The following is a 72089-nucleotide window of genomic DNA, read 5'->3' on the forward strand; positions in this document are numbered from 1 at the left end:
GTGCCAAAATAACGTCACGTGCACCGAGGCGACTAATCTCCCCAAAATCCCATCCCACCAGCAAGAATGTAAATCGCCGGTGGGATGGCATACGCATTGCTGTGATTTCCGGAAGTCGCCCAAAGTTGCCTTGAGAGGAAACTTCAGGCGACTTCCAGAAATCGCAGCGACGCACATGCCCCCCCCCCGGTGATTTACATTCTTGCCAGTGGGCTAGCATTGCGGGGAGATTAGTCGCTTGCGACAACGAAGATTTGTCACAGAGCAACTAATCTCCCCCTCTGTCACCTCCCTTAGATCACGCTATAATCTCATTATGACTTGATTTACCAAAGCTTCAACCAATGCTCATTCAGCTGGAGGTTCCCAATATATTTAACCACCAGCGTGAATTTTCAAACATACTTGAAATCTTGCTGGGCAAACTACATGGATGACAATATTGCTCGCTTGGCAAACTACATAGATGACAATATTACTTACTGGGATGATCCTGAATTGTTATGGGCAGCAGCAAAACCTGCTCTGAAGGGACACATCATCTAATATTTACTCAGGAAGAGAAAGTGGTTTAAAGAAATTATAACTTTCTACAAAAAGAACTTGCCACACAACTTTTAAAAATACAAATACAATGGAAGATAAAAAATAAATACACAGAAACCAAAGCATTGTTAGATACTTTATTAACAGATAAAGCATATAATTCTTTGAGGCATGGGGTAATAAATCAGGAAAACTCTTGGCCAAAATCGAACAAAGACCAACACATACCTTCTTAATACAAAAAATAAAAACTTTACATGGATGGACTAGGGATGCCAATCAAATACAGAACATCTTAACTGCCCATTTTAAAGGAGAAGGTAAAAAATAAGTAAGCTTTACCAGAAAGGTAATGTAAATACAGCAATAAGCACTTACAGAAAAGCTGCACTGAGTCCTCTATCAAAAGAAACAGGATTTCTTGTCTCCTTTTTTGTAAACATATTCTTCCATATCAGATGTACTCTCCTTTAGGGCTCCTTCATGTTTGGGGCATGAGTCTGCTCAGATCTCTCCTCTCTCCCTTCTCCTTCTTCCCCCTCCCATAAGAAGTCATGAATGCAAGAATGCACTCCTCTACCTTAGGAATGTCTAAGCTTCCAACAGCTAAAGCTGCAGCAGGAAGTTACGAAGACCAAACTAAAATGGCAGCTGCTATCTTAAACAAATGGAGGGAGCTTCTAGGGCTCTTTACTCAGGTATGGTAAAGCTTTCTGCTGAATAAATATAGCGTCTAGGTGGCACTAATATGGCTATTCTATTGGCAGTAAAAATACTTTCCTTCTATAAAATCTATATGGGGCACTTAACAGGTGACCCCCAAAGATGGCCTAAGATTCCTACAGGAAGCAGGTCTTTAAAAACTGACGGTCCAAAATTATCCTACTTAATAAAGAAGGGAAGAGACCTAACAAACCCCACTTCAATAGACCAATATCACTGCTAAATCAAGATGTAAAAATTTTGACCAAGATCATGGAAGATAGATTACTACAGATCCTCCCCAAAATACTCACTAAGCATCAAGTGGGTTTTGTTAAACATAGACAACTAGTCCAGGATTTCCTTAAGAGTCTCACTGTATTATATAACAGCAACCTAGAAAAGAGAAAACATGGCATGCTACTGAATTTAGACACTGATAGGATATCACAGGCACATATATGCCACTTAAATTATCAACATTTTTGTATACAATTCCATAATATATACAAAAATCTATATGCTTCCCCCTACATCATTGGTCCACAACCAGTGACGTTGCTCACCAACCCCTTGGAGGTTGCTCCCAGTGGCCTCAAAAGAGGTGCTCATTTTTTAATTTCTGACTTGGAAGCAAGTTTTTAAGACATAGATGCTGCCTCCCGATTCACTTTCCTCCATATTTAACATGGCTTGGGAATAAGAACTTCCCTATAGGAGTATTTAACCCAGTTCTACATTTAAGGCGCAATCGTAAATCATAAGCAAGCATACTATATGGGATATCATAAAAAAAGGAATCACATGCCATTATCTTAGACAGTAATAAAAGAACAATTTTCTTTCACATCCTCACACATTTTCCTCAGCCTGCAAATTTTACACTTCACTAGACAGACAATACACAGAATAAAAGTTTACAGATAAGAATAAGTCGATAGACTATCTCCAGAAAGACAGGACTATGAAGCAATCAATTGCACAGATATATAATGCAATAGGTTCAACCATAAACATAAAAACAGCAGGAACATCTCTACTTAAGTGGATTACAGCCATATCACAATTCCCACTCACAGATATTTTAAAACTCCATACAAATATAATGAAACTATTACCAGCTAGGTAGATATCAAGAAATGGCTCTTCAAAAACTGCATAACTCATATTTAACCCCTGAAAAATGATTCAAGATGGGAGGTCTCCCCTCGGACGGCTGTTGTTGCTGCCAGACCCCTAAGACAGATCTCTTACACAGATTTTGCCTATGTCCTAAAATCCAAACCTTTTGGCTGGAAGTAACCTCTTACTGGATGTAGATGATTGGTAAACCCCTTCAATTAAAAATAGACTGGGCCTTATTTAGTAACGTATCCTGCTACCCACAACTAAACAAGACAGAAAAACATTTAACAGGAAGATTGGCAGTAGCGTCCCGAAAAGCCATATTGCATCAATGGCTATCCACAGACACTCCATCCATTAGACTTACCAAACAGAAATGTAACCCACTCTTTTTCTAAACAAATCAATATATCCAACTTATATTTCATGAAACTGGAAATGCAGCAAGGTCTCCCCCAGTAGTCATTGCATCAATAAACTACTGGCATCTCATCCACAGTAAACTGAATCTATTTTGTGTGGCTATGTAGACTGTCTCAAAAGTTATATCATATATTGTTATATTATGTAGAACCTCTTTATTTGTATGTTATTATAATGACACTCATTATCCTTCTATCTAAAGCATATGTACAATTTTCATCAATAGGACATTTTTGTAGAAAAATTAAAAAAAAAAAAAAAACAGAAAAAAAGCCAGATATCAATCAGGCAGGTTTGAAAAGCCCATCAAACAAGGGCCACATCAGCATGTTGATGCAGTCCTCTCCTGATGGGCCTGCATGGGACCCCAAGGGCCAACGATCAGCCCGATTTGGCTCACCATGTAACCAAATTAGGCAAATATATATACTCATTTTGCAACCTCTTCAAATGAGCATGTGATGTACATATGCTTTAGATAGAAGGATAATGAGTATCATTATAATAACATACAAATAAAGAGGTTCTACATAATATAACAATATATGATATAACTTTTGAGACAGTCTACATAGCCACACAAAATAGATTCAGTTTACTGTGGATGAGATGCCAGTAGTTTATTGATGCAATGACTACTGGGGGAGACCTTGCTGCATTTCCAGTTTCATGAAATTTAAGTTGGATATATTGATTTGTTTAGAAAAAGAGTGGGTTACATTTCTGTTTGGTAAGTCTAATGGATGGACAGTTTTCGTTCTGATTGATACGATTAGCATGTATAGTATGATTCTGCCATCTATTGCAGGTGTCTTTTGCTAGGTCTTGTTTAGTCTCACAGGTTCAAGGTCTCATGTCCAGTTTCAACTAGGACACTCACTGTATGTTTTCAGTGTGTTGGTTTGGGGCTTCTCTTAATGCTCCCATTTCAACCCACAGTCCAAAAACTTACAAATGGATAAAATGGCTCTAAATGAACTTGGCTTCAGTTTGTATTTGTATTTCGAGTACCAAATACCAAAGAACACCAACTATTAGGCTGCATTACCACTCAAGTGTGCACTTGTTACAGACTAAAAAGTAATTGGTAACCACATTATAGAGCATAAATTTCCTGTTGCAATTAGTTGTTAGCATTGCTGCCTTACACTGAGGCCCATCTAGGGCTTGATCTATTATTCCTACAGTTGGCATAGCCTGGGCTTCTGTAGGTTTTCTCCTACACTCCAAAATATACTGGCAAGTTAACTGGCTTGACAAAATTTACAAAAGTGTGTGCGAGACCTCAACTGGGAAGGGACTGATGTGAGTATGGTGTCTGCAAATAGGGGCAAGTGCCTCCTCCCAGAACTAAGCATACATCACAAAATCATTTAGGGAGGGCAGAGCTGCAGTTCCTGCATCTTCTTCCCCCTTACATAGCTTGCTACACCACTCATTTTCTCATTACGTTTAAGTCCTGGTATAGCCAGGATAGACGGGAAGAAACTTTACCCTCCTAGGGGCAGTAAATTGATAAAATGACTTTCCTTCTCCTTTAAGGGGTGCCTGGCTCACTCACTCTGGGGCCATGCTATTCCTTAGCTGTCAGTGAGCTGCAGAATTGAGTAGGGAGGGCAGAGCTGTAGTGCCTACATCTTATTTCCCCTAAGGGTGAAGACACACTGAGCTACTAGTAGCAGCTACTTGTCATGGCTACTAGAAAAAGACAATGCTGATCATTTACGGATATTATCAGTAAATGATCAGCATTGTCTATTTCTGTAGCCATGACAAGTAGCTGCTACTAGTAGCTGTGTGTGTGTCTTAAGACACTGTGCTTTAAGGCCCCCATACACGGGACGATTTTTTACTGTCAAACGACCAATTCCCGAACAATCCGATACTATCGTTAAGTTATCGTATAGTTGATGGTGTGCGAACGATCGTCGGCCCACTAATCGACACGACATTATCGCCCCCAAAATCGATCGGCCAGGTTTAAAAATTTTAGTAGTTTAACGATAAAATCTGCCAGTTGGTGTGAGTGTCAGACATTTGTCTTCGAACGATTGTTCTCTGCGCATGTCAAGATTGTCAGCAGCGGAAGTCAACAAACATAAATAAATAAATACCGCTTCCGCCACGACATTGGATCGTACGTAGATGTACGATCGTACGTATTTTACGATAATGATACGATTAAATCTTTTGCAAATTATCATTGCCCGTGGATGGCATATCGTATGGAAACCCGATCGCCATACAATCGTTTGTCGATATAATCGTTCGTCGCACAATGAGTGAAATCGCCTCGTGTATGGGAAGCTTAAGACTTTGGGCCGGGGAATGAAGGATTTTTCTGAGAGAGGAAGTCAGATACCCAAAGAACATGTTTACAAAAAAGGAGACAAGAAATCCTGTGTTTCTTTTGATAGAGGATAGTGCATTATCTGTTGCAATTATATTTCCACTTATCGGTTAATAGGCAGATTGTCCAATTTCTGTAGTATCTATACTTACACATCTGTAGTTATGCCCATTATCGATTTTATTGAGGGATTATACTTGCTCGTCTTGAGCAGATTGTCAGTTCCTTTCCCACGGTAATTATACTGGCACATATTGGGTTAATATGCTTATCTATTTTAATTAGTGACTATACTGGTTCATCTGGGGTAAATATGCTTGTTATCAATTTGTTTTAGTAAGTATACTAGCATGTCTGAAGTATGTTTTGGTAAAGTGGTATTTAGGGTGTGTTCACAAAGTGCAGGTAGCCAAAATCAGGGTTGCTCATAATTTTTACTCTCTTCTTAAGCTGTCCCTCTAGTTATACAATCCTGTAAGTTGTGAGTGATTTTATGGGCTACATATATAAATTGATTTCCTGCAAACTTGCCACAGGTTGTTTTTGCTCGATGACTTTGCCCCACCTGAAAAATTTCCTGCAGCTTCCTACGGATTGTCAACGTTTTAGAAAACACAGCATGCTAATAACTAGTAGAAAAATACAAAATACAATAAATGCCAGATAGTTAAACACTCTAACATCAATTAGTCCCTTTTACCGTGCTCTATTGATGCTAACATGATTTTGCAAAGCAAAATTAACTTCCTGCTCGTAATAATCACCAACTATATTAGAAATCACGATTCGTTCTTCCAACCTACTTTTTCTACAACACAGCGCAGCCTCCAAACTGTATCCAAGCAACTAGTCGCCAGACAGTCACCGCCCTTCTTCACGTCACACAACGCCACCCCCCTCTGAGCGCGTTGCATTGTGGGACACAAACAAACTGATGAGCTCTACTCCCCTCGTCCCCCACCATTGAGAAGTGGAATATTCCAAGCGCTTGGGCCTGTGCGCTAGGTTTCGTGGGCACACGCAGTCGAAAACGCTGGGGACGGCGTGCACCAAATGCCCAAACAACAGGGGGAAGGAAATCGATGAGCAAGAAAGGAGGTCGCAACAAGGAGGTGCAAGGTAATACAAGTAGTGTTAGATGCGGTTGTTGGTGGCTATTTTCAGAGGCCTACTGTATTTCCCGCTCCCGTGTCTCGGACTGCGAGAGACGCAGTCAGTCGCGCTTTACCTAAAGCGGCGAACCCTATGAAGGCCGTAAAAGTCCGAGACGTAAGGTGAGATGCTAGTAGCCTTTGGGTAATAATAACTGGGCCAGCTTTCCCGCCTGGTCTCTTGAGGTTCCTTTTTGTACAGGTGGGAGGGGTTGAAATGTCTGCCCCCACCCACTTTGTGTCCCGCCGTCTAGGTAGGAATTATCTTCGTGGTGGGGGAAGTGATAGGTTGACGTGGGTGATTGTGATTATTGCTACTGTTGGATATGGCATTGCTACTTTTTAAAGGCCGCTTGTATTAATATGTGTCTAATTCTAAATCTTGTGTTATATTTGGTCTTTTACAACCAGGGCAACAATCATGCCAATTGTGCATGGGAATATTAATATTGTAGGTGTGACATTTTTGTGACAAAAAGTAATTACGTTTCTTTGGGGGGGGGGGGGGGCATATATTGGTTTTACTGTATGTGATAGTAGTAAAGTAAACTTGCAAATCTTATTAATTTTGTTCTATGCAGGGCAATATTTTGTGGGCCCTAGCCACACAATGATTTCTTTATTTTATTAATCCATTATACTTAACATATGCAAACTTTATTATCACACACAAAGTACACTGCTTGGATCTCCCCCACCTGCCAGCTCCAGTGAATTTTACCAGGATAGACTGTTAGCTTTACTATGCTGGGATTGGGGTTTCAATTCAATTATATGCCAAAATACCAGTTACATTGGTATTCAGTCTGTCACAGGATTGGGCTACCTTCAAAACCAGTGTGGCTGGCATTCCTGCAAGGGATGGAACTACACCTTAGTTCCATTATTAAAGACTTTAAAGCAGGGTTCCCCTACCTTTTTAACCTGTGAGCAACATTTAAATATAAGAAAAAGTTGGGGAGCAACACAAGCATGAAAAAAGTTCTTGGGGGTGACCAAAAAAATCTGTTATTTTGTAGCACCTACGTGGATTGGCAAACTAAAGGATGTTCTGTTTGGTAGTACCTATGGTCTTTATGCCTCCAAGTCAGAAATTCAACAAGACCTGCTTTGAGGCCACTGAGAGCAACATCAAAGGGGGTGGTGAGCAACATGCTGCTCGTGAGCCACTGGTTTGGGATCACTGCTCTTTCATTCAGAGAAAGACACATACAAGTGTGTGCAAATTGTTATGCACAAAATAAATGTAAGCCACTATATATTATGTGTATAAACTTTGTTAAAATTGAAATGTTTTTAGGAATATACAGCTTAATAATGTTAGGGGAAATAAGGAATGTAGAACCTGAAAAAGGGCCATTGATACCCAATAAAGGTGGAATTTACATAAGGGTACTTAAGATTTCAGTTAAGTTTTATTAGTACCTGATTACCTGTTATCTAAACATAAACATTATTGCACTGCAGCTAAAGGTCCCCATACACAGGCCGATTATCGGCCCGTGTAGGGGCAGAAACTAGGGGCCTGCCTGACCACGTTATGATCCGCTTGCTTGGCGATGTCTTGGCTTGGCGGTTCTTCTCCCGATATCCCCACCTACGGGTGGGCGATACTGGGAAAATGTAGGCTAATTCGATCGCGTGGCCCTGGGGCCAAACGATCGAATTCTAACGGCGGCAATAGCACAGTCAGTTCAGGGATCGCTTCAACAAGCCGATGCGGTCCCCGATCCGACTGAATCTTTTAACCTGCCTGATCGATATCTGGCCAATTTCAGATATGGCCGTCGTTTTTGCCCCTACATGGGCCGATAAGCTGCCGTATCGGTCCAAGGGACCGATATCGGCAGCTACGATCGGCCTGTGTATGACCACCTTAAGCTGAGGCATGTTAAACAGTCTGAATTTATATATTTAGAGGAGGCATTCACAAACCTAAAATTGGAGTTAAACTAAAATTAAATAAAACATGCAGTAGAACCCCCATTTTACATTTTTCAAGGGACCATGGAAAAAAGATGTAAAATCAGGGTAATGTGTTAAAGACACAAAGGGGCACACTTACTAATCCACGAACGTCCGAATGCGTTTTTTTTGTAATGATCGGTATTTTGCGACTTTTTCGAGCGCTCAATACGAAAGTCGCACAATTCGCGAAAGTCGTACTGGCTATGAAAAAGTCGCGACAATTCACGAAATTTGTAATGGCTATGGAAAAGTGGCGACAATTCGCACAAGTCGTACCGGCTACGAAAAAGTCGCAAAATGTTCGTTTTCCAATCCGAATTTTTCCCATTCGGATTCGTGGATTAGTAAATCAGCCCTAAAATGTAGCTGTTTAAAGGAAATAAATACAGGAACTTTATTTCCCCCCCCCCTCCACCCCAAGAGCATTCAGCACTGACACCCCATTGCTCCATGACACTGACACAGAGACACCTGTTAACATTGACTTAAAAATTTACATCCATAACTCCTAAAACAAAAATCTGTACAAGAGAATCTGCACATTGTACCTTTAATGAAGGACTGGTGTTTCTGCTGCGCAGTCACAAATTCCCCTGTGCTTGTGCAACTCTCGCAATATTTTGTAAGCTCCCAGATAGGTGCGCATGCACAGTGTGTATTATGAGGCGAAAGTGGTGACGCTGACCTTCCCAAGATGGCACCTGCGTTTGCAAGACATGGGGAAAGCTGAAAGTGTCCTTTTCAGCTTAAAATTAAGCAATGTGCTAGGGAGAGGCATGTTTAAAACAGTGCTAAATGCTGGAAATACAATGTAAATCCCGGGAAGCGAGACCATGGGAATGCATACAAATTAGTGGGACCACAACAAAATGGCAGAAAAGGCGGGAAAACGTTAAATCCGGGGATGTAAATTTGGGGTTCTACTGTAGATAATGAATGTAAATTGCAATTATGCTCAGAAATGCACCTTAATTATGTTTTAATAACTTCATTTTTTAGGTTAGATGTAAATTCGGGGTTCTACTGTATGTCAACACCTTATTCAAAAATAGTTTTACTCTAAAACAAAGTGTTTCTGCCAGTATAAAATGAAACTATTCATCTGACCACTTCAAGTCTATAAATAAAATTGATAGTATAAAGCATGTGATATTTAAAATACTGTTTCATATAAATAAAGACTTTTTATCCAAAATGGGTTAGGGTGTGATTTTTTTTTTTTTTTTTAATATTTTTATTTTTTAGATATTAAGTTGCTTGTTACATATAAAAGTTGTATCAGTAGTTACATAATGTAAAGAACATTTTAACGATAGCATGCATTCTCCGTTTTTACTCGTAAGTGTACTGCCTGCCGCCCCTTATGCATATTTTTCCAGTTCCATCAAAGTTATCACTTTTATTAAACATTAGAAACTACTAAAACGGGTTAGGGTGTGTTTTTAACCAGTTTTGCTTCTTCGTTTTAGTAAAATATTTTATTTTTAAATGGCTTTGACTGATAGATATAGGCTGTTTAGGGGTTTAGTTCATGTAGACTGAAGTGTGTTTGTGTAACATTTAAATATGTACACCCTGTAAAGCTAAGAAAACAAACATAGGTTTAGGGTCTAGCTCTTTGGGATGTCTTTCAGAAGGTATAATTTTCGTCAAAATTTCAGCAAAATGTTTTTGCCAGGTTTTGCTGCAAAGAAACACCCATAGACTTCAAAGGCTGCAAAAAATAAAACATTGTGTGGGGAAAATAAGTCTCCCATTGAAATGTGTTTTGTGAATTTTTGCCGCTTAGTGGATTTTTCAGGGAGGGGCCTGAAAAAAGTTGGTACGAAATAAAAAGTAGCAATAACATTAAAATTGTAGTCTCGTAGTTGTAGTTTTTTGGCTAATATACATTAGCATATTAAAAACAGAGGAGTCGCAGTCGTGGAGTTGGAGTCGGAAGTATCAGAAACGGAGGAGTCGGAGAATTTATCTACCGACTCCACAGCCCTGGTAAGGAGGGAGGGGAAAAGTGAGAAGTGCAGTGACATCTACAAAGTACTGAATGGAAAGCTAAAGTTATTGTCTGCCCCGCCTCTATGCCTAAGGTCCTCTTTAACGTGGGGGATTGTGACTTTATTATTGCTATTGTGCTCCTGCACCTTAAGCTGGCCATACATGCACCAATATAACAATGCAAAACATAATTTCGTATAATTTTTTAGACCATGTGTAGGCTCCAAATTATTATCCCGATAATTTTTGTGCCATGGTAATCAGTTGTTTAGTCAAAAAATTTCAGCCAGATAATGATAAAATATGCACATGTATTGTGTATCTGACGATATCCTTGGGGGATCTATAATGCACAATTGGCATCTGCCAACTTTTTCATGCTCAGAACATCCTCCGATTTGTTATTTTTAGGGTTTATCCAACAATTTCAGTCTGAATATTAGTTTTAGATCGTTGTATGTAAATCGCCGGTGGGATGGCATACGCGGCGCCGCGGAAGTTTCCTCTCAAGTTTCCTCTCGCGCCGTGTATGCCATCCCACCAGCAATTTACACACTCACCGGTGGGATGGTATAGTCGCCCGCGACAAATTTCCCTGTCTGCCACAGCCCTAGAGGTGTACACATTCAGATTTTAGTTTTCTTCCGTCAAACGTTCGTTTGGGCAGGCCCGTCGGGAGTGCCGCAGCTACTGTCGGCCCATGTATGGGAACCTTTACCCTATACAGTTGGGATCATGTGCAGTAGGTTTTTTTTTTCTTTACTGGGAAACACTGAAGACAGTTAATTGAAATGCGATATACAGCATTTCATGTTTTGGTTCGCTTCTGGGTACAGTCCTTTTGTTTCATTGGTGAACTTTTTAGGTTAATTGAAGTGATTGTAAGGCAGAGGTTCCCAACCTTTCTTAGGGCTCTGGCACACAGGGAGATTAGTCACCCGTGACAAATCTCCCTATTCGCGGGTGACTAATCTCCCCGGCATATGCGGCGGCGCGATTTCAGTGAAATCGCAGAAGTTGCCTTGAGAGGAAACTTCCGCAATTTCACTGAAATCGCGCCGCTGCTTATGCCCTCCCACCGGCGATTTACATTTTCGCCGGTGGGATGGCATTTCGGGGAGATTAGTCGCGGGCGACTAATCTCCCTGTGTGCCAGAGCCCTTACTTGTGAACCACAGTCAAATGTTAAAAGACTTGGAGAGCAACACAAACATCATAAAAGTTCATAGAGGTGCCAAATAAGGTCTAAGTTTGGCTGTTAGGTAGCCTCTATGCACACTTACGCAAGGCTTTATTCAACCAAAATTGCCACCAAGTCAAAAATAACTACCTGGTTTGGAGCCAACATCCAAGGGGTTGGTGAGCAACATCTTGCTCATGAGCCACTGATTGGGGATCACTGTTATAAGGCCTCCTTTGATCCAGTTGTTGTTTGTGATTTCCCTGTGTCTGCATCTTCAAAGGTAAGACCTAGAGCACATGTGCAGTATTCTAGGTTTGTGGTTTTTGGCTGGTGGAAAAGTACACCTGATCTTGACCAATTTGGCCTGTCATTCAGTTCAGTTCATTTCCTGGCCAAAATCTAGCTGTCACCGCTAGTGGCATATGTATTGCATTCAAATAAATGACAGGCTGATCAACCACAATCAGGCACCTCTATGACTCTTTATTAATAGCCTTTCAGCTTAGCAGCTCTTTAAAAAAGTCATTGAAACTGTTACTCTGAAAAAGAGCTGCTGAACTGAAAGCCTTTTATTAGCAATCTAAAACTGCAGAAACCACTTAAAATAGAAAAGGAATGTAAATCACAAAAGTCCTCAGAGAAGCACTCTAAGTAAGGTTACACCAATTCATTTTTTGGCTAAAATTGTCATTTAAATAACATCAAATTCGCAAAAGCCTTACTTTATTTATAAATCTGCAAATTATATACACGTTGGCATTAAATTGTTGGCTTTGAGTTAATGCTAGTTTAAAGTTGATGCTAAGTTAAGTAAATAGCTTGTGTTAATAGTATCATATTCTGAAAAATAGACAGGTGGAGTTAAACTGGCAAAACTGCATTACTCCCCCATTTTGGAGTAAATATAGCATTTTGGTCTATGGCTGCAAAAAAAGAAAAAGATGCCAAAACAATAAAGGTATAGGAGCTGTTATTCAGAATGCTCTGGACCTGGGGTCTTCTGGCTAAGGGATCTGTCCGTAGTTTGGATCTACATGCTTTAAGGTTTACTAAAAAATCATTTAAACATTAAATAAACCCAATAGGATTGTTTAGCCTCCAATAAGGCTTAATTATATCTTAGTTTGGATTAAGTACAAGGTACTGTTTTATTACAGAGAAAAAGGAAATAATTTCTAAAAATTAGAATAATTTGTTAAAAATGAAGTCTATGGGAGATGGGCTTTCCATAATTTGGAACTTTCTGGATAATGGGTTTCCGGATAACGGATCACATACCTGTACAACAATTAACAACAAATTGTCTAAGCTCCACTTCTGTGAATTTTCAGTTGGGTGTTCAAAATAGCCTGGATGCTAGTAAGAAAAAGAAAGTTACATGGCTCTACCTCCTATTAGCTCAACCTAAATTCTCATTGATAAATGGTCCATTACAGTATAAATGCCTTATGTTGTAAACACCAACTGTTGCATTTTTCAGGAACAGGACAGATTTAGGAGGGCAGTGTGTGGGCAGATCTAAGTAATTTTTTGTAAATGAAGGGAATCTGTTGCATAAATGAAAAGTTAATAAAAGCTTCATCTGGCTGAAATAAGAAACTTTTTAAAATCTCTGCCGACCTATGTGTGCCATACTCTGACTACCTGTGTGTACTATACTCTGCATGTGTGTGCCATACTCTGCATGTGTGTTCCATACTCTGCCTGCCCTATGCTGCCTATGGGAGGGGAACTTGGTGGGGATTTGTTCTGGGAGTTTAGCATTAAAAAATATTTGCTAAAATTAGAGGGTCCCTAAGGTTTTGGAGGTTGCTATTCTAGTCACAGGGGAGGAAGTAAGGGTATGACTTAACTTTTTTACACATGAGTGATGGTTGATATAGCTGCAGTGAGCACCAACCACTTATTTTATTGTTGTGCTACCACCATTAATGTGGGTATGGTCTTAAAGGCTCTTGTGACAACATGGGTGTGGTTTTAAAAAGGTGGAGTGGCCAAAACTGGATTCGGCCCTTGGCTGAGGGAGTTACCTCTTCCTCTTGTGATCCAGCGTCCACAGTACACAAACTGTACTACATATGCTGCAGTGGCGTTCCGATTTGGTTGAAGACACAGCTTTGCCCTGATGAGCAAAATTTGATCAGGTGTAAGGGCACAGACACACGTGGTAACAACAAATATGCTCAGCAAGATTAGTCGCAGTAAATTAAGGTGCCCATACACATGAAGATATGCTCGCTTGGCGAGGTCGCCAAGCGAGCGGATCTTCTCTCGATATCCCTACCTACGGGTGGGCGATATCGGGGGGAACATGTAGGCTAATTTGGTTGTTTGGCCCTGGGGCCAAATGGTCAAATTATAATGGCAGCAATGGGCCAGTCGGTTCGGGGACCACATTAACGAGCCGATGCAGTCCTCGATCCGACTAAATCTTTTAACAAGCCGGATCGATATCTGGGCAATTTCAGGCCAGATATTGGTCGGGCATGCCCCTCGTTCCTGCCCCTACACGGGCCGATAAGCTGCCGAATCGGTCCAAGGGACCAATATCGGCAGCCACAATCGGCCCGTGTATGGCCACCTTTACACTTACTCAATGACTCACCCCATGTGACTTTGCCCTAAAGGTTATTCTGTACTGTACACGTTCTAGATGTGTACAGTACAATTGTAATTGAGGACAACAATGTAAAATATTGTGCTTTTGCTATTCTTTCTCTTTTACCGAAGGTAAAATGTTCACAGTGTTAACGCTTACTTTTCACCGATAGCTTCACACTGAGCATACCTTTAGTGCCCCAACAAAACTCAGATTAATATTTATGGAGAGATAGCAAAAGACCTCTGAAGAATTTAGTCACCATGGATACCAAACTAGGGCACACAGGGTGGGCCAAGTATTCCTCATATGCTGTCAAATACTGTGTTCACCATGGCACTGTTTAAACAATGAGTCAGCCTTCCTAGATTCCTAGAACCAATTAATTTTAATCATAGTTGATACTTAGGTGAGATCTGTTGTCATGTTGAGTATAACTGTAAGATGTAAAACTAAAATGTAGTACATTATAAACAGTAAAGAATTTCTAAATTTAAAAAATCTCATTGCAATATAACGTTTTTAGTTACTACTTTGACTTTCTCAGCATATCACAAAAAAAATTAATAAAAGAATGGCTTTTTTTGTCACTGAATTGCTGTTAATGTTTTGCAAAACTGCACAGGTATGTCACATTTATGTGACTAAGGAGGAGAAAACCCATGCAAGCAAAAGTTTGTTAGCACTGTGATAGGTTGATAGATTTTTTTTAGATTTTTTTTTTTTTTTTTAACTTAAGCTGCCCATAAACTGAAAGATATGCTTGTTTGGTGATTTTGCCAAATGAGCAAATATTTCCCCAATATACTATCTCCACGATATCGGATTAATCTGATTGTTTGGTCTGAGGGCCAATGGATCATTGAGGGAATGCAGGTCATCGGTGAGGGCCGCATCAACAAACCAATGCACTCCTCGCCCCAATGGAATTTTTCTAATATGGGCAATTTCACCCAGATATCGGTCAGCCAGGCTCGTATGAGGGCCTCATATAGGGCCAATAATCTGCCAACTCTATCTGTTGGCAGCTTCTATCGGCCCATGTATGGCCACTTTTAGACTCTTTTTACTAGCTGATTCTTTAATTTCCGATTTAAACTCTGATTTTTTTTTTTGTTTTTCAGACTGAGTGCTGCTGTATTCTGTTTTGAAAAGTGATTCAGCTGCAAGTCAGAATGGGTGTGAAGACATTTACTCACAATTCTCCTGGACACAGCCAAGAAATGCTGGGAAAGCTGAACATGTTGCGTAATGATGGACATTTTTGTGACATCACTATTCGTGTGCAGGATAAAATCTTTCGTGCACACAAAGTGGTCTTGGCAGCATGTAGTGAGTTTTTCCGAACCAAGCTTGTTGGTCAGGCAGAGGACAGTAGCCAGTGTGTTCTTGACTTGCATCATGTCACTGTAACAGGCTTTACCCCACTCTTGGAATATGCGTACACTGCAACATTATCTATCAATACCGAAAATATTATTGATGTATTAGCTGCTGCAAGTTACATGCAGATGTTCAGTGTTGCAAGCACATGTTCAGAGTTCATGAAGTCCAGTATTTTATGGAACACACAACAAGAAAAGATTCTTGACACAGGACAGGAAAACCCTGTTAACTGCAATAATTTTAGGGATGGTAGCCTTTCACCTGTCTCTTCAGAATGCAGTGTTGTGGAGAGAACAATTCCCATCTGTCGAGAATCCAGACGCAAGCGAAAAAGTTACATTGTTATGTCACCTGAAAGTCCACTGAAATGCAATACACAAACAAGCTCTCCACAAGTTTTAAACCCTACACCTTCCTATGCAGAGGCAAGGAATCAATCAGTAGACTCTTCGCATGCTTTTCCTTGGACTTTCCCCTTTGGCATTGATCGAAGGATACAGTCTGAAAAAGTAAAGCAAATTGAGTCCAGAACATTGGAACTACCTGGACCATCTGAAGTTGCTAGGAGGGTAACAGATTATGTTGCCTGCGAAAGCACTAAAGTAAGTTCTCCCTTGGTAATGGAGGATGATGTTAGAGTCAAAGTTGAAAGGTTAAGTGATGAAGAGGTGCATGAAGAGGTGTCTCAGCCTGTGAGTGCATCTCAAAGCTCGATGAGTGACCAGCAGACTGTCCCTGGAAGTGAGCAAGTTCAGGAGGACTTGTTAATCAGCCCACAGTCGTCTTCCATAGGTAAGAAATGTAAAAATGTTGTTTCTTTATGCACTGTTTACATGCTGTAGAAACAACTTTGTACAGGCTGCAACAGGGCCCTACATTTACTGCCTGCCCTATGCCAGACAGTAAGGATTGGACTACCTTGCCAAAAATACACTTAGGGGCTGATTTACTAAGACACAAATTTGAATCCGAATTGGAAAAATTCCGATTGGAAAACGAACATTTTGCGCCTTTTTCGCATTTTTTGCGATTTTTTTCGGCGCCTTTACGACTTTTCGGAAATTGTCGCAACTTTTTCGTTACCAATACGATTTTCGCAAAAAAACTCGAGTTTTCCGTAGCCATTACGATTCGCTCGTATCTTGTCGCGACTTTTTCGGATTGAGCGCTTGTAAGCGGCGGCCGAAACTTTCAGACTTAGCATGATTTTGGAAGCCTCCCATAGGACTCAATGGCACCCTGCAGCTCCAACCTGGCCCAAGAAAAGTCACCATACTGAAGCTTGAATGAATCCGAACTCTACGAAAAAATCGCAACATTTTGCGCAACTTTCGGAATGGCTACGAAAAAGGCGCAACTTTTCACGCAAGTTTTAACGCTACGAAAAAATCGCCAGATTTTACGCAACATTCGGATGGCAACGAAAAAGTCGCGATAATTTTCCGAAAAAATCGCCAAATACCGATCATTACGAAAAAAACGCAATCGGACGCATTCGGCCAGGTTTGTGAGTAAGTAAATGGGCCCCTTAGTATATAACATTGTTTTTCTAATCCAGTGCTCAGTTCAAACCCTGTTTTGGGGCTGTTTGCGAAGGGCGTGGAGCAAAGCGCAAATAATGTCATTATCTGCCAGGTTTTTTGTGCTTTACAAGCTATCGTGCACATCTGTGAATTTTCACAGGTCCAAAATGAAGCCAAGACTTGCATTTTCTCAATAAATGTATTACTGTCTACAATCAGAAACACTGTATTCATAAGTGACTGGTGGTAGAAGCAAGTGTCAAGTGCCTTTTTAATGCCGCACTTGCATCTTGGCTAATAGTAAATAACCTTTTGTAAAACGTAGCAACATTTTTGTAAAACAGTTTGTACAGAACAAGTATTTTACTGAATGATTCTCCAGAGATATCTGGAGGTGACACAATGTTTTGCATTGTGTCACCTCTAGAAGGAAGATGTGCTTAATGAGTTCCCCACAACTGACTTTAAATTAAATGTAAACATCTAAACTGCAATTAAAATATACTTCTGTGACTTACAGTAGCATATATATAATGGCCCAAATTGTTGGCACCCCAGAAATTTTTCCAGAAAATCAAGTATTTCTCACAGAAAAGTATTGCAGTAACACATGTTTTGCTATACACATGTTTATTGGAACAGAACAAAAAAAAGGGAGGGAAAAAAGCATATTGGACATAATGCCACACAAAACTCCAAAAAATGGGCTGGACAAAATTATTGGCACCCTTAACTTAATATTTGGTTGCACACCCTTTGGAAAAAATAACTGAAATCAGTTGCTTCCTATAACCATCAATAAGCTTCTTATGCCTCTCACCAGGAATTTTGGACCACTCTTCCTTTGCAAACTGCTCCAGGTCTCTCTTATTGGAAGGGGGCCTTTTCCCAACAGCAATTTTAAGATCTCTCCACAGATTAGATCTGGACTCATTGCTGGCCACTTCAGAACTCTCCAGTGCATTGTTGCCATCCATTTCTGGGTGCTTTTTTACGTATGTTTTGGGTCATTGTCCTGCTGGAAAACCCAAGATCTCGGACGCAAACCCAGCTTTCTGACACTGGACTCTACAGTGCGACCCAAAATCCTTTGGTAATCCTCAGATTGCATGATGCCTTGCACACATTCAAGGCACCCAGTGCCAGAGGCAGCAAAACAACCCCAAAACATCATTGAACCTCCACCATATTTTATTCTAGGTACTGTGTTTTTGCAATTTTTTCGTACTTTGCGACAAAATTTGCGCAACAAAATCCTATTGTTGCGCCTAGTACGAAATTTTCGGATTCATTTAAGCTTCGTTATTGTGACTTTCCTTGGGCCAGGTTGGAGCTGCAGAGTGCCATTGATTCCTATGGGAGGTTTCCAAAATCATGCACAGAAGGATCAAAGTCGGAAAGGTTTTCCTGCATTTTACGATCGTTCAATTCAAAATTTTGTGATTTTCGGATTGCCAATACGATTTTTTCGTGACTAATACGATTTTTTCGTAAGCATATTCTTGATATTTGCGATCTTCAGAAATTTTCGTATCCAATCCGAATTTATCCCATTCGGGATTCGAACTCTTGTTTTCATGAATGTGCCCCTAAGTGAACTTCTCTCCTTTTCATCTGCTTTTATCTGCCCACACCTGTTATTTCCCCTAGGTGAGTTTAAAGGAGCGTCACATGTTTGAAACAATCTTATTTATGCACAATTTTGAAAGGGTGCCAATAATTGTCCAGCCCATTTTGGAGTACATTTGCTGTTTATTTGTCAGAATAAACAAATTTAAGGGGGTTCTTTTGCGCTTTTGTGGCAGTGTGTTTCAGGCTACTCATAGGTCTTCATAAATTGCTTACACCTATGTTTTTTTGCACAGCACTTTTAGAATTTCACACCGGCAATATACTTTGTTTAAAAATTCACAAAGCCAGTGGCTAGCGGCCACCATTCCAAAAGGCCAAGTTAGCTTTTCGGGGTGTAATCTGTTTTCACTGCCTTTTTCTGCTTAAGGCATTGCTTTTCCTGAATTGTGGGATTTTTAGCACTCTGACCACCATGGTAGTCTGCTGGAGCAACACGGAGCAGATAAAACATACATTTTTAAGAAGCTTTGTTCTTAAATCACTCCTAGCAGTATTAAATTAAAATGTGTACAATCCTTATCCACGCTTTAAACCAGTTATCAATGTTAAAGTGAATTTACTACAGTCAAGAAACCATGTGAGAAGAGAGAAAAAAGTATTTTTTATATCTATTCAATTATAATTCATATACCACGTGCTCTTTTCAGCTGCCTTCCTCTATCAAATCCTTAAAGTGCTTCCAATATTCTCCCCTAAGAGTTGGCGCTCAGAAACCACCACTTGTGATAAAATCAATCAATTTATTTAAAATCAGAGTACAAAGTTAAATTTTTTTTTTTTTTTAAACAGTATTATGTAGTTCATCCAAGAAAATATGTGGGATTAGCATATTACATAGGACAGTGTGTTCAAATTTTGATTTATCAGTAGTACAGATTTATATAAAAAGATCTCTAATACAGATAAATAAATATACCTAAACTAAGGTATATTTATTTATCTGTATTAGAGATCTTTTTATATAAATCTGTACTATTGATAAATCAAAATTTGAACACACTGTCCTATGTAATAGGCTAATCACACATTTTCTTGGATGAACTACATAATACTGTAATACTGTAATAAAAAAAATGTAACTTTGTACTCTGATTTTAAATAAATTGATTGATTTTATCACAAGTGGTGGTTTCTGAGCGCCAACTCTTAGGGGGAGAATACAGTATTAAATTAAGTCATTTGGGTAAAAGATTTTTCTTTTGTATTGGTAGCCCTGTTCCTGATTGTAGGTCTAAAGTTTGTGATATAACCTGAGAAAAAGATTTATGTGGTTTTGCTAGGAATTAATTTCTGCGCAAAAAATTACAAAAGTATTTTTGTATTTTTTTTTTTTTCCAACCAAACCATAATTTACAATATTAGAATTTACTCATTACAATATAAAACAATGTATTGTTTACTACAACATAGTAACATAGTAATGCTTTGTTACATAGTAACATAGTAAGTTGGGTTGAAAAAAGACATACGTCCATAACGTTCAACCATAATGACTATATCTAACCTGCCTAACTGCTAGTTGATCCAGAGGAAGGCAAAAAACCCCATCTGAAGCCTCTCTAATTTGCCGCAGAGGGGAAAAAATTCCTTCCTGACTCCAAGATGGCAATCGGACCAGTCCCTGGATCAACTTGTACTAAGAGCTATCTCCCATAACCCTGTATTCCCTCACTTGCTAAGAATCCATCCAGCCCCTTAAAGTTATATAATGGATCAGCCTGTACAACTGATTCAGGGAGGGAATTCCAGAACTTCGCAGCTCTCACAGTAAAAAATCCTTTCCGAATATTTAAATGGAACCTCCCTTCTAAACGGAGTGGGTGCCCTCGTGTCCGTTGGAAGGACCTACTGGTAAATAAAACATTAGAGAGGTTATTATATGATCCCCTTATATATTTATACATAGTTATCATGTCACCTCTTAAGCGCCTCTTCTCCAGTGTAAACAGACCCAACTTTATTATCTACAAGGACTCCAAGGTCCTTCTCCATTATGGATTTGCCTAGTGCAGTCCCATGAAGGGTATAAGTGGCTTGCATATTTTTACATCCCAGGTGCATGACCTTACATTTATCCACATTAAATCTCATCTGCCACTTAGCCGTCCAGATTGCCAGTTGGTCAAGATCCTGCTGCAAGGATGCCACATCCTGGATAGAATTGACTGGTCTGCAGAGTTTTGTGTCATCTGCAAACACTGATACATTACTTATAATACCCTCCCCCAAGTCATTTATGAACAAATTAAACAAAAGTGGACCCAGTACAGAACCCTGAGGGACCCCACTGAGAACCTTATTCCAAGTAGAGAATGTACCATTAACAACCACTCTCTGTACCCGACCCTGTAGCCAGTTTTCTATCCATGTGCAAACGACTTCACTAAGACCAATAGACCTTAGCTTAGAAAGCAGTGGTTTGTGGGGAACGGTATCAAATGCTTTGGCAAAATCCAAATAAATTATATCTACTGCATCCCCACTGTCCAGCTTCTTAAGGTGGCCGTACACGGGCCGACTATAGCTGCCGATATCGGTCCCTTGGACCGATTCGGCAGCTAATCGGCCCGTGTATGGGGAGAGCAGATCGGCCTGGCCAACCGATATCTGGCCTGAAATTGGCCAGATCTCGATCGGCCAGGTTAGAAAATCTGGTCGGATCGGGGACCGCATCGGCTCGTTGATGCGGTCCCCGATCCGACTGCCCCATTGCCGCCCACATAATCCGATCGTCTGGCCCCAGGGCCAAACGATCGGATTATTTTTTTTTTTACCTAAATGGTCCCCGATATCGCCCACCCATAGGTGGGGATATCGGGGGAAGATCCGCTCGCTTGGCGACATCGCCAAGCGAGCGGATCTGCTCGTGTATGGCCACCTTTACTTACCTCATCATAAAAAGCAATTAAATTGGTCTGACATGACCTGTCCTTCATAAAGCCATGCTGATTACTGCTCATAATGGCATTCTCCAGTACATAATTTTGTATGTGATCCCTTAACAAGCTTTCAAATAACTTGCCCACCACGGATGTCAAACTTACAGGCCTATAATTGCCAGGATGAGATCTTACTCCCTTCTTAAATATAGGAATGACATTCGCCTTCTTCCAATCCCTAGGTAGCATACCTGATGAAAGCGAGTCTAAGAATATCAGAAACAAGGGCCATCATATCCTGTGTCAACCACTGTGTAGTTGGAGCTGAGGCAACAGCGCAGCTATTGGGTGGGACTTGGCACTCTGGCTCCTCTACTGTATACACAGAAGAAAAGAACTGGTTAAAGGAACAGTAACACCAAAAAACAAAAGAGCTTTAAAGTAATACAAATATAATGCACTGTTGCCCTGCACTGGTAAAACTGGTGTGTTTGCTACAGTAACACTACTATAATTTATATAATAAGCTGCTGTGTAGCCATGGGGGCAGCCATACAAGCTGGAAAAAAGGAGAAAAGGCACAGGTTACATAGCAGATAACAGATAAGCTCTGTAGAATACAATAGTGTTTTATCTGCTATGTGCCTGTGCTTTTTCTCCTTTGAATGGCTGCCCCCATGGCTACATAGCAGCTTATTTATATAAATTATAGTAGACTTTCTGAAGTAAACACACAACTTTTACCAGTGCAGGGCAGCAGCACATTATATTTTAGTTACTTTTATACACTTTCATTTTTTGGTGTTACTGTTCCTTTAAGCACATCTGCCTTTTCTGTATCCGCTGTAACCATATTGTTACTAAAACTCAATGGGGCCACACACCCTTAACCTGCATCTTTTTACTATTAATATACTTAAAAAACTTTTTGGGGTTAGTCTTGGCCTCTGCTGCGATGCGCTCCTCATTTTCTATCTTTGCCTTCCGGATTGCTGTGTTACAACACTTGTAAGGGCTCTGGCACATGGGGAGATTAGTCGGCCGCGACAAAACTCCCTGTTCGTGGGCGACTAATCTACCCGAATTGCCATCTTCGAAAGGAAACTTGCGCGATTTCAGTGAAATCGCGATGCCGTGTATGCCATCCCACCCGCGATTTACATTTTCGCCGGTGGGGTCGCATTTCGGGGAGATTAGTCGCCCGAGACACAGGATATCCTCTTTAGTATTTGCTTTTAATCCCTGCTTAACGAACAGACACACTCCTCCTCTTTTTCTATTGCCCCTGTCCCTCCAAAACAATGTATAACCCCCAATATTAACTGCCCAACAGCTAATCTTCTGTGATAAATATTAATAAAAAGGATTCATAATCCTAAACTACAGCTCATTATGCTCCTGTTGACCTTTAAGACCCTGCTTTGCCTCCTTTTAACTTTTTTTTTTCTTAAAGGTACAGTAACACCAAAAAAATGAAAGTGTATAAAAGTAACTAAAATATAATGTGGTGCTGCCCTGCACTGGTAAAAGTTGTGTGTTTATTTCAGAAAGTCTACTATAATTTATATAAATAAGCTGCTATGTAGCCATGGAGGCAGCCATTCAAAGGAGAAAAGACACAGGTAACTTAGCAGATAACAGACAAACCCCCATTATATGGGGCTTATCTACTAGTTATCTGCTATGTAACCTGTGCCTTTTCTCCTTTTTTCCAGCTTGAATGGCTGCCCCCATGGCTACCCAGCAGCTTATTATATAAATTATAGTAGTGTTACAGTAGCAAACACACCAGTTTTACCAGTGCAGGGCAACAGTGCATTATATTTTTATTACTTTAAAGCTCTTTCATTTTTTGGAGTTACTGTTCCTTTAAAGTAAAACTCAAATTCCCCCCCCCCCCGCACCATCACCTGGTTAGCTGATCTTTGACCACATTAATGTCTTTCTTGAAATGTTATGTTCCTCCAGCTTGAATGCATATGGCATGGTTTTGCTGATGCGTAAGCAAGGAAATCGCATTCATAAGTAGTGAACAGTTTGTATTCTGTGTTTTAATATCACATTATTATCCTATTGTTAAGGAATGTTCAGCTATTTTTAAGCTGTTTTGCCTAGCAAGGCAAAATGCCCTGTTTCATTTCTTAAATGACTTTCACTAATTCCCAGTGAAGTAATCAAATACTTTCCATTTGTCTCATCTATGTCATACTCAGTCAGGAAGCTAGAGTTTATGGCATGTGTTACGAATTTGTTTGTAACACATTCATGTAACTAGTTCTGATATCCAAAAACAAAAGCTTGCAATTTGAAATAAGAATGCGTGTAGTAGTGGAAAAATTCCCATATTTTTCTAAGTTATGCTTTAGTTTCTTATAGCAGGAATGTCAACGTGTTAGTGTAATGTTCCCCAGCTAAATTAAGTTAATATGACATGCAGAATGAAGTAGCCAAAATGATTATATTTATACCCCACCAAAAAACTGAATTCTAGTTCTAGTAAACCTACAACGGCCACAGATGTAGAAATACATTTAGGGGCTGATTCAATGATGTACAAATCGGAATCACGATATCTGATCATTTCTGATGATCGCAAATGTCAAGAAAATTATTTTCGTATGAATATGAAAATTTTGTACTTACGATCCGTAAGTTTATAAAATTTTCGTATCTCCCTGTTCGTGGGCGACTAATCTCCCCGGATTGCCATCCCACCGGCGAAAATGTAAATCGCCGGTGGGATGGCATACGCAAGTTTCCTCTCAAGGCATGCCATCCCACCGGCGATTTACATTTTCGCCGGTCGGATGGCAATCCGGGGAGATTAGTCACCCGCGAACAGGGAGATTTGTCGCGGGCGACTAATCTCCCCGTGTGCCAGAGCCCTAAGAGGGCACATATGTAATTATTGGGGCATATAAGGAAGTCACCCCAAATAGAAATAAAAAAAGATTACATATTGTTTTCAAGCACATTATTCGACAACAGTCTCTCTTAATTAAAGTTAATTACAGGGATTCTTTCCCAATATTACCATCCCCACTTAACATAAACGAAGTCAAATGTTACTTAATACAAAATACGGTACATTTCTGGTCTGCTTCTGCAGAATGTAGGCTGCAGTCATCCAGATACGTATTAGACTATCCCTGGCTGCATACTTTTCTGCTGTCACTTGACAGAGCTCAGTGCAAAACAGTCTTGTTGTTATATTCTTCTCCTGGAGGGCACATATTCAAGCAAGAGTAAATTAAGCCTAAGGAGCTTGGCACTGCACCAGCTAATGTCTGATGAAGCTTTAAACTGAATTTTTTTGGTCAGATGACCAAAAGTATTCTGTAGTGGCTACATGAGAGACGACTTGTGATGCATAATGCAGTTCCTGACAGAAAGCAACATTTGCTTATATAGAAATAGACAGAAACATTATCATGTATGTTCTACATTTTTTATTTTTATTCAAACTTTTGTAGCTATCACGGTTTATTATTTGAAACAACATGTTCACAGTCACAGACCACTACTCCAAATGGTTTAGAATCCAGTGGGCTTCTTTTATTGAACCATTACACTGTGCGTCCGATGTCCATAAATATTTGGTTACTGAAAAGTTATTGTTATTTTAGCTATAAAGTTATATAATGTGGCTGAAAGACTATGTTTATATTAGTCCCTTCCTTTTTAAGGGACCAAAAGTGGTGAAAAATGTGGTATAAAAGTGGAATATTGACTGACCAACTGTTCCATGGCCAGGTGTGGGCATTTCCCTCATAATTTCCGCAGTTTATAGGTCTGGAGTTGATTCCAAGTGAAGAATTTGCATTTAGAATCTGTTGCTGTAAACTTTCAATATGAGTTACAAAGATCTGTCACTGTAAGTAGTAAAGTAGGCCATCATTAGGATGAAGAAAAGAAAACCACTTTAAAAACATAGCATAAACATAGGGGTCAAATTAAATTTTAGTAAACAAATACAAAAGAACAAACACACTAGTGAGCTCAAGAACAACTGTGCTAGATAACTGAAAAATTATTTCCTTGGAAAAGAAAACCCATTCACAACTTCTTACCAATTTCTGAACACATCCCAGAAGGCAGGGTATTATTTGCAGAGTCTACAACTAATAGAACATTTCATGGAAATAAACCCAGATGGTTGTAAGCCCAAAGAATAGGAAGGCCAGAATAGCTAGCTCAGTTCTGGATCAATATTTTTGGACATATTAACAAAGATTAGCATGTTTTAGAATACTGGGAAAATAAGAGTATGGAGAATGGAAGGAAAGGCTTATGATCTTAAGCATACCACATCATGTTAAACATGGTGGAGGCATGGACATGTATGGCTGCCAGTGAAATTGGGTTACTGTGGATTATTGGTTAAATGACTCCTGACAGAAGCAACAGGATTAATTCCAAGGTGTATAAATGAATTATAAATGCTTAGATTTTGCCAAATTCTGCAAAACAGCGTTTCACATTAGAGAGACAGTGACCCAACATATACATGAATAACATATACAGCGAAAGAGCTTTTGAAGGCAAAGAAGTAGAATATACTTTAAAGGCCCAGTCAGTCACATGATCACTATTAAACATGCATTTCAATTGCTAAAAAACAAAACTGAAGGCAGAAATACCAACAAATAAGTCACAGCTGAAAACAGCTGTGGTGAAGGCCTGGCAAAGCATCACTAGAAAGGAAATGCAGCAATTAGTGATGCTTATGGGTTCCAGACTTCAGGCAGTCATTGACTGCAGGGGATATTCAACAAGTATTGAAAATGAACATTATATATTTGTAGTTGTGTTTGTCAAATTAATTTTGAGCCCCTGGAAATGGGGGAATTGCTAAACAACTTCTATGATTTTGTTAAACCACTTAAATTAAAGCTAAAGGTCTACCTTTAATTACATCTTGTGTGGTTCATTTTAAATTCATTGTGGTGGTATATTGAGCCAAAATGATAAAGATTGTGTCACTGTCCAAATATTTATGGCCCTCACTTGACCTTAAGCTCACTTTGAAAAAGAGGTATTCGCCTTTTGTGAATGTTATGTGGTCTTTTTATATTCCAGTGCTTGGCTGCATTTAAAGGGTACCTGTCACTCTAAAAAAAAAAAATTCAAATTTACTTCCATCATGTTAGTTGAGCAAAATAAACTTAACTTACACTATTTAAATAAAATAAATATTGTTTCCTATAGTCTTGGAATTACACAGTCACAGTAAGCAGACAGGCACCATTTTGTGGACACTGTTAGTAAGTCGAGCTTTACACCATGCCTAAGTTTTGATAATGTGATAAAATGGAGGACCAGATATAAAGGCCCATGCACTGGCTACACAGTTAGATGCTGAGGAGAGAGGGGAAAGTCTGGAGATCAGTGACATCTAGGAAGTGCTGAATGGAAAGCTAAAGTTATTGTCTGCCCCACCTCTATGCCTAAGGCATAGAGGCGGGGCAGGCAATTTATGATTGACAGCTGGGATTTTTAAATGCCTTTATAATGGGTATGGATGTGTTAAGAAAAAAAGGAATCTGGGTTTCATATTTAATGTGAAAAGGGCTTTTATCATACAGCTTTTTATGTCCAGGTGACAGGTTCCCTTTAATTTAATATAGTTTTTCAGCACATCAATAAGAGCATCAGTTGAGATTTAAACAATACTAAAATGGCTCCCTTTACTTGTAAATTATGTGCTGGCAAAGAAAGACTTCCAGTGGTCAACAAGAGCTTTAAAGAGATACTGAATGAATTACATACAAAACCAGCCCTAACAGTGAAAAAAGATCAACATGACCCATAGGTAACTTTTTATGTAGATTCATAAGTTAGTTTTTTGTGTCAGTATTAGTGCTGGGCGGTATGACCAAAAATTTATATCACGGTATTTTTCAAAATTATATCGGTATCACGGTATTTGACGGTATTTTTTTTTCCCCATGCATGATTAGGTGACCACCCCAAACCCCCCCGCCACCCCAAACACCCCCCCATCCGCACATTTTAACATGAAAATTCTCAAGGCTACCGTTTTGACCTGAAATCTGCCCATGTCCCTATGGCTATGTAGCAGCTTATTTATATAAACTACTTTTTTAGTGTTCTGAAGCAATTAAGCAGTTTTTACAAGTGCAAAATAACAGTCCATTATATTGAAATGTATATAAAATTGTTTTGTTTGGTGTTCTTAGTTCTATAAGCTAAACAGTGGTAAAATGATACATTATATTATTTTCAATGATCTGATTAGTTTAATCTATTTCCTTTTTAATAATTTTAAAATTGTACTATAGTATGGATATTTGTAAAGCAGAGAAAGCATTGTTGATAGACTTGTCTCATACCTTAATTCAGGTTCTATTGATGAAGGTGTCAGTGAGGGGCTGCCCACACTCCAGAGTACCGCCAGCACCAGTGTTCATGCAGATGACGATGACAGGTATATGTTTCCTCTGAATGTTTTCTTATCAAATATGTTTAATATGTATTATGCATATGTAAAAATGAACTTAATCTGTTAAATGGGCAGAAAGAACTAGTAAAAAAGTCTATAGTAAAAGTTCTTGTTTCATGTAAAGAAAAAACTTTGAAATGTACCAGGCTGGCGATGTCCATACATTTTGCCGGTTGTTTTTGTTATTTCTTAAACAAACAGGGATATTAAAGCTACTCCATGTTTGGTCCTTGCAAGGTAGATAACCAAAGCCCAAGTAATCCCCTTGCATAATGGACTTCTTTTATCTGGCAGTAAACTATCACATCGGGCAGATTTGTGAACGTCTCCTCCAGTCTTTTCCACGCTGCCACGATTTATGCGGTGACATCCTCAAGATGGCAGATGGGTTGTCTCTGCGCCTATGCCAACATATCCCACTCTCTCTTTCTCTTGTGCGCTGTAATTGGAATCTGTGCATCGCCATGACAACCAGAAGCAACGGCTGGGGTCAGGGGTGGGTGGGGGGACATCCGGGAGGTTACTAATTACTTCTACTCTGCTACTTAATCCGTTCTGCTTTCCTGGGAGACACTACTGCACAGAATCATGGGTCTTGGTCTTGTCAGGAAATGCAGCTTCATGGGAGATTCAAAATAGACACGTCAGCATAGTTTTCTCTGCCTGATAGTGCTATTTGAAAATGACTGCTGTTGGAGGGGATTACAGAGCGCTGCTGAAGTTATTAAAGTAAGTCTTTTGATGTAGAAAGACATGTTCAGTGGGCTTTCCTTGTCCTTTAATGCATTAATGCAATCTTTGTCCTGCTTTCAATGGTTTATATGGAAATAAATAAAGTATTAAAAAATGCCAGAATCCATCAGCCCACTTTACATAAAAGTGGTCTTTCATGTAAAAATAATCAGGCAGTTTATATGTTTTAGTCTTCCTGTATGCATGTGGTGAACCTGTTGGTACTTCGACTTTGTAGGGACAGTTTCACCAGTCTGCAAAGCCATCAGATAACATTTTGGTGTTCTTATGCCAATTCCCCATTTATGCGCCTCCACTTCTGTTCCGATAGCAGGTAATAGCAGGTATAACAATGTTATTGGAAATTATAAAACTGCTTGACATCTGTCAATTGTATAATCCTGTTGTTGCCTCAGGTATTATCACTCATCTGTGCCTATTTATAACGTCTTACATAGTGTTTGCCAGTGGTCTTTGGGCCTTAGTCACCACTAACCTGTGGCTTTCCACCCAAACTTGGCAAAGTAGTGAAGGGTTCAGGGACTCTCCTCTGACTACTGGAGCTGAGGCTTAATAACTCATCTATTAAAACATCTATTAAAATAAAAAATGTTTTCAATATAGTTAGCTAGCCAAAAATGTAATCTATAAAGGCTGGAGTAAATTAATAGCCAGAACACTACTTCCTGCTTTCAGATCTCTAAGCTGTTAACAGTCAGTAACCATTCAGTGACTTGAGAGGGGGCCACATAGGACAAAACTGTTTAGCTATTATTATTTTTTTTTAAAACTGAGCTGCATACTCACTCAACTAAATGAACAATTATGTCCCATGTGCCCCCCCCCTAAAGTCACTGACTAACTAAGAGGTTAGAGAGTTGGAAGCAGAAAGTAGTGTTCTGGCTATTATGTTAAACATCCACTTACTCCAGCCTTCATAGGTCACATTTTTGCCTAATTATATTAGAAATATTTTTTTATTTTGCACAGTCTATCCAGGTTACCCAGTTTCATTTTTACACTGAACTGTTCCTTTAAGGTGAGCGATGTTGGAGGAAGTTTGTGGCATATTGTATTCATTAGAGAGGTGGGAACTGAACCAGGCAGCTTACAAAATAATGCAGGGTGACTGCCTGGGGTGGACACTGAATAAGGAAACATTTAATTTCGGGGACTTGTGCAGTGCACTTCAGAAGTAGAAGAATTAGAATTTTAAACCACACCCATGTTATCAAAAGACCTTTTAAGACCAAATCCACATTAATCGTGGCAGCACACCAAAAACCGAATGGTTGGTGCTCAATGCATGGATATCACCAATCACTCATATGAAAAAAAATGTTCATACTAGGACATACCCTTAAATCCATATGCCTCCTCCTCCTCTCAGATAGATAAAACAGCAACCTTTAAAACATAATTAAACACTTAAGAGACCCTCTAACAACTATGTCCACAGAATGGCACATGCAGACAGCATAGACCAGATTATGGCACACACAGGGCAAGCAGAGTATGGAAAACAGAGAGTATAGGACACACGGAGCATGGGGCAGACAGAGTATGGTACACACTGACAGAGTAGGGCAAGGCACATACAGAGAAATGCAGGAGACAGCAAACCTTTCAGGCCATGCAAGTAACCGTTCAGGACCACCAGTGGGAAGGCATAGCTGTGGTAGCTAAGAACCCAGGGCAAAAAATCTCCCTGTGTGCCATTGCCCTAATTCTAAATTTGAGGTGCACACAGTGCAGGGCTTCACATGGGTGAACAATGCATGGGTTTACTGTCTAAATTTAAGGTGTGAACAATTTGGGGGCTTACAGTCTGAATTTAAGGTGTGAACAATGCAGGGGCTTACAGTATGAATTTAAGATATGAACAATGTGGGGGGTTATAGTCTGAATTTAAGGTGTGAACAATGCATGGGCCAGGTAATCTCAGTACTGATACTAATTCCCCATAGAGAGACTGGTCGTCCACAATAAATTTCTGCTATTGTCGGTGACTAATCTCTGAAATGCCTTTTCACTGGCAACAAAGTAAATGGTTGGCGGAAAGACACATGATTTGCTTAGTTTTTGCAAAGTTTTGTCCTGCAGGCAACTCACACGACTGTGGAAAAGGAAGCAACACATATGCCTTTTCACCGGCGATTCATTTTGTTGCCAGAGATTTAGAGATTTATGAACTTCTATTGCTGTTTGTGTCTTTCAAAATTAGGCTATAATTACAGGACTTCTATATATAATAGACTTGGATTTATACGTAAATGAGGCAGTATGGCACACCAGGCAGGCTTACAACTGGTAGCGACCTGCAGCAGTAGTTAGAATTACCATAGCTCTTACGGTGGCCATATACTTTACGATCTGTTCATTTGGCGAGGTCGCCAAATGAACAGATTTTGCCCTCATTATGCCCACCTAAGGTAGGCCATTACAATATAGGGATACAAGCCATTGGAGCGAGGACTACATCAGTGAGAGGATGCAGTCTTCGTTCTGACAGGAAAATCAAGCCTGTCCAATCGGGCAATCCTGGTTAGAAAACTGTTTTCCCACCATTTGTTTTGTGTTTTCCTGTTTCCATTTACCCTAATAGGCAATGCACACTTTGTTTAACTCATATTTGCAAAAGACATGTTTTAAGTATGTCTCTACCTCAACATGGCTTTATATGGTACAGGCATGGGACCTGTTATCCAGAATGCTCGGGACCTGGGGTTTTCCGGATAAGGGATCTTTCCGTTATTTGGATCTCCATAACTTCCAATAAATCTTCCAATAAATCATGAAATCATTTAAATATTAAATAAACCCTATAGTATTGTTCTGCCCCCAATAAGGATTAATTATATCTTAGTTGGGATCAAGTACAAGTACTGTTTTATTATTACAGAATTATTTGCTTATATTGGATTCTATGGGAGATGGCCTTTCTGTAATTAAGAACTTTTTGGATAACAGGTTTCCGCGTAAGGGATCCCATACCTGTACAGTGTTAATTTGCTTTTTTGAACAATTTCAATCTTTTTTCCCTCTATCTTTGCATTATTTGCCCTAGGGGATTTGTTTTGGGCTCTTAATCCTGCTATACTCATTGTTTGCATATGGTTTCTCCTCATATATTTTTTATTGCCTTTGACTTGATTTATGTAGGGGTCACTTGCATGCAAAAAAAGTTGCCGGGGATAAATCCCTTAGTTTTTTTTATATCCTCTAAATGCCATTTAGAAAACAATGGTGTAAAATCTGGATTTTACACCATGGGGGTAGCTATTCAAGCCAGAAAAAAGGAGAAAAGACACTGTTGGTAATTTTAACCGGCCAGAACCTTACAATACAACAAGACCCTGAGACAAGTGTCTCAGTTAATCAAGTTATTTCTTTATTAATCAAGCAAACACAGAGTCTTGTGGAAGCTTTCAGCAACACAGAACAACGACTGAAATGTGTCACTAACAGCTTCAAGTGAGACCCTGAAAGTCTTCGCCTTTTATAGAGGATGACATTCCTTATCTAAAAAGTATATGATACCCCTTTTACAACTTTCTGTGTGCTCTGTGGTTCCAGCTGTGCAAATAGCAAAGTGCATGTGGGGGCTTAGTCAGCTAGTCAGCACTATCATGTCTGGCCCTTGTGATTTTATAAGATGGTATATTTGACTTTTATATTCTGCTTTATACCTTGCATATATATTATTTTTATACCTTTATCTCCTACCTCACCTGCCTTGGGTTGTCTTTATAGGGGACACTGGGGGATTTTATGTGTCCCTTTATGCAGAACTTACCCGTCATAAGTGAGTGTCTTAACAACACAGGTTTCATAGTAGATAACAGATAAGCTCTGTAGAATACAATGGTGTTTTATCTGGTATCTGCTATTTTACCTGTGTCTCCTTTGAATGGCTGTCCCCATGGCTACACAGCAGGGTATTTATATAAACTATAGTAGTGTTTCTGAGGCAGATGCACCAGTGCAGGGCAATAGTAAATTGTAATTGTAAATTGCATATTGTAATTACTTTTATACACTTTAATTCAGGGCTGTGGAGTCGGAGTCAGAGTCGGAGTTGGAGTCAATTTTGGGTACCTGGAGTCGGAGTCGGCAAAAAATGAACCGACTCCTACTAAATTTAAATGGGGATAAAAAAAAAAAAAAAGCAAGTTTAAATGTCCCAATTCACAAACAGTCATAATTAATTACTTGGGCAATACAGTAGAGTGTTGGCTTCCTAGCCAGTAGTTCTGTGGTTAAATGACATGTATGTCTCCTTCCTTTCCTTCAATGAATGTATAAAATACATTAGCATATTAAAAACAGAGGAGTCGGAGTCGGAAGTATCAGAAACTGAGGAGTCGGAGTCGGAGAATTTATCTACCAACTCCACAGCCCTGCTTTAATTTGTTGTTGTTACTGTTCTTTTAAGCTTCAAGGAATTAGGTATTCTTGTATGTATGTATGTATGTATAACTTTATTTATAAAGCGCCACAAGGGTACGCAGCGCTGTACAGTCTTACAGAATACAAAATTACACACAGGGAGGACAAGTGATATAATAAATAAATACAATAAATACATATATATATATATATATATATAAAGTGCCATGTGGTATGAGACACAGTAGGAAGGAGGTCCCTGCCCCGTAGAGCTTACAATCTGAGTGGTCGGGTGACATACAGGCACAAACTGGAAGGTAAGAGTGCATCAGGTATGGGCATTTGCCCTTAAGCGCAGGACTGGGCAAAAATGTCTTAGTGCTCCAGAAGGTAACAGGTGATTTTTTTCTTAAAGAGAGTGGGTGAGTTTTCCCTACGGAGGGATTCAGGGATAGAGTTCCAGAGGTAAGGAGCAGCGAGATAGAAAGGTTTAAGACGAGAGAGCGCAGTGGGTGTGGATGGTGTAAAGAGACGGAGGCTCTGAGAGGAGCGGAGGAGACGACCAGGAACATGTAGGGAGACCAGTGAAGAAATGTAGTGAGGAGCAGAGGAGTGAAGAGCTTTGAATGTCAGCAGAAGGATTTTGTAAGCTATCCTTTGCTTGACAGGCAGCCATGCTAGTGAGCTTAATTGAGGCTGAGCTGGATCCCTCTTAGGAGAGAGCAGGAGGATCCTGGCAGCAGAGTTTAAGATTGATTGCAGGGGAGTGAGGTGGGAGTCTGGGAGGCCGGTTAGTAGGAGATTGCAGTAGTCTAAGCGGGAAAGGATAAGGGCATAGATAAATAGGCTAAAAATAGGCTAAAAATGTTGTACATTATGTTTTGGGCTTCTGGTCCAGCCCATGATAACTAGAGCCCTTTAGCAGTAAAGTTCTGTGTCTCCATAAATTGAGATTAATAAAAAAAAAAAAAAAAATTTTGAGGAAAAACTATGGGAAGTTTATCTAAAGTATTCAAAAAGTTTGCTAGATTTTGTTTATTTTTTCAAGTTTATTAAAAATTGGGATTTTACAGACTTGTTGAACATTTATGAAACAATGAGATTTTTTTTGCACTCAACTTTTTACCTGATTTTAATCCAGTTAAACACGTTTAACACATTAAAGGGATTCTGTAATTTACATAACGCGTAATTCACCCTACCATTTAAATTGTTATTCCTGAACCAACAAATGTGTTTTTTTTTTAGTTGTAATATCGGTGTGTAGGCAGTCATCTCGGTGCATTGTGACTGAGCTTTCAGAAAAAGCCACCACTACACATTAGAACAGCGCTACACATTAGAACTGCCTATTGTTTCTCCTACTCCCATGTAACTGGAGGAGTCCCAGGCCGGACTTGGATTTCTTACTATTGAGTGCTATTCTGATATCTACTGGGAGCTGCGATCTTGCTACCTTCCCATTGTTCAGCTGATCAGCTGGTGGGAGGGTGGTGATAGTACTCCAACTTGCAGCTCAGCAGTAAAGTGTGACTGAAGTTTAGCAGAGCATAGGTCACATAGCACACTGGGAAATGAAGAATATGGCTAGCCCCATGTGAAATTTCAAAATGATAAAAAAAATCTGTTTGTGTGTGTTTTTGAAAAATGGAATTTAATGCTGAAGAAGCTCTATTAACAGATGCATTTTGAAAAAAAAATGTTTTCCCATGGCAGTATTCCTTTAACAGTTGTCCTGATTTTTGATAAATCAGAAAGCAAGTTAAAGCTCCAATAGAGCAGTGTATTGCACATAGTTAAATGTGTTATTATTGCTATTTTATAGTACCATCGTGTTCTGCTGAGCTTTACAGTGGAGCTTGCAATTTATCACAGTACCCACACCATGGTCAGTTTTATCACAAACCAGTTAACTTGTCTATGTTTATGGTGTTTGAGAGTAAACCATATGTACATTTGTTTATGGTGTTTAACTGCCTGTAAATTGTCAATAGTTTTTGTCATTTTTCTCTGCTACTCAGTCTATTTGCAGTTTTAAAAACTGCAGTAACCAGGATGGCTGGTCTCCCTGATGTTATCAGAATTTCTTAACAAACACAATAGTGGGTGTAATTATTTTTTTTTGCTTTTTTTAGATTGGAAAATGTTCAGTATCCTTACCAGCTATACTTGGCTCCTACCACAAGCAGCACGGAACGCCCTAGCCCAAATGGTCCAGATAGACCTTTTCAGTGCCCCACCTGCGGTGTACGCTTTACACGGATTCAGAATTTGAAGCAGCACATGCTCATACATTCTGGTAAGTCTTAGATTTTCTTATTAGACAAACTAATTATAAATTGATTAGTATGACCTTGATTTCCTGTTTTTTTCCAAATAAGATTTACTTTCCCAGTTCTTCTATTGCCATATTTTTTTATTTGAAAAAATTTTAAATTTTGGTATACATCATTTTGCTGAAACTAAAACCTAAAATCATACCAAAGCTAAGTTTTATTAATCTTTACATAACTATATATTTTACATAATGCTCAGACAAGAAGAAAGTTATTCGTTGTATTGTGTAGTCGCATTGGCAAAAGTCTACCTGTCTTGTAACCTATATCAACAAATCAGGTGTTTGCTTTCGGCATTCTCGGCTGATCAAAGCTGGTTACTCAGGGTAACTAGGCTTGGGCAGAAGTTTGCTCATGTTTCTGTGTAAGCGAGAATTACACTTGCCTTAGGTCAATGATTATTGATGTGGAATTTACCCTGAGTCACAAACCATATATCAGAAACTATTCTGTTACACCCAAATGCCACCAAATGGTGGAAACACTCTATTTAGCCACCTTGGCTTGCTGTTTTAAAAAGGAAAGGAAGCACTGTACATTTTCTCAGGCCCAATGCACAGTTTGGAACCCCTTGTTACCTAATGAATAAAATATGCTGTGTTTCCAAAATTGTTGACCCTGATGGATGCCAAAACTGTCAAAGTACATTGACAAAATTAAAAACCAAGGCTGTTATTACCAATACAGTGAGCAGTGAGAATAATTTTGTAGTACCTGTTGTGCAGAGCAACTAACACCCTACACATTTTTTTTTATGGATTTTTTACACAGAGCATGAGTACCATTTGGATCCTATATTTCAAAAGTGCAAAAGCAGGGGTATCAAGTGTATTAGGCTACTGCCAGGCTGGACAGGCCGGGAATCAGTTGATTCACTTGCCTCTGCTACCACTTGTGTCTGCCCTGCATCAGCTTGGGTGTATATACATGGAACAGATTTTGGCACGAAAATGAAGGCCAAGAACCAGCCCATCTGGCAGTAGCCTTAACCTTAAGTGCAGTGCTTCTGTAGATGGACAACAGACCTATTCAGTTTAATTAATCCAAAGGAATAAAAGTTTAAGGCTTTATTTACACTTTAACAGCTTTTTGAAATTTGAGAGAAAAAACTCTAAATAAGCTTTAGCATTTTTGTTTGTGCATTTTTTAGTATTTTATTTATCACCTCTTTCTTTGTACCCTTAGGAATTAAACCATTTCAGTGTGACCGCTGCGGGAAAAAATTCACTCGGGCTTACTCCCTAAAGATGCATCGGCTGAAACACGAAGGTAAACGCTGTTTCCGGTGCCAGATATGTAGTGCAACATTCACTTCCTTCGGGGAATACAAACACCACATGAGGGTTTCCCGGCACATTATCCGCAAGCCTCGGATATACGAGTGCAAAACATGTGGCGCCATGTTCACCAACTCTGGAAATTTAATCGTGCACCTGAGGAGCCTGAACCACGAAGCGTCAGAGCTAGCAAACTACTTCCAGAGCAGGTGAGGTGCACAAAAAGAAGTCACCAGAGAATCAGAGCTTAGTGTTGAAATCCTCTGTCAAAGGGAAAAATAGAATTAAAAATGTCTCTCCAAATAGCTTTTTCCCCACAGTGAATCTGGCTTTTTAATCCTCCTATACCTCTTTGCAAGTGCATATATGTTGTCCCATGTCACATGTTTTTGGTGCGCTTTCCTTGCAAATTTGTTTCCAGCCAATATGCTCCATTGGGGGCAGTGCTTCCATCATGTATTTTTAATTTTAGGGTAGTCAAATAATCCCTTACATACATAGCAGTGTTACTTTATATGGAAAATAAATTGCACAGGTAAATATATTAATCAATAAATTAACCCCAAGACCCACATTATAACCACTTTTTTTCTGCCCAAGGTGCATTTAGATTCAAGACAAACTGCAATGCTCCAAATGTGTTCTCTTAAAGACCTACCACCGCCTCCTGTGTGTGAGGAAAGCACAGCAAAAAATAAATTTAAGAAGGCACAAAAAAAAAAAACACGCATATATAACTTGCATGGAAGTATATGAAGTGCAAAATGTTAATAGGTGTCAGATTTACTTTACGATCATTTTAGAACATCATCCTTCAGAACACACAGGCACACCCACAACTTAGTAAAACCATATTGCTTTGCTTTTATACATGTATACAGTATTACATATATATGTATACTTTTCTTTAACAGTCTATTATGAGTAATAATGATATAATGAATAATTTAAAATAAAATCCTTAGCCGTCACAATGATATGCATGTATATGTTATACATTCCTGCTACATTGCACAGCAAGGTATTTATATAAAGATAGAGTGTAGCCATCAAAGTATTCAAAAATAATAAAAGTGACTTAGGGGCCCATTTGTTTAAAAAAAAAGTGGTTACCTAAAATTTTTTCTGAGAATTCATACAGGTAAAAAAGTTGTAAAAGTGATTAGAATACTCTTACATACTAGAAATTTCTGGAAATACACTATTTATTTGGAATTTCTCCCAACTTCAACTAGATGATCGATGGATCACGTTTCAGTGAAGTGGACAGTTCTGAGTGCCCCTGCAAGCCATTTTGTGTTTTTCTTGAAGCAGTCAATGAGGCTGCACTTTCATAGGATACAGCTTAAAATGTAGAATGTTTCAGTTAGAGTCTACTGCCACAGTAGATAAACTTCCATGTCCCTGTTGTTCCAATTGAGAATTTTTAGCTTCATTTGAAGTTGTAACTGCCATGCTACACCCTGTATAACGGCACACAGACTCATTTTAAAAACCTGTAGTTTTGTTTCATGGTGAACTTTTGCAGTGTAAGCAAGCTTATTTATAACATATGTTATATATATGTATCTAGTATAAATAAATTTGAAGCAACTGGACTTGTTTAGTAATCATTGAAGACGTTTCACTACTCATGCGAGCAGCATTCACACCTCTGTGAGTTTCAGATGTCACCTTTCTGAAGAGTTACATAGTGCCATTCTGATTGGATTAGTGGAAGAGTATATATGCTGAGGACTTCCCATACCAGTCAGTTGAACTGAAGAAGCTGCTCGGATGAGTAGTGAAACGTCTTCAATGATTACTAAACAAGTCCAGTTGCTTCAAATTTATTTATACTAGATATACCATGACCTGGATGAATGAAAATCTTCATAGACATACGTTATATATATGTAAAGTGCAGCATTCCCCTTAATTTAACTCCCTGTCAGCTTTCCTGTTGACTCTTGATTTTGCTGTGCTGCTTGTTGCCATACAACCTAGAAGTTAAAAATCTAAGCTGTTGGCAGGCAGGTGTTTGATTTTATCACAGGAGAGCATTAACGTAAATGCAAATGTGTCATAAGCTTTCTAACTATCTAATCAATTGTAACATGTGACCCAGTCCTGTGTTTTTTTTGTTTTTTTTTTGTGCACCTGTGTGTCATTAGTATGCAACTGTTTTGTACTCAAAAGGAATGCATTGGAGAAATATCTAGGCAAGAAATCTCTTGCATCCTGATAGAATGACACACACTTCCTGTTATAAGACATGCTGTCTTCAATTATTTTATGACTGACTATTTTTGCTGTTTATTTCTTTTCATTCGCAATTTAAGTTTAATGCAGCTTTACAAACCAAGTATTTTGCTGGCAAGAAAAATGGGGCCATGACCTTGTTTTTCCCTCATTGGTTTATGACATTGTTTATATAAACTTGTTAGAACTGGCTTTTGCAGGTAATATCCAGCTAATTTACTTTTTTAACTTAACTTAAATGTTGTAAAAAGTAGTTTCCCTCGAGTTTATGCTCTTTTTTTTTTTTTATATATGACTGTGTTTTATTCACTTAATAACCACTGACTGACAATGTTTAGTGTTACTATTTGTAATCCACAGAAATACTCAATTAACGAGGCGCCCTACGCACTTCCAATTAGTGTATTTTTTATTTCTACAGTATTTGTTAATATTGAATCTTATCTGCCAATGTGCTGCCCTGTTCTCTAATTTAGTCAAATTGCTCACGCAAAATGGCAGCATCCTGCATGGAACTTATAGTTTTGCCCAATTTAATATCATCACCAAAAATAATGACAATGCTTACAATGCCAACCTCATTAATAAACAAATACAAATGTGAACTCTTTGTGAGTTATCCTTTGGCCAGTTCTCTATTTCAGGCCATGTTCCTTAATCTAACCGGTAATCTGTGTAGTACTGTATTGAATGCTTTAGCAACAAAAAGATTACATCTAGTGCTACTACAGGGTTGTCTGGGTTTTTGCTTGATTACATTTCCCTGGCAAGATCAATTATGTATAAATCAACGCTGATGCAAACTCATATTTATACTAAAAAATTTTTTTAAATGTTTTATGCCCAAAGTAGTGACAAATGGGGCATTTAGTTGCCCATTCTAAATTGCTGGTGACAAAGCTTTCAATATGCTTTCCATTGGCAGCAATGTAAATTGTTGCAGGTGAGTTATAGATATAATATAATCACTAAATATATGAAATATATTTATATATAAATAAATTACTGGCATGTGTAATGTCTTGTTGTTTGTAATTTAACTTTTGCAGCAAAACACCCCATCTTTTATTGCCCTAAAGTTAATGTAAAATAGTTGGCATATGTGTAGCAAAGAGTTAATTTCCTTATTTATAAATGTGTGCAATATAATGGGTCACTAACCCATAAAATAATGCAGTTATTTTACACCAGCTCAGATCTGATGTAACCTGTAGAAATCAATGGGACACAGTGGGATGCAGGCTGCAAGGAATTCTGGTTTAAAAAAAAGGGCAGCTCTAAACACAGTTTTTACATAACTTTTTTCAAGCACATTCACATGAAATCATTACATAACTAACTGTGATTTTACTGAGTGTGGCTTTCGATTAAAGTGTACACATAGGCAGTATCCTTAAACCTGGCAGTGATAAGTTTTTTTTCAGTCAGCTGCAGGTCAAACAGTGACATTTCTATAAATTACCTCTTTTCGTACATAACAAAATGTGTTTTAATATGGCCCAGTGTTGTAGAATGTAGAGTAGTTGTTATGCTGAATTAGGGAGTAGCTTAGAAGGAATTGCAAAAAAAGAAAAAAAAATGAAGGTTAAAGTAAATGGAACCACAGTGTGTAGCTCCTTTCCACCCCCCAGTTAAAACTTTATAGTCTCTGCACTACAAGTCATGGTAATATGAATTGTTGTAAATCTTCAAGTTCCTTTTTACTTTCCCCCTCAGCAGTCTGTCTTTAGTGTCTTTAGTTTTTTTGTTTTTTTTTAAAAGCAGCCTACATACTTTTCCAGCAGAATTTTGTACTAAAACTAGTTTTTGAAAAGAGCAAACATATATTTTTTTATATATCATTTGGAAATTTGACACAAGGCAAGTGCTCTGATAAACTTCAGTCTCTTCTTAGTTGGCATTTTCCTATCACGTAGAAGTTAGTGACTCCACAAATACATTAAATACAGTTAGAGGCAATGGGAACTTTAGCCCCAAGTGCATTAAATACAGTGAGAGGCAGCTTTTCGTAACAATAAATGGGGGAAACAATAGCTGTCTGAAAGCAGTGGAATGGCGCAGAACTGTCTTTTTCTTAAAGCACATGATCAGGTGCAATGGCCTGAGATAGCTGCCTACATATCAATATTACAATTTAAAAAAATATACTTATTTATTCAAGAATCGAATGTTGACATTTTAAATTGGTAGAATTAATTATTTGCAATATACACAATGTAATTTAAAAAAAAAAAATACATTGTGTCTGTAGTACATGTAGTTGACCAATGGCGGTGATAACGGGACAGTCAGATGCTGATTTCATTAACAATTAGATAACATTATTTGTGTTAAATATTACTGCCTCTGACACTTTGTATAATAGGTATATTTAGCTAGACACTCATTTCAGAACACATTTTACAGTGGGGACAATCAGGTGTAAATCACCTCTTTTTTTTTACTCATTGAACCCAAACATTCAGTCGGCCTGCCATTGTCAGGTGAAAGTCTTTGCGTTTCCTGAATGGAGCAAAAAAGAGTTATATCTATTTGAGTATGCAGTTCTGTAAGCAGGTGGGGCAGCACATGGGTAACCAATGATGGACCTTTTCCTTTTGCTTCAATTATTAAACATTAATATCGTCAGCCGTTCCTTATATATAACAGTAGTTTTTGGTATTAAAACTCATGTCTGAATCGCCTAAATTTAAAATGCATGTTTGCCTTTAAAGGAGAAATAATTCCTAGTGCTAAGTTTGTTTCCTGTTTGTTATCTGGATGCATACAATATCAGGATAGAGGCTGATTGGTTGCCTACATAATCAAATGCCCTCTTTGAGAAAATTAAAAAAAAATTTAAGCAGATGAAATACATTTATATTTTGCTTACATTTTAAAGTGAAGCTGTGAACAAAAGTATACACCCTTTTTTCTAATTCTATTTCTTGTTTTACTCAAGCTTTTCTGGTTTTCTGGGGGTTTTTTTTACTCATAGTTCTTTTATTAGTTCAGTGCATTTGCTTATTTTGCCTTACACCTTAATATTTTGTATTCACTGTCAGGTTGACCACGTGTATGCCAAGCTGCAGTGTAATTAATGTAAATGAACTTTTCAAATGGTATTTCATCCTGGTTTGTCCTATGAGACACAGGCTTTAAAGAATACCTATAACTGTTTCCCCCACCAGAGTTGGGGTCTAATAGTCAACAAAAATATTTTGCTGTTTTGTCTGTGCCCCTGACAAAGACCCTTGAGGGGGGCCAAAAGGAGTTGGGTTAAACTGCATGTTACTAAATGCTACTTTTATAATACTGAGTGCCCTGCTTCTCTGTAAATAGAGTTCTAACATGGCAGCCCAAACCAGAAGCTCCCCTCAGGGTTTGTACAGCATAGTACTCTTTCCAAGCTATTTTTGGGCAAAATAGTATTGTTTCCCCTGACCAGAGTGTGTGCTCGATAAGCTCACATCTTCAGTGGGGGAAACAATTTTCCTATGATAGATGCCCCTTTATCCTGTGTATCTAGATTTTCTGCCATAAAACAAAAAGTTCTGTTGTTTGCTAGAAAAGAAATATGCACAGTTATAGGAATATTAGGAAATTAATTCCCTCATGCTAGCACAGTAAGTAATAGTAACTTTTTTGGCAGTGAAGAAAAGCATTCTACCAGAACTATATATCTATACATAAATAAATGTTTTCTGCCAACTGAAGGCAATTCTGAGTAGGCCACTTGGCTATGGCTAGGGGTCATTTATAAGCTTTTGCCACAGCCTGCCATGTGTTTAGGATTGTTTCATTCACAGGATTCCCAATACTTTCCAAAATGTAGCATGTTCAGTAGCTGCTACAGTTTATTAGTCACTACTAAATAAAAAAGAAGAAAATAAATGCCTAAAGGGCATTAGGGATGTACATTTTCATGGGCTGATTAGGACTTTCTTACGAACCCTGTTATGATAAGCAGATGTACTAGTGATTACAAACCATACACTAAACTAAAGGTGGCCAAACATGGTAAGATTCGCTTAAGGCCACCAAATGAGCTAATCGATATCGAGCTAAAACCAGTGAATTCAACTAGTGGTTTCTAAAACTTGAATGTTCGATATTTATTAAAAGAACAGTAACACCAAAAAATGTATATATTTCAAAGAAGTTAAACTATAATGCTGCCCTGCACTGGTAAAAGTTTTGTGTTTGCTTCAGAAACATTACTAGAGTTTATATAAACCCTGGTGTGTAGCCATGGGGGCAGCCATTCAAAAGAAGAAAAGGCACAGGTTATATAGCAGCTAACAGAAAAACCCTGTAGAATACAATGGTGTCTTATCTGTTATCTGCTATGTGCCTGTGCCTTTTCTCCTTTTTCCAGCTTGAATGGCTGCCCCCATGGCTGCACAGCAGCTTATTTATATAAACTATAGTAGTGTTCCTGAAGCAAACACCCTAGTTTTACCAGTGCAGGGCCACAGTACATTATATTTCAATTACTTTAAAACACTTTCTAAAAGCTTGTGAGTTCATGTTGAAGTCAATGGGATTTGTCCTAGGCAAAATTTATGCAGCTTTTCAATGAGTTTTTCAAGTTTTTCAAATTTTCAAAATTCTCATGTGGCACAGCATTTTCTTGTATAAAGGCTATTAATAACTCCTCACTTTGAGTGTGTTATTTTTGTATAATTAAGCTTAAGTAACCCCTTTCAGTTGAAGGAATTTGAGTTTACTTGTTCTGTGGAAAAAAAGTTAATCTAAGCATAACTGTAATGGTGATATGATTCTTCTGTGTCTCCCTTCTCCTAGCGATTTCCTAGTGCCGGATTATTTGAGCCAGGAGCAGGAAGAGGCCCTTGGGCAGTATGAGCTGGCAGAACATGCCTTTGAAAGCAACTCCTCTGTCCAAATGCCCGTTATCTCCCAGGTTTCCTCAACACAGAACTGTGAAAGCACTTTTCCCCTGGGATCTGTGGGAGGGTTTGCAGAGAAAGAAGAGGATGAAGATGAAATGGCAGAGCCTTCAAAGCCCAGCCCAGCTGAGGAAACAAACATTGAAGATCCACCAAAGACAGAGGTGGCTTCAGTTGCTGTTGAATAGCTAACAACTGACCCACAATATCTTCCTTGCACCCTGACTTAATTTTAGCTTTTTTTTTTTTTTTTTTTTTCTTTTGTATTGGTTTTTGCTTGTTTGTTGTTTTTTCCTCTGCTTTCTTTGGAAATTACCTGTGTTTGGTCAATTTATTATTTACTTTATATATTTTGGAGGAAACAAATATAAGCAACTGGGGACGCTGGCATACTACATACCCTCTTTTCATCTCATTTAATTTCAATAGCGCTAACATTAGTTGAAAACTACAAATATATTACGCTTAATCGAATCTCCAGTAGGGCTTATGGCAGATAGACACTAATTCTGCTTGAAAATGTCACAGAATAGGTAATTTTAACAGTTAACATACTGTTTAATGGTTCAGTAATTGTATTTTCCCCTGTTTTTGCTCCATACATGGTAATGTTCTTTGTACACAAATATTACAGCTATATAGTTTCCTTATTTTAATACCTTGTCTACTGAAGGTTCCTGCAAAGGAAGAGGTGAATTATATATTAATGTGAATTGGTTTCCAGTACAGTAAAAATATATACCTGTATTACTGCTTTTGTGTAAGTACCGTGCTGGAGAGCTGTATTAACCAAGGCATTTCCAATAACTGACACGCCATTTAAGGGTGTGAATGTTATTATGGGATGAACAAGGCATCTATAAAGGTGAAAGAACGGTTGCAGGTTTTGGAGTACATGTGCTGCACATTAGAGGAGTTGAATACGTTTTTTTTTTTTTTAAACTGCTATTTAGTTTATCCCTTTTACTGCAACGCTGGGTATTTTTTAATTACTACATAGGAAGCGTGATGTTTTAAAGTGAAAGTTTTAAACTGATTGAAGTGTTTTTTACTTTTAATTTTGTGGTCCATGGTGGCCTTAATACTCTATTTAGAGCTTGTAGAGGTTTTGGTACTGAGGTTATTTATTACCTCTGGCATTATTTTATTCAGTTTTAACAGTTGGCTTCCATATGGTTTAATGGTTGGAATTTTATGACCAAACATTTTCACCAGCAACAAGAAGTATATTGATAATACCCTTAATACTACTATTTTAATACAGTCTTTTCTTTTATCCTGTACCGTCTACCTATGGTAAATTGTGCCATGCTTCATAAAGACAGTGAATTTGCTCACGTTCAGAATGTTGACAGCGGCTTTCTTATATCATGTAAATGCATCAAGCACAAGGCACTTGTCAAATAATGGCCTGGTACTAATCTGTTCAAAATTTTATACAGTGAATATGTTAACAACCAACATGAAATCTCAGTAACAAAATACAAAGCAGCTGCTATTCCTGTAGAGTAAAACTAATATTGTTAGTTTATCTGTAAGGACTACATATAAAATGTTACCATCAAAACAACATCTTGTGTTATATTTGTTTGTTTTTGTGCCTTTAAAAACCATGTAGCATAGAGTAAAATATATAGATTTTTGAAAAGTTGTTTTGATTTGTTTCTTCTAGGTCTTTTTGTGCAATTCAATTTTTGTTTGCCTGTCTTGCCTTAATAATGTTAGGATGATTCAATGGCAGGACTATTGATCTAATTCTCTGTGTGTTCTGCTTATCAGTATGACTGATAGGAATGAAGCTACACAGTATTGGCATAGACCTGTTATACAGATCCTGTAAGGCACTTTGGGGAGGTTTACATTAACATTTTTCTAAACCTATTATAATGGGAAACTACTATAAATATAGGCTCATGGCATGAGATGTGTCCTCTACCAGCGTTTTTCAACTGACAGAGAAGCATCTGAACCTGGCCAAGAAGCCGCCATTCAGCAGTATTTGGGTTCTTCTCTTTCAGCTAAAAGACAGAGAATACTGCCCGTATGCCGATGAGAGCCATAGCATTACTGAGTTTATGGTCTTCCTTTAAAGGCAAGTTTACTATAATTCCCTGATAACCAGCTTTTCTATGAAATAAGATCAATATTTGTAAAATTGTATTAAACGGCCCAAATATTTATTTTTATCTCTATATTTAATTCATAGAATTCTCATATCCAAAAGTACATCAACTGCATTTGTGAGTCTGCTTCTATCTAAGCACATACTATTTTAGAAAAGAGAAAATTGTTCTAACATTGCTACTTTAAAGGGGCAGTAAACCCGCTTTTCAGCATGAGTTGGTTTATTCTTTTTTTTTTTTCCCAAACATAATGTGCTTTTTTATCTCTGCACTGCTAATCTAATAATCTACTATGCCAGAACCAAACATGGAGAAGCTTCCACTTCCCTTTTAAAGGGGACTTTACTTACGCTATATAAATTATATAAATCTTGTTTACGCTTGGAATTCACAATTCACAGCAAGCAGGCAGTCACCATTTTGTCAAACAGTTATTAAGACAAGCTTGGCATCATCCCAGAATCTTGTTTTTGCACCAGAATAGGGGACATGATGCCCATGCACAGGCTACACAATTATAGAATGTGAGGAGGAATGAGTGTGGACCGAAATCTAGGAAGTACAGAATGGAAAGTGAAAGTAATAGCCTGCCCTGGCTCCATGCTTAGCCACAGAGGCAGGGTGAACAATATATGATTGACAGCTGAGATTTTAATAAAACAAATTTGGGGTTTTCATGTTCAGGTTTCCTGTTTAATTCAAAAATGACTTTTATTATACAGCCTTTTATGGTTCCCTTTAAGTTTTTAAACAATTTTTTTGTTATTAAAACGTGAGGCAAAAATTGTTCAGCACAATCCCTATTCATTTAACTCGCATTGAAAAGTGGGTATACTGCCTATTTAAATCTTATATTGAACAGTATGCTTTAATGGCTTAAATGTTGTTGCAATACTCATGGAGGTCACAGGGCAGGGGAGGCATGATGCAGGATTTTTTTTGCTATGGGTTACTGCACCTGGGCAAACTTAAGTTACTTATCTGTAAGTAGCAATTAGCATGGGGTTGCTTTGGTTGCTCAGTGATTTACCCAAAAAAATGTTAACTATACAAAGCAAAACTTTTTCCCTTTACCATATTACATTAATTCTTTTATAATATACAAGAAAGATCGTTTCTTGTGGGTACATTCTACCATTACCTTTCTGGTCTTTGGTTTTTTTTATGGTACTATATGTGTTATGTGTGTTTAACAGCAGTTAAAAGAGGAAAATATACTGATGTTAATATCTATGGTACACATAAGGTCTAAATCACTATGTAAGTAAAGGTCCCCATACACGGGCCTATCATAGCTGCCGATATCGGTCCCTTGGACCCATTCGGCAACTAATCGGCCCGTGTATGGGCATGCCCCTCGAAGCTGCCCCTACACAGGCCGATAAGCTGCCGAATCAGTCTAAGGGACCGATCTCAGCAGATACAATTGGCTTGTGTATGGCTACCTTAAGAGTTCAACCTTTTACATTTTGAATATGAATATTCTTTTATTCACAACAATAGTGAGAGAATTCAAGGTAAGAAAAGTAACAGCAAATAAATCATTGGGGCAGTGAGTCTAGTTACATGATTAGAAATGGTTATTGTGTCTCTAAAAAAAAAAAACTGGGTTAAAAAAGGCCTTGATTTTTTCCTTACTTGCAGACTGTTTTTTGCCTTAATTACATCAATCATGTTTTTGCCAATTATTGACTCTGGTGCAAATCACCACGATTGAATGCAGCAGCCGCAATTGCTTCAAACATAAAAAATGGTGATGGTGCTGGAAACTGCACTTAGCCTACTGCACTTGCGGTTGTTACTGACATGACATGTTATACTGGAATCAAGGGGGGGATGTTGCATTGTGGGTAAATTACTCTTTTCTTGTTTAGCTGGAAAAGACAACTTGGCATTTATTTGCATACCTGAGTAAAATAACTTGGTTACGCAAAACACAGCTTTTATTACACAAAATTCCCTTGTCTGCATTTAACAGAAATGCTGCCATTGTGCTGATGTCAGTGTTAAGTTGAATTTTTTTTATAATTGGCATTTGGAATGAGTGCTGTTTCCCAGAATATTTTCTGCTCTTCCTCTTTAGGTAATGGCAGATGTGACAGATTCTACGCTATCAGAAACCCCAATGACCTGCCTTCTGTAGTTTACTTCACTTGCATCCACTTGTCACTGTACACACATTGTTGATTTTGATTTGAAAAGCTGTGGGCATTTTTCAGCCTGAAATTTACCCTGTATTCCGCACAACAGGTTTTACAGTCAAAGTGAATGGCAGGAGGGAGGGACAGTTTCGGGTAGTCAGTTGGTGTCTCATCAGTAGCAAAAATGCAGAGGTAAACAATCCAGTTGTTCAAAATAATATATTGTCGTAAGCCAGTGTTTGTGGCTTATTAAAAATTAAGAAAAACTAAATATTTAGTGAACTTAATATATGACATTAATTCTTGAAATATTTTATTTTGAACCCAAACTAGGGTCTCCCTTCTCATACACTTCATAGAATATATTTGTATAGCCAATAATAAAAAAGCCAGAGTTTACAGAATCGATTTTATTAAGCAGTGGTATTATGTAACTTGAGAAAGCTTTCTGCCATGTGGATTCCTGCTTTCTGTATGTTTTCAGCTTTCCAGGAAGCTGTAAGATGATACAGGGGCTTGGTAAGCTATTTATTTCTGATAAAAGTACATTTCATCAGACTTGCCAGTGCAGTACAGGGGAGAGGATTTGGCAGGTAGACTCCCTCAGGAATTACAAACACCTGGTTTTCATGATAAAGGCAGTCATTAGGGATTTGCTAAAACAGGCTGGATATTTGGGTGTGACATCTCTCTTGCAGAATTTGTTTTGTTAAATTATTAATGTTGGGATTTCAGAATACACAATTTTATATTTATGCCACCCCAGTTCACAAACTTATTAAATTACCTCTCATATAACATCGCAGGCATCTAAAAACTGGAGTTGTGTTTTGTGTGTGTGTGAATTAGACAACAAATAGGGGCTAATTTCTGAAAGCAATGGCAATATTGAAAAATGCATGCAATTCCTTGTTATTACCCACAATGCAACATTTTTTTCTGGAATTTCAATGCCATTTTCAATGGCAGAATATTCCTGCGCATGTTTTCTATCAGAAAAAATCACACACACTGGCGAGAATCACATTGTTCCATTCATTTTCAGTGAGGCTAAAATACTGTAATGTTTTAATAAGTGGGAAAATAAATACATAAAGTTGTTAGAGACAATTTTCATTAACTTCTATTGAACCTCGGCAGCTTTTACTTGCTGAGTTTTTCTTGGTGACTTTTTAAGGAATTTTTCTTTAATCAATACAGACTGTTTGTGGTTCTTAAGAATATTCTCAAGTATATTCGCATTTTTCGCTGCGTTTTTCTTGAATCGTGAAACAAAACACATACTTACATTTTGATAAATCAGCCCCTAAGTCACAGGTATGTGCATAATGAAGGACCCTTATCATCATTTGCAAGATTGTGTTACATCGTGATTTGAAACAGCTCTGCATTGTTGTGTTGGTTGGATGGCAGATGTAGGCAGAATCTCCAGGCACAAGTGTGCAAATTTCTCTTTATCATCACTAGTTTGTTTCAATTTTAAATCTGGCATGGAAGGATAAAACTGCAGAGAAGCGTGTGACTCTAGGGGGCACATTTACTAACCCATGAACGGGCCGAATGCGTCCGATTGCGTTTTTTTCGTAATGATCGGTATTTTGCGATTTTTTCGGAAAATTGTCGCAACTTTTTCGTTACTAATACGATTTGTGCGAAAAAACGCGAGTTTTTCGTAGCCATTCCGAAAGTTGCGCAAAATCTGGCGATTTTTCGTAGCGTTAAAACTTGCGCAAAAAGTCGCGATTTTATCGTAGCATTAAAACTTGCGCGAAACGTCGCACCTTTTAAGTTTTAACGCTACGAAAAAGGCGCAACTTTTCACGCAAGTTTTAACGCTACGAAAAAATCGCCAGATTTTGCGCAACTTTCGGAATGGGTACGAAAAACTCACGTTTTTTCGCGCAAATCGTATTGGTAACGAAAAAGTCGCGACAATTTCCGAAAAGTCGTAAAGACGCCGAAAAAAATCGCAAAAAATACGAAAAAGTCGCAAAATGTTAGTTTTCAAATCGGAATTTTTCCAATTCGGTTCAGATTCGTGTCTTAGTAAATGTGCCCCTAAGGCTCATTTACCGCCTGCAGGGCAGGGTGCAAAAGAAAGACTCAATCTACCATGTTTTTTGCACTGTGCTTCCTGCAGAGATCGTAAGAGTAAATGACCCTACTGTCTACAGTCACTTAAAACCCGGCATTAGCCTGGCCTGGAAAATATGTTGAAAAATCAGGGGAAAAAAACAGTCCCTGCCTCTAAAGTGTAAGAAAACTTAAATCAACAATGCATATTCAACTCACAAAAATGTAATCTTATATTCTATGAGCTAAAATACACAAAAAAAAATTTCAATCTAATGTCAGTTTTCCATTTGCACAATTGTGTTTGTCATTGGCAAGTGTAACTCCTTTTTTTGTAATATGGAATGTAATAAATAATGAAAAGGCAGTTTGTTCATGGCTTGCAGCAACAAATATATATGTATATACACCCACTGTATGTATGTATATATAATATGGTTTTGTTTTGTTTGTTTTTTTCATGGATTTAGTTTGTTGATTATATTCATGCCTTTGGTGGTGTAGCATTGTTTATGTATTACTAACTACAAATTCATCTGATACTAGATAAAGTAGCAGAATATTTGCTGTCCGGGTCATCATTTAGTGAAGAACAATTTCATTACCATCTATAATAACCTGGTAAGTGTTCTCTGGTTTTCTTTCTTATAGGAATCTGATTGGCAGTCTACATAACTTTTGATGTAATCTCTTTCTGTCTTAATATTTTTACTCTAATGTCCATTTATTTTTAGAGAGTGCTTTATGGAATATATTAAATGCCGCTCTAGCAAAGTCTGGTGATGCCTTCATCAGGTTTCTTGTTCCTAGGGAAGAAAGATAATGGTGTAAAATTTGCATCTTTCTATTGTTAAAAGTATACAGAGTGTGGTACACAGGTCTATGGGTGCACAAAATGCTATTTGTGCCAGTTGGATAAGCAAATAAAATCTTTCTCTAGAAAAACCTTTATATATGTTAAATGGGATATCATCATAGGCTTTCATTATTTTGAAGTATGCCACTTGCATTGTAAGGCTAAGGACTCTAACCTGCAACCCTATTGGGTAATAACCTACAAATGAAGCAGAACTGTAATGGTTATGTGATCTATATTTTTTTTTAGTATAGAATGTTTTCTAACAAGGTGCCGAGTGAGCAAATATAAATTCATAATGTTTTCTAAATAGTTTTCTTTTTTGATGGTATCAGTCGCAGTTTAACATTGTTAAACAAATGCAGGCATGCTTACCAAATATATTTAAGTGTTTTGTTTTCCTTTTTAGATTTATAATCGCTTTAATGTGATTTGTTGGTAATTGCGTTTCTAATCAAGGGAAAAAATTTAACACTGGATCTTTCCTGCCCCTTAAGATAACCTTCTGTGTTGACAGTTTATGACTGTCTTAAGGACTGGATGTGTGTGTGTGTATATATATATATATATATATATATATATATATATATATATATATATATATATATAATATGTGTGTGTGTATATATGTATATATATATATATATATATATATATATATATATATATATATATATATATATATATATATAAATATTAACAACTGTGTACTCCAATTGTTAGATTCACATTTAATTCCCAGATTTTGTCATATGGGTTTCTTCCTTTTTAATAATTCTTTATTTCTCTTTTATAAACTATTAAGTGTCTGCCCTTGAGCTTAAGCACATATCTCCTTGAAAGGGAAGAGACAGCCAGCACATACTGTAGCAATGGCTTCTGCTTTCTAATGGATTTTAATATTCTCCTAATGTTCTCCTCTAGCACTCAAGTAAACCTTTCTATTGTAACTTACATTGTTCACTTGTTGGATTGCCTATGCCTATCCCTGAGTTCATCTTAAATACAGTAACAAAGCATGAATATTAATCTGTTGGAAAAGATGGCATAATTTTTGTTTAATGTATACAATGTCTAAAACATTTTATATACTTGTATCTGGCTTTTAACATTTTTATAGTACCCCATTGTTCTTGGTGGCAACAATATCTATTTTTGTGCCCATTTTTGGAAACCAAGTGCCGTTTTTGAAACGTTACAATTATTTCTACAGTTCTTGTAATCAATGTGAAAGTCACAGTTGTTTATTTTGTTGGGTTTTTTCAGTTCGATTTTAAGCCTGTAGCTGTAAGCTTTTAATGTTTTAAAATGTCTGTCAGGGGTGAAGCCAAGCTGGATATCCAGTGCACTACGCTAATCACCGAAATAAGAAAGTATTGATATCAAGTCTAATACATAAATATAAGCTATATCTCTTTTACTTGAATTTGTCTTTAAGCACAGTTAAAGGGGTAAACAAATATTTAAGACACGCAACCATATCTTTTTGAAGGAGACCATTCTACATGCTATGCCAAGGCATGTTTTTCAAGTAAAGCTGAGGAGAAACCTTAGCCCTGTAGGCTTGTAACCACTGATGTTTTTTATTTTTCCCACTTTGCACTGAGGGTTTGCCCTACATGTCACCAGCTTCCATTGTGGATTATTGACATTACAGTGATACAGTGGTTAGAGCTGCTGCCTTGCAGAGCTTGGGTTTTGAGTGCAGTTCTCACTAGGTAACTTTCTGCTGTTGTATGTTCTTATCTTTGCATTGCTTTCTACTCGTCACTTCAATTTCTTTCTTTGCTGGCTTCTAATGAAACTGTCCCTGTGAGTATTGTGTGCCTATGTATGATAGGTTAGTGAGCTGTACTTGGTAGTGACTTAAGTATATTCCATGCAGTATAACGTCACGTTAGCGCTAATACACACAATACTGATTTTGAATTAGTTGATTGGGTAGCAGCATGCAAGAAGTGCATATACTGTAGATTTCATTACTGTTACAATGCATATGCATTATCTATAGCACCCAAATAGGAAGCACTTAAGGTACATTAAAAAAAATCTTCTCTTTACACAAAAAACTCTTGCAGCCCCTTACAGAATTATGCACAAACATAGGGAAAGTTTCACATAACCCTCTGACCCTGCGTCACACATCAGCAGCTAGCTTTTAGACCTCAAAGGGATAATAGATTTAGGCAACAGATGCTCCTGTTCTTGCATAACTTTGTAGTGTTATGTGAGTATTATTCCTTATCCATGCAATGAAAAAGCTCTATCTGAATCTCTGTAATGGTTTCTACAAACTGAATTAGATGCCAACCTTGGTTGTGTTTTTCTTTGTTGGTTTTTATTTGGCAAAACAATTGGCATTTAAAAAATATCAAGTTTTACTAAATTATTGTCCAAACATGTGCAATAATTTAGACATTCATATCCAGTTTGCTGGTCCAAGATCAAGTTTGGCTTCTTCCCTGCTATATACTGTATATACCCTGTATAGCTACATTGTATGAATTACCTAGCTTGTTTGATATAAGAGAAGTATGTATTGGGTACATTTTGCTAGCCTGGTTGTTTAATCTTAAAATAAAACAAAACAAAAAAAACTTGTTTGAAAATGCAGAATCTGGTTCTGTCATAGGTCAATTTAAGGACAAAAAAGTTAGATTTGAGTGTCTTTGGATAGAAACATGATGCTGAGATTTTTTCATTAAAACATATTACTGTTTTATGGCGTTGCTTCATTTTTTCTCTTAGTGGAGATTTTTAAATGTATTGCTTACCTAATCTCATTTGTTGCAAAATGTAAGTGTGGAGTTGCAGTAAAACATTTACAAACATATTGTGTTATATACTTATAGTTACATAGTTATTATATATATCATGAGATCAGAAATCATGGGGCCCCTGACAACAAAACTTTCTGGGCCCTCTCCCCCAATTATGAGCCCTGAGGAAGGCTTTCCCCCATGTCCCCCTAACAGTGCTGGTCAGGGCCCCCCTAAGACATTGTGGTGGCCAGTGCTCCCCCTAAGACATTGGTGGCCAATGCCCCCCACCCCAACACATTGGTGCTCAGTAGACTTACCGTTAAACTTTTTCCTTCTTTGTAGTCTTCTCCTCCAGGGTCTTCTCCGGCTCCTCCGTCGGCTTTTTCAGCACCTCTGGCGAGATCCTTCCCAGTTGAGACCGCCTCACTTGTGTCTCCTCACAAAAGGAGTCAGGCCCTTTTATAAGGTTGTGCCTCATGTGTAATGACATCATACACACGCACGTGGTTTGACCAACCGGATTACCCACTAACCACCAATGACATCGCCCATAATTGATTAAAGGGGGCCCAAACTAGTCAGAAAACTGTAGCAGTATTTAAATAGCTACCCTCAAAACTTTTAATTGATAGGGATGTGTTAGTACTGAGTGTTGTATTTTCCTAGTTACTTCTTGAAATTGCAGTCTATTCACCTGATGAAGAAAAAACACAACTGTACAAGATTATTAAAGGAGAAATAAAGGTAAAAACTAAGTAAGCTTTATCAGAAAGGTCTATGTAAATACAGCCATAAGCACTTACAGAAAAGCTGCACTGAGTTCCCTATAAAAAAAAAACCACAGGATTTCTTGTCTCATTTTTTGGGAACATGTTCTATGGTATCAGACTTCCTCTCTTTTAGGGGCTCCTTTAGGTTTGGGGTATAAGTCTGCTCAGTTCTCTCCGCTCCCCCCTCCCAAAGGAATGCATAAGAACTCACAATTGCAACATACTCTTGCTCAGTGTTCTCGTTTTACAAAATAACATCCTACACTGAAATTTTGTTCACCATTTTTCTTTCGTATATTTTTTTTTTAGAAATATCAGAACACCCAACCAGCCAGAACTCCTAAAAGCCATTAGTAAAACAGCCTATATATGAATGCCAGGGGGTCTTCTAAATCTTTTGATGTCCAGTATGAATAGGATTATCTTAGTATGATTTTTATCTGTGGTAAAAAGATGAGCCCAAAACAAAATATATTTTTGGAAGTTACACATTTTGTATTTTTTTGCTTTTTGTATGTATTTTGCTTCCATAATACCAGACTGGAGGCTTTCAAATTCTTTGCTTATATTAGCAATTTTTATGATTTTTTTTAATTGCCTCAAAGCTTGAAATTAACAGCATCTCCCACATGTTCGTTGGTGCAAAGATAAAGTAAACTTTTTATAAATGGCCGGGATCTCAAATGGTGTGTTATAAATGACCCAAAATAATTACTCTCTGAAAACCACACCAAAATCCAATTTTGTTGTGGAAAGAAAACACAATTTAATACCGCAACAAATCAGAATGGAAAAAAATAAGCCATCTAAAAGCTGTCAAGATCATGCGGAAGTCAATGGCTGATGTCCCTTTTACAACTGGAAAATCCTTTTTTTTTGTGTGTGTTTTCTTTTTAAGGTTTTTGGGGTTTTTGATGCTGGCTTTTGTACAATAATACAAAGTCACGGTTTTCATGTGACTTACTGAAAAAGTTGCGGTTTTCAAATTTTTTCTGTGACTTTTTTTCATTGTTGCTGTTCAATTTGTGCCTTTTGAGAACATTAGTCTATTCATGGTTTAAAAAAACTATAAAACCACAAAAATCCAAATGTTAGTAAATGCCTGCTTTATGTAACATTAGTACGTTTCAGCATCTTATCTTATAAAACGTTTATCTGAATGTCAGTGATTTTATAACCAGATTGAAGCCCAATATGCATACAATTAGAGATCCCAATAAAAAACTAGTTCATACAAATATTCTTGGCTGTCACCTCAGCTACTGCAAAATCAACATATTCCTTGCATTTTGTGAGACGAAAACCCCAAAAAGTTCATTTTGACTGTATGCTTTTGAAAAATGCCTGTTGTGCTGAATTCCAAATTGGTTTGTGTTCCTACTCCAAAGAACAGTTAGCAGTTTTCACAACAGCCTAACAGCACTCTTTGAAGGCTCAGACTGTCAGTAACTCTGCGTAAGTAACTTTACGTCAGTAACTCAGTCTGTGCACTTTCTGGGTTTAGTTTATACTAGAGTTGCTGACACCCAGTTGAGAATAAGCAGTCCTTAACACTTCTACTTTTTCTTATTAATGGAATAAACTGAGAACTGTAATGATTTAATATCATTTTAAATGACAACCATTTCTGCTCTGTGTTTTTATCAGAAAACATAATGCCCCAATCTATGCCCTAAAGCGCTGCCCTTAAGGAGCTAAAATTAGCTTTTCTAAAATTCAGTGTCTTTGTTGCCCCAGTGTAAATTTGTTTCCTGCACCAAACATCAAATGAAATGGTCACTATTACCCAGGGGTTCAACCACTTGCACATTTGCTATACGTTCTGGGTCATTAGAGAACACTATATCCAATATAGCATGGTTCCTGGTTGGCTCCTCAACAACCTGTGACATAAAGTTGTCATGCAGCAAGTTTATAAACTTGTTCCCATTTACTGTCCTGGCAGTACTATTGCTCCAGTCAATATCAGGATAATTAAAATCCCCCATTATCATCACTTGCCCCAAACTAGCAGCCTTTTCTATTTGCAACAGGAGCTGAGCCTCCTTCTCTTCGCTTACTTTTGGGGGTCTATAGCATACCCCTACAATTAATTTGGTAGAGTCTTCACTATCTGTGAGAAGGATTCAGCTCCCTCTGTTACCCCCATCACTTCCTCTTTAATATTTGCTTTTAATTCCTGCTTAACAAACAGAAACACTCCTCCTCCTTTTCTATTGCCCCTGTCCCTCCGAAACAATGTATAACCCCCAATATTAACTGCCCAGTCATGCGACTCGTTCAACCAAGTTTCAGCAACACCATTCACATATTTCCGCTCCAATGCCAGTACCTCCAGCTCTCCCATTTTACCAGTCAAACTCCTTGCATTGGTAAACATACATTTAATACTGGTACCAGTGTGAGAATGACGTGTAAACAACTTATGGGCCTCCCTGCCATTATCAGTATCCCGAAGCAAGTCTCCTCCCCCATTTTCCCTTACTATGCCCACTACCTCACCTATCCTGTCTACCACAGAATTACCCGCTGCACCCTCCCCCCCCACTCCTAGTTTAAAATGTCCTCCAACCCTCTAGCCATCTTTTCCCCCAAAGCAGCTGCTCCATCATCATTGAGGTGCAGCCCATCCCTGGCAAAGAGCCTGTAGCCGATTGAGAAATCAGACCAGTTCTCCAGAAACCCAAAGCCCGCCTCCCTGCACCAATCTCTCAGCCATGCATTAATCTCCCTAAGCTCCCGCTGCCTTCTTAATATTGCTCGTGGCACAGGTAATATCTCTGAGAAAATTACCTTGGAAGTCCTCACCCTCAACTTCTTGCCTAGCTTTTTAAAATCGTTCTTGAGGACTTCCCCCCCCTCCTCTAACTTTGTCATTGGTACCTATGTGCACCAAGACCGCCGGGTCTTCCCCAGCCCCTCCCAACAATTTGTCCACTCGTTCCACCACATGCCGAACCCTAGCACCAGGCAAGCAACACACAGTTCGGCATGTACCCCATCCACCTTTCCAATAATTGAATCCCCTACCACTATAGCCTGCCTTCCCTTCCTAGCACTATTCCCCCCACCTGTATTAGAAGTGCCGGCTCCCAGGGTGCTCCGAGAGTCAGCCCGCTCCATACATGCCAGCTCAGAGCTGTCTTCCCCAGCATCTTCACCTAAAGCGGCAAATCTGCTGGTTGTACAAGCTGTGACCCAGTCCCCCTACCCTTCCGTCCCCTACTGCCCCTCTTAACTGTCACAAATTTATCTCCCTCTATAACCTCCACTGTCCCTTCTCCACCCCCCACTATACCGGCCCCTGCCAGTGGTTGCTTAGTGAGCCTCCTGTTCTCTCCCATGTTTGCAGCTGCCCTCAGTGCTGCCAGTTCCCCCCTTAGATTCTGCACCTCAGATTCTAGGAGGAAAACCCACCTGCATCTCTCACATGTAAATGCTGCATGGAACTGCTGCTCCAGGACCACATACATGCGACAAGATACACACTTTCAGGCCAGATATCAGTCGGGCAGGCCTGTCGGTAGTGCCCATACACGGGCCAATTAGCTGCCGAATTGGTCTAAAGCTGGCCATACACGCACCGATAATATCGTACGAAACCTCATTTCGTATGATATTCAGTGCGCGTATGGCAAGTCGGCGAGTCGATCGATATTGCAGGAGGCTGCTGATATCGGTCGACTCGCCGATCGGCCAGGTTAAAAGATTTTGAGCGGGCGCCATAGGAGGCGCCTGAGCAAAATCTGCCGTCAGGGCTGAATCGGCAGAAGGAGGTAGAAATCCTATTGTTTCTACCTCCCTTATCTGCTGTTTCAGCCCTGAAGGTTAGTGGCGGATTGTACGTTCTTTCATGCAACCGATGGTCGCGCGAAAGATCGCAAATCGCCACGTGTGTGGCCACCTTAAGGGACCGATACCGCCAGCTAGAATCATCGGCCCGTGTATGGGGACCATTAAATTCTTGACAAGAGTCTTGGCAAGTGGAAGTAGAAACTTTCCTAGCTTCCAGATTTTCAGGTTGTAAATTATCCTCCTATTTTAACAGTCTGGGATGAGCTTTTTGCGACAGCAGCAGGAACAAGTATGCCAAGTGGATAAACCATGTGATACTGAAAGCATGCACTTTAATAGTCTTGCTGTCCCATGTCTCCAAATTTAAATTGTGTCTCGTGGCTACTAGATCTATGACTGAAGATCAAATTGTTATACTAAGGCTGATAGGCTGTAAGGAAAAGCCACACATCCAAAAATTAGGTTAAAAAAAAAGCATAATTTTTATTTTCAGCTATTAAAAATATGAAAGAGGCCCAGGACAAAATCGGGTAAAGCATCAATTTATGCATTATTAATATTAGATGTCCTACTTAATTCCTAAACATGGATAAATACAGACTAACAGTTGTATTTGTATTACATCCAATCGCATAAACATCTAGCCACTTGGTAAATGGTAAGTAAACACTTTCCTTGAAATGGAATTGGGTGTTTTCAGCAAACATAGCAGTTACACTTGATATGAAAAAATAATAGAATCCAATCATATTGTCACCTTCTCTATTACTTGTACTTTTTAATAATCATATCATACTTAGAGATTTTCTTTTCCTGAACTATGTCAGTGGACACTGGAGAGTTAATCCATGCTGTGATGGAAAACCTAAAATTTCCGAGATGACACATATCCCCACTCTGTGACTGTATGAGCCAAAGGAAAGCATCACCTTTATTTCTTGTACTTTTACAAATGTATCCCTCATTATACTTTGATCAAAATGCCTACCTTCTAATGATTCTTTATTCATTTTCTCAGTTGCCATTAAATGCTGCCATAATTCAAGTATAGAGTGGCTGACATACTAAATATGACATTTGCGTTAAAGGAACAGTAACACCAAAAAATGAAAGAGCTTTAAAGTAATAAAAATATAATGCACTGTTGCCCTGCACTGGTAAAACTGGTGTGTTTGCTACAGTAACACTACTATAATTTATATAATAAGCTGCTGTGTAGCCATGGGGGCAGCCATTCAAGCTGGAAAAAAGGAGAAAAGGCACAGGATACATAGCAGATAACAGACAAAACACTATTGTATTCTACAGAACTTATCTGTTATTTGCTTTATGCCTGTGCCTTTTCTCCTTTGAATGGCTGCCTCCATGGCTACATAGCAGCTTGTTTATATAAATTATAGTAGACTTTCTGAAGTAAACACACAACTTTTACCAGTGCAGGGCAGCAGCACATTATATTTTAGTTACTTTTATACACTTTCATTTTTTGGTGTTACTGTTCCTTTAAATAAATTACTGATCTGGTGTTACAAGTCATATGTTGTATTAATATCCTATGTGGCCGATTGGCAGTGAAGGAACCAGACAGCAGGACTTGCAGCAGAATGTTTAGCTTTGTTTTAATTTTAAGTTTTGTACATCAAACAAAAGGGCCCCTTTAAGGCTCACACAAAATAAAATAAACAACAAAATAAAATCCTACTCCTGTCCGGAGGCTAACTATAAATACAGGGTTTTCCCTCTTTACCATGCTGGCCAGCTATTCTGATCCTGCAGTACAGTAACACAAATGCAATATTCACCTGTTTAGCAAACTGTGGCTTTCAGTTCAGAGCAGTTTCACTGAGGAGCTCCTCTCACAGGCAGCTAGTCAGTTGGAGGCAGACCATTTTACAACGCAGCAGGTTAATTGGACATCAGTGCTCCTGTTATCATTAACTCTAGAGCTGCTGGCAGAAATTTTGCTTTCTTGCCCATAAAATCTCTCACTCTGCCACACCTATGACACCATTGGTTTGAGAAGAGAATTGGCCACTGTTGTCAACTACCTGACATGCCATTTATATCAAGCCATGTATTTCCCATAGTAGTGCATTTATTTGTCTTTCTATCAGTTACACACATACTTGAGAATAAGATATTCTCCAAGATAGAGGAATACACATAGAGAGTATGAAAGTATTCATACATAATATAACCTAACCTAATCATATTCCTTACAATATTCTGTGCAGGAGTAGATGGTGTCCCTTCCACCCTGTCTCTTAAAGTTGGAACTGATTCGGAACTGACCGGTTTGGTGCCTAAATGGCCTTCAGCACAGTAGATCTGCTCTGCTGATGATCCTCCTACCAACAGACTCTCCAATGGCAAACACACTAGCACTAAGCTATTACTATGGCAAGAGACTTGCTGAAAAACATACAAAACCATAAACTCAGCTTCCAACTCTTCCAGCCCAGAGAATAAGAAAAAGATACACTCCCTGTGTAGACCCCAAGATGGTGACCGAGAACTTAGCAAATATCGCAGAAGTAACACCTGAAACTGATGTTTACAATCCCCTAAACTATAAACAAATTAGCAACAGAAGTTGTAAAATGAATTAACTCTGTGCTTGAATCATCTATTAAGAAAGCTGCACAAAGGCTACAATCTGATAGAAGCAAACTAGCTACTCAACATACCTCACAACGTGACAGCCCCACAGAAATAGCCAAAGGACAGAACTTATTAAATTTTATAAAGATTTAAAAGATGTTACAAAAAGAGACATAAACATATAAAACAGTCAATTAAATAAAAGGGGATAAAAAACACAGAGAAACCCTAAGTACGTTATCGAGTTATCCTGTGCCCTCCTGAGGCAAGAGCTTGAAAGATTAAACTCACAATCCAACCGAAATTTGGAACCTCAAAATGTGAGCTAGCTAGTACTTGGGTCTGTGCCCCTTATACCCATTACTGTATGCATGAGGGGGAGTGCCCAGGAGCTGGTCACATGACCCCCCCCCCCCCCTGTAGAGAGCTGTACATCTCATGCCAGTTTTTGTCATATAATATTGGTACTTGCCAGTACCCAATATTAATATGAAAGTAGGGGATTGTTTTAACCCATATGTGGGCGATCAGAATGATACCAAACATGAGGGGTGTCTCATGTCACCGTCAGAAACTATCCCCCCTAACTGGTGGGTATAGGCAGTCCCTGTTTGGTATCATTGGGAAGCCTGGGGCCTCCTCATAAAGCCTATGTTATTTATGAGAATGTGGACCTTAAAGCAGAGGAGATATGGATCACTTTCTTTAATCCATATTTTCTGTAAGCTGTTCCCCCCTGCAGGTCTAGTCCACACTTTGCCTCTCTTTGATCAACAGATCAAAGAAACCAAAGGCCACCATCTTCCTGCCCCAACAAATGGCTGGATATGGCTAGTCTGATGAGTTTGCTGAATTTGTCACCTTTCCGCAGTCCCTGGTTGCATATTTAATTAAGGGTCTCTGCGAGAGACCAGATGGGGATAGGGTTTAATTAGGGGTGTCTGGTGGACAAAGCAAAATGTTGCCAGGCTTAACCCTTTACAATGCCAGGCAATGTTGCCTGGCATGACACTGAGGATTTAGAAAATAAGTAAAAAACCCAGAACTTTTGGTTAGGCTGGTTTGACTATGATGACTATGCTGAAGTTAAAAGATTGCACTTTTACGAAAAAAAATCCAGATGCCTGTACTTGTTTTTGGAAAGTTACAAAATGTTGATTCTTCAAGACTTTTCTCTTTCTTTATTAAAAAGGCAATATTTCTCCAAAACCTGTCGATCTTTATTTCACCTCAACATAAAGTTTGCCATGTTTTTGCCCTGCTATTCTAAAAGTGTTGCCTCCAGAGACACATACTTTTGAGGATTACATAGAAGCAAAAAGATTTGTGTTCCATCTTGAATCGTACTAAAGCACAAAAAAACCCTACTGAATACGTGTATACTGCCAATAAACTATGCACTTAACACTGTGTTGCCTGTTACTGCTTTCAATTTCTTATGTTTTAAATACAGTATTACTTCATTTGTGCTGCTCATGTCACTTTTAACTAAGGCTAATGTTTTCATAAATGTCCTATTGTTTTTGATACTTTCATTATAGCTAGGAATAAGATTATGATAATATCCTGTAATGTAAACGGTATTAACTCTTTGCTAAAATGTAAAAGAATCTTACAAGAATTTTAAAAAATTAAAGCAGATATTGTTCTCCAAGAGACTTAAATGATTAATGAACTAAATGATGAATTTCATCAGAAGCTGTGCTCCTCTTGGGTAGGAGAGAACATCCATAGATAAAACATATAAAGATGATAACGGTAGATTTGTGCATGTGGAATTACTCATTAACAACCAATCCTGAAACTTATGCTCAGTGTTCCGAATAAAGACAAATCGTAATTTTACTCTGAAATCGGTCAAAAGATATGTTAAATCAATATTTCTAACCTAATTGTAGAAGGAGATTTCAATCAGTCTCACATATGGATCCTTGACAAAATCAAACCATCTCAGAAAAAATACAAACTTCTTTCTGATTTCCTAAATCAAACTACTGTATATGATGTCTGGAAGATTCTCAATCCATCTAAAAAAATAATTTAGTTTTTATTTAAGAATTGACTATTTGCTGACATCTCCTAACCATCTACTAAATCATACTTCAATTAGTATAACCTTAACTACCCACTCCATTCCAAAGTCATATATCCCCTGGAACTTTCCAACATTTATGTAAACAAGAGCAGATTTCCAACAGATGTTGAAGGATCAATTGTTTTTTATTCTTAACAGATAACATCTATAAAGATAATCCATTTTACTCTGGGATTCCTGGAGAGCCTATGTAAGAGGAAAAACTACCTCCTTCCAAAGTGTTTCTACAAAAAAATTAAACTCAAAAATACTAAAACAAAGCAAACAAAATGAGACATATTCTATACACATCTTTTGAAAAGTCCCTAAAATAGATGAACACATGGCTCAGTATGAGAGATACATACATCAAACTTACTTCAAATCCATATATCAGTTTGGGAAACTAGGCAAACAAACTATTTCGTAACCTTAAAAAAACTGGTCTAAACACCGATGAATCTCAAATATTGAAACTTCCTCGGGTAAGTTCACCGATAATCCTTCAGAGATAGTGGATATCTTCAAACAATTTTATGCCCATCTTTATTCTTCACCAACCACAGATAAATAAAAAAAGAAAAGCCCTAGGGTGACTTAGGGTGAAGACACACAGAGCTACTACTTGTCGTGGCTATGATTGTTTACTGATAATTGTCTTGATGTGTGTTTTAGCAGGGGTAATTCTCAGTATTGTCTATGGCAGGGTATTTCCTGGCATTTAGAAGCCGTGGCAAGTAGCTGCTACTAAGTAGCTCTGTGTGTCTTCACCCTTAGCAGATGCTCCAATCACAGAGACAGGATTACAATTATGTAAGACTGGAGGTCTTAGTGGCCTCTTTTTTGACCCACTTGTTTTATACTATAATCTCACCTTCCAGCTTAAACCCTCTTACACTGGTAATTCTCAAATAAGATAAACCTACTCAGATCAACTCATACAGGCCAATTGCCTTATTAAACCAAGATCTGAAAATTCAAAACAAAATGCTAGCCACATCTCATCTAAATAAGAAGGATTTGTTAAAGGTAGGTAAGAGACTATACCATATATGTCTTATATTTGGCAAAAACCAAGAAATTACCAACTGCTTTGGTGGAAATCAATTCAAAGCAAGCATTCAATAATATCTGTTGAAAACATTTATATATATATTTTTTTTTTTAACTTAATTCTCTTATATTCTTCCTCAACTATTCAATTGCTGCTGGTAAAATATCTGGAACAATACATCTAAAAAGAGGAACTAGACAAGGGTGTCCTCTTTCACCCATTCAGTTTATCATTAGAACCTATTATAAGATATCTTCAGAAATAGGCTTGTTTACCTAGCCTGGAAATTAACAACTTTCCAGTGAAATTAACAGTCTTTGTGGATGACATTCTGATTATTGTAAGAGATCATAGTAATTTATACAATATCTTTTCATTTTTAATGTATTACTTCTATCTTAAAAATAATTTCAAAACAACTGAGTTAGTGGATATATAGGCACACCACTGCAAAGGTTGTAATACAACTGGGTATTTTTAAAAGAGAATCTTTTATCAAAGATCTTGGTACATTTATTTCAGCAGTTTTACACAGACTATATTCACATAACTTTCCGCTAGTTACATAGTTACATATGACCAGAGTCCATAAAGTTCAGCCCTTCCAAGTAAATCCGGCACACACAACCTATGCTTACCAATCTATACACACACATACATAAACTATATATACCACCACTAATACTAACTGTAGATTTTAGTATCACAATAGCCTTGGATACTATGCTTGTTCAAGAACTCATCCAGGCCCCTCTTAAAGGCATTAACAGAATCTGCCATTACCACATCACTAGGAAGGGCATTCCACAACCTCACTGCCTTTACCGTGAAAAACCACCTACGTTGCTTCAAATGGAAGCTCTGTCCCGCTAGTGATAAAAAAAGATCACTCACTTTTGTAATAAATTCTTAAATACCCCCCTGAATAAGGCAGAATTTCCTTCTAAAAGATCCCAGTATCACTTATAGGCCAAAAACCTTCCTAATTAGTTGCAGAACTAGTTCAATGAATGCAGGATGATTCTGAACACACTGCTAGAATTACAATGTATCAAGTCAGGGATAGTGGTTGTGTGTGCACCTGGCGGAAGACAGGCGACTATAAAAGAGAGCTTGAGGGAGAGGGAGAGCTACTGCTTGAGGGAGAGGGAGAGCTACTGCTTAATTTAAGCAGGGTCAGAACCCCAAAGGAGATTGGGAGTTAGCAGTTATCTAAAGTCAGCAGGCCGCATCATTGACCAGTCCCAAGTACTCTGTATGTACTTAGGGCTGATTCACTAAAATGCGTTAAAACATGCGCTATTTATAGCGTGCGTTAAAAATGTTATCGTGACAAAATTTTTGCAACTTAACACACGATTCACTATAAGCAGACTTGAGTTAATTTACACGCAATGCTGCATGCGGCATACTGCATGCGCGCTAATTAACTTCTTATTATGTGCGCTAATTAACGCCTATTATGTGCGCTAATTAAAGCCTATTATTATGTGCGCTAATTAATGCCTATTATTATGTGCATATAAATATACCGCATATAAATAGTAGCATATAAATATTTATATGCGGCTACTATTTATATGCGGCTACTATTTATATGCGGCTACTATTTATATGCGGCTACTATTTATTTGCGGCTACTATTTATATGCTACTATTTATATGAGGCAAACTGGCGGCTGCATCACTCTGGGGCCAACACAGACTTGAATAAATAACACTGCAAAGTCCATATTGTGTTGCCAAAAGCTCATTAACTGCACTTTTCTATAATTACCACCTGCCCCAAATAGGTGTTAATTTTCACATAGACTATTGCGATATTTAGAGCATCTAAGTGTTTGTGAATCGTGCGTTAGTGTTAGCGTTTGCGCGCAAATTAACGCACGCGGTAATACTGCAGTGAATCGCACGCTAATTGTCTCCTCTATTTTAATGCAAAAAAAGTGCAATAAAACTTATTGCACTTTAGGGAATCAACCCTCTTGAGTCTACTAAAAAATCAATACAACATTAATTAAACCCAATAAAGATTAATTACATCTTAGTTGGGATCAAGTACAAGGTACAGGTATCGGACCCCTTATCCGGAAACCCATTATCCAGAAAGCTCCGAATTACGGAAAGCCCGTCTCCCATAGACTCCATTATAATCAAATAATTCAGAATTGTAAAACTGATTTCCTTTTTCTATGTAGAAATAAAACGGTACCATGGAATTGATCCCAACTAAGATATGAATAATCCTTATTGGATGCAAAACAATCCTATTGGGTTTAATTAATGTTTTATTGATTTTTTAGTAGACTTAAGGTGTTGAGATCCAAATTACAGAAAGACCCCTTATCCGGAATACCCTTGGTCCCGAGCATTCTGGATAATGGGTCCTATACCTGTACTGCTTTATTATTACAGAGAAAAAGGAAATCAGTTTTAAAATTCTGTATTATTTGACTTTTTTTTATGTAACTGTGAATAATTTCACTGTAGCTGCAAATTTTTGCAACTGTTTTGAGAAAAAAATTGCCAATGGCAAAATGCACACTTTCACAGTGAATCCATGCCTGCCGAAAAAACACCAATCCTAGTTTAATTCAGTATTCCTTAATCATTGGAAATACATACGTCCACAGCTGCCAGAGTTTACTAAACAAACTCATGTTCATATTATTTGATGCTAACATTCTTTCAGACTAATAATTTTATGACACAGATGTTATTATTTTTGGTATGTTGATATCTCCTGACATTTCCATTTCTGACCTTTATTATTGTTGTTATTGTTCTGTATTTCTAATTGCAGAGACAAGCAAGGCCCCCAAATACCATGCATTTCTGCCATTTATTATATTTGCAATATTTGCCCACTAATCCCCTTTACTTATGTGTTCAATTTTTTCCATATAGCATATGGTGTAATCCGATCATATACTGTACACACTGTTCTGCCAGTTTATCACTCATGCCCTCACATGCATCACATTGTATTCAGGATTATTTGGGCACCTACTTTCCATATGCAAATTGGGCTGCACCTTTTATTCTCACTGCATTTACAATTTTTCCTTAGAGTTTTATTTAGTTGGCACCTATGAATAGTCATTACTTACCTAGACTGTGCGTGAGAATGAACCATATCACTTGGCAGTAACTTAAAATGCTCATTAAACCTTTTTTTAACATTATCCAAGATAAGAAAATATACTTAATATGCATAGTTTATACATTTAACACATATATTTGCTGTGGGTGGCCTCCCTTTACTCATTTGTGTGAAGAGAACACACAACCATTTAACAAATGTAAGGGCATCTGTCACAAAAACATGAAAAAAGCTGTCAAATAAAAATCTCTTTTTAAATTCAATATGAAATCTATTTTTTTCTAAACATCTGTAGTATGTAATGATCTTGGCTGTAAATTATATTGCCTTTCTTGTCTCTGTGCCACTGGCATAGCAATGATGTCACATAACTGTCACATATGTTGAACCCAAACCCCAGGGAGTAACAAGACTAGTCAAGTCTAGTCATGCTGTTCTATCTATAACAGCCACCTTTGGCTTTGGACCTAGCCCAAGACTCTCTCTGGGATGAACTAGGGGCTCTAGGCATACTCAGAAGGACTTGCTCAGAACCAGATAAATAATCACAAAATTGTAAGGAAAATGACAAACAGGAACAGAACAGGATCAAAACCAGGAGATTTTAATAGAATAGGAACAGGGCAGAAATCAGAATACACGTGTAGGATTCCAGAAACAGAAATCACTGAGGTACAAGACTTAAACTACACTGGGAAGCGAATGAGCTCAGAGCTGGGAATAATATTGGGAGGCCAGATTAATAAAAACTGAATCAGACAATGCCTATTTGTAAATTAACAGAGGAACCTAGTTGTTCATATACAGCAGAGGTATTGCAGACTTGATTGTGTCTTATAGAAGTGTATTGGGATGTTACATAAAAAGTTCCTAATATTATTCCCTGTTCCCACTCTTGTAAAATTTGTATGAGTTGGGTAGATTGTAAGCTCTTTTGGGCAGGGCTCTCTTCACCTCTTGTATCGGTTATTGATTGCTTTATACAGGGGCTTGCAAAAGTATTCGGCCCCCTTGAACTTTTCCACATTTTGTCACATTATAGCCACAAACCTGAATCAATTTTATTGGAATTCCACGTGAAAGATCAATACAAAGTGGTGTACACGTGAGAAGTGGAACGAAAATCATACATGATTCCAAACATTTTTTACAAATAAATAACTGCAAAGTGGGGTTGTGTAATTATTCAGCCCCCTGAGTCAATACTTTGTAGAACCACCTTTTGCTGCAATTACAGCTGCCAGTCTTTTAGGGTATGTCTCTACCAGCTTTGCACATCTAGAGACTGAAATCCTTGCCCATTCTTCTTTGCAAAACAGCTCCAGCTCAGTCAGATTAGATGGACAGCATTTGTGAACAGCAGTTTTCAGATCTTGCCACAGATTCTCGATTGGATATAGATCTGGACTTTGACTCGGCCATTCTAACACATGGATATGTTTTGTTTTAAACCATTCCATTGGCTTTATGTTTAGGGTCGTTGTCCTGCTGGAAGGTGAACCTCCGCCCCAGTCTCAAGTCTTTTGCAGACTCCAAGAGGTTTTCTTCCAAGATTGCCCTGTATTTGGCTCCATCCATCTTCCCATCAACTCTGACCAGCTTCCCTGTCCCTGCTGAAGAGAAGCACCCCCAGAGCATGATGCTGCCACCACCATATTTGACAGTGAGGATGGTGTGTTCAGAGTGATGTGCAGTGTTAGTTTTCCGCCACATATAGCGTTTTGCATTTTGGCCAAAAAGTTCCATTTTGGTCTCATCTGACCAGAGCACCTTCTTCCACATGTTTGCTGTGTCCCCCACATGGCTTGTGGCAAACTGCAAACGGGACTTCTTATGGTTTTCTGTTAACAATGGCTTTCTTCTTGCCACTCTTCCATAAAGGCCAACTTTGTGCAGTGCACAACTAATAGTTGTCCTATGGACAGATTCCCCCACCTGAGCTGTAGATCTCTGCAGCTCGTCCAGAGTCACCATGGGTCTCTTGGCTGCATTTCTGATCAGCGCTCTCCTTGTTTGGCCTGTGAGTTTAGGTGGACGGCCTTGTCTTGGTAGGTTTACAGTTGTGCCATACTTCCATTTCTGAATGATCGTTGAACAGTGCTCCATGGGATGTTCAAGGCTTTGGAAATCTTTTTGTAGCCTAAGCCTGCTTTAAATTTCTCAATAACTTTATCCCTGACCTGTCTGGTGTGTTCTTTGGACTTCATGGTGTTGTTGCTCCCAATATTCTCTTAGACAACCTCTGAGGCCGTCACAGAGCAGCTGTATTTATACTGACATTAGATTACACACAGGTGCACTCTATTTAGTCATTAGCACTCATCAGGCAATGTCTATGGGCAACTGACTGCACTCAGACCAAAGGGGGCTGAATAATTACGCACACCCCTCTTTGCAGTTATTTATTTGTTAAAAATGTTTGGAACCATATATGATTTTTATTCCACTTCTCACGTGTACACCACTTTGTATTGGTCTTGCACGTGGAATTCCAATAAAATTGATTCATGTTTGTGGCTGTAATGTGACAAAATGTGGAAAAGTTCAAGGGGGCCGAATACTTTTGCAAGCCACTGTATATTACTCTGTATGTCCAATGTATGAAACCCACTTATTGTACAGCGCTGCGGAATATGTTGGCGCTTTACAAATAAATGTTAATAATAATAGAATCCCTAAGATAGAAAGTGTTACTACATATTTCTGCAGTAATCTATCTACAGTACATATCATGATAGGTTACTTGTGATTGACCCTATGCCTGAAACATTTGGTCTGCCTGGTGGTGTATTTTTACATTTGGGAAATTTTGGGAGGCAGTAAAAAACAGGTATCACTGGATTATTAATTGTAATGTAATTATATTCACTCTCATTTAATATTCCTTTTTATATTGCTTTATCAATCAAATGCATACATTTTGTGTTACTGCACCTGTGCAAACTTAGTGCCTTTTATTACATATGGGGGTTTATCTCCCAGAAGGTCTTGACACATTTTAAATATCCCGTTTTGTCCATTAGGATAATACCTCCACCCTTGTCCTCTAGCTTAATTATTAATGTCTCATGTTTTTCAATATTGTTTAAAGCTATTTTCTAATTTTTACATTTATAAATGCACTTATTTTCCTTCCCACCATTGTTGTAAATGTGTGAGGTCTCTTTTTACAATTTCCTCATACATACATAAATATATACATATAGACATATATAATTTTTTGAACAACAATGATTTTCAAAATCCATATCAAATGCTAATTTGCTTCATTTTGTTGATGATATATTCATGGTTTGGGGCTCCAATTAAATTAAAGCTATGGAATTTCTTAGAGAATATTAACTCTCACTAAACGCATAAAGTTTACAGCAGACTATAGTAATAACTATGTACAGTACTTGGATGTGAAGGTGAATAATAATGTATTAGAAACAGATCTTTACTGTAAACCCACAGAATGTAATAGTATGTTACACAGAGACAGCTACCACACACCTGGTTAGGTACAGGTATGGGACCTATTATCCAGAATGCACCTGGGGTTTTCCTGATAAGGAATCTTTCCATAAATGTGATACTATAAGTTTAGTAAAAAAATAAAGTAAACATTAAATAAATAAATACATATAATTCCTTTGAGGAGCATTCCGATACACTGTTTTTATGGGAGCAACCACAAATTTCCTATCAGTCATAAATCTGATTTATCCAAGTGAGTGGTGGCACTTATGGATAATTGGTGGTGAGTTTACAAAAATAATTTTCCAAACATTAAATAAACCCAATAGGATTGTTTTGCCTCCAGTAAGGATTCATTATATCTTAGTTGGGATCAAGTACAAGGTAATGTTTTATTATTACAAAAAGGAAATAATTTTTATTATTACAGAAGAGACAGTAAATTAGTTTTAAAAATTTGAATTATTTGGTTAAAATGGAATATATGGGAGATGGCCTTCCCATAATTCGGACCTATCAGATAACAGGTTTTCAGATAATGGAACCCATACCTGTACTATAAAGAAGTACCAATATTCTCATGCAAAAGATATAAGAATCTTGCTAATAAGTTGGTAAGATAAGAACTAGTACACCCCCTGAATAATGATTAGTTCTTGTTTTTCCCTACACTAGCCTAGTATTGGCTATTCTAAAAAGTACTAAAAGGTATCTTAAGGGTATCTTTGGGATTACATGATGCCATAAGCTATTTTGTGATCTAATGAATGCTTTATCACTAGAGGAAGTATTAACTTGGACGTGGACTGTGTATTATAGTGGGTAGGAGTAACTGCAAATGTTAACTATATTAGTCTGAGACTTATATGTATACTACGTGCATAAAATGTATATACAACGCGATGGGGGGATTCACAAAAGTGGTAATATTGAGACAAAATTAGTGGAAATAGATTTGCCTGATTTTCTGCCTTATTCACAAACCTCTATCTCCACTTTTGAGAATTTGTCTTCTAAACAAACAGTTTTGAGATTTTTTCTTTTAAATTACATTTTACTGACAGTTTTTCTAAATTTGTCTTTAGCTCTTATTAAATCTGTTGGTCTGCCATCAAACCCAGTCCCACATCTACATGAGCCATAAAATAATGATTTTGCCAGCAGGATTTTGCTTTTAATTTGCTAGGCACTTCACTTTAACAACATCAGTTATACTTGCACTAACTTAACAACTGTGGCACATTGTACATCCAGAACTGTAGAGCCACACCCCTATCTTTGACCATGTGACTTTCGTTACCACCCTTATTTTCAACTAGGAACATGAGCAGTAGCCCAGTTTCACAGTTTGGCCTCTAGTTTGCAATATCATTGCCTCATTCATTAAGTTAAAACTAGTAAAATAATGCAAATGTGAGGTAACACCTTTTTTATTATAAAATGGTATGAAATTCACTTTTTTGACTAATCAATGTTTTACTCATTTATA

The 72089-nt window shown here is 38.1% G+C and overlaps 1 protein-coding gene across 4 annotated transcripts; it reads left to right on the plus strand.

Moving 5' to 3' along the window:
• Positions 1 to 5995: 5995 nt before the first annotated feature.
• Positions 5996 to 45440, plus strand: zbtb44 (zinc finger and BTB domain containing 44). 4 transcript variants are annotated; one of them, XM_012966742.3, is made up of 6 exons: positions 5996 to 6265; positions 15167 to 16220; positions 27826 to 27910; positions 35182 to 35345; positions 36568 to 36868; positions 43686 to 45440. In XM_012966742.3, exons 2-6 carry the CDS (start codon positions 15218 to 15220, stop codon positions 43975 to 43977), a joined length of 1845 nt encoding a protein of 614 aa, XP_012822196.1. In that variant the 5' UTR covers positions 5996 to 6265; positions 15167 to 15217; the 3' UTR covers positions 43978 to 45440.
• The last annotated feature ends 26649 nt before the right edge of the window (positions 45441 to 72089 follow it).

This window comes from Xenopus tropicalis, chromosome 7 (assembly GCF_000004195.4).
Source record: "Xenopus tropicalis strain Nigerian chromosome 7, UCB_Xtro_10.0, whole genome shotgun sequence".
NCBI classification, from domain to species: Eukaryota; Metazoa; Chordata; class Amphibia; order Anura; family Pipidae; genus Xenopus; species Xenopus tropicalis.

What these genes read in the sequence shown, in the direction of transcription:
- zbtb44 (XM_012966742.3), top strand. Translation starts at nt 15,218, where the DNA reads ATGGGTGTGAAGACATTTACTCACAATTCTCCTGGACACAGCCAAGAA. An exon ending in CCCACAGTCGTCTTCCATAG is followed by an intron (nt 16,221 to 27,825) that starts GTAAGAAATGTA and finishes ACCTTAATTCAG; the next exon opens with GTTCTATTGATGAAGGTGTC. An exon ending in CATGCAGATGACGATGACAG is followed by an intron (nt 27,911 to 35,181) that starts GTATATGTTTCC and finishes TGCTTTTTTTAG; the next exon opens with ATTGGAAAATGTTCAGTATC.